This window comes from Schistocerca cancellata, unplaced genomic scaffold (genome assembly GCF_023864275.1).
Source record: "Schistocerca cancellata isolate TAMUIC-IGC-003103 unplaced genomic scaffold, iqSchCanc2.1 HiC_scaffold_1114, whole genome shotgun sequence".
Classification (NCBI taxonomy): Eukaryota; Metazoa; Arthropoda; class Insecta; order Orthoptera; family Acrididae; genus Schistocerca; species Schistocerca cancellata.
Genome location: NW_026047113.1, coordinates 4,420,480 through 4,492,568, shown reverse-complemented (window position 1 = coordinate 4,492,568; position 72,089 = coordinate 4,420,480).

Genomic DNA, 72,089 nt, shown 5'->3' with positions numbered 1-72,089 from the left:
CGGGCACCTAATGGCCGTTCTGCTGTGAGTCAAAGATGTTCGAATCGGACGAAAAACTGATAGTGAATTGTAACATTCAGGGCCACCTAATGACGATGGGCCACGCAAATTGCGTCCCGATTCAATACATCGTCCTCCAGCCGAGTTGACTCCATGGGTCTATTGCTGCCTCGGGCACCTTATGGCCGTTCTGCTGTGAGTCTAGATTATCGAATGGGACAAAAAACTGATAGTGAATTGTAACTTTCAGGGCCTCCTAATGACGATGGATCACTCAAATTGCGTCCCGATTCAATACATCGTCCTCCAGCAGACTTGTCTCCATGGGTCTATTGCTGCCTCGGGTACCTTATGGCCGTTCTGTTGTGAGTCTAGATTATCGAATGGGACGAAAAACTGATAGTGAATTGTAACGTTCAGGGCCACCTAATGACGATGGATCACTCAAATTGCGTCCCGATTCAATACATCGTCCTCCAGCCGATCACTCAAATTGCTTCCCGATTCAATACATCGTCCTCCAGCCGACTTGACTCCATGGGTCTATTGCTGCCACGGGCACCTTATGGCCGTTCTGCTGTGAGTCTAGATTATCGAATGGGACGAAAAACTGATAGTGAATTGTAACGTTCAGGGCCTCCTAATGACGATGGATCACTCAAATTGCGTCCCGATTCAATACATCGTCCTCCAGCCGACTTGACTCCATGGGTCTATTGCTGCCTCGGGCACCTTATGGCCGTTCTGCTGTGAGTCTAGATTATCGAATGGGGCGAAAAACTGATAAAGAATTGTAACGTTCAGGGCCTCCTAATGACGATGGATCACTCAAATTGCGTCCCGATTCAATACATCGTCCTATAGCAGACTTGTCTCCATGGGTCGATTGCTGCCTCGGGCACCTAAGGCCGTTCTGCTGTGAGTCAAAGATTTTCGAGTCGGACGAAAAACTGATAGTCAGTTGTAACATTCAGGGCCACCTAATGACGATGGACCACGCAAATTGCGTCCCGATTCCATACATCGTCCTCCAGCAGACTTGTCTCCATGGGTCGATTGCTGCCTCGGGCACCTTATGGCCGTTCTGCTGTGAGTCAAAGATTTTCGAATCGGACGAAAAACTGATAGTGAATTGTAACTTTCAGGGCACCTATTGACGATGGATCACTCAAATTGCGACCCGATTCAATACATCGTCCTCCAGCAGACTTGTCTCCATGGGTCGATTGCTGCCTCGGGCACCTTATGGCCGTTCTGCAGTGAGTCAAAGATTTTCGAATCGGACGAAAAACTGATATTCATTTGTAACATTCAGGGCCACCTAATGACGATGGACCACACAAATTGCATCCCGATTCAGTACATCGTCCACTAGCCGACTTGACTCCTTGGGACTATTGCTGCCTCGGGCACCTTATTGCCGTTTTGCTGTGAGTCTAGATTATAGAATGGGATGAAAAACTGATAGTGAATTGAAACGTTCAGGACCACCTAATGACGATGGATCACTCAAATTGCGTCCCGATTCAATACATCGTCCTCCAGCAGACTTGTCTACATGGGTCTATTGCTGCCTCGGGCACCTTATGGCAGGCCTGCTGTGACTCAAAGATTTTCGAATCGGACGAAAAATTGATAGTGAATTGTAACGTTCAAGGCCTCCTAATGACGATGGAACACTCAAATTGCGTCCCGATTTAATACATCGTCCTCCAGCAGACTTGTCTCCATGCGTCTATTGCTGCCTCGGGCACCTTATGGCCGTTCTGCTGTGAGTCAAAGATTTACGAATCGGACGAAAAACTGATAGTGAATTGTAACGTTCAAGGCCACCTAATGACGATGGATCACTCAAATTGCGTCCCGATTCAATACATCGTCCTCCAGCCGACTTGACTCCATGGGTCTATTGCTGCCTCGGGCACCTTATGGCCGTTCTGCTGTGAGTCTAGATTATCGAATGGGACAAAAAACTGATAGTGAATTGTAACTTTCAGGGCCTCCTAATGACGATGGATCACTCAAATTGCGTCCCGATTCAATACATCGTACTCCAGCCGACTTGACTCCATGGGTCTATTGCTGCCTCGGGCACCTTATGGCCGTTCTGCTGTGAGTCTAGATTATCGAATGGGACGAAAATCTGATAGTTAATTGTAACGTTCAGGGCCTCCTAATGACGATGGATCACTCAAATTGCGTCCCGATTCAATACATCGTCCCCAGCCGACTTGTCTCCATGGGTCAATTGCTGCCTCGGGCACCTTATGGCCGTTCTGCTGTGAGTCTAGATTATCGAATGGAACGAAAAACTGATAGTGAATTGTAACGTTCAGGGCCACCTAATGACGATTGATCACTCAAATTGCGTCCTGATTCAATACATCGTCCTCCAGCAGACTTGACTTCATGGGTCTATTGCTGCCTCGGGCACCTTATGGCCGTTCTGCTGTGAGTGAAAGATTTTCGAATCGGACGAAAAACTGATAGTGATTTGTAACATTCAGGGCCACCTAATGACGATGGACCACACAAATTGCGTCCCGATTCAGTACATCGTCCACTAGCCGACTTGACTCCATGGGCCTATTGCTGCCTCGGGCACCTTATGGCCGTTCTGCTGTGAGTCTAGATTATAGAATGGGATGAAAAACTGATAGTGAATTGTAACGTTCAGGGCCACCTAATGACGATGGATCACTCAAATTGCGTCCCGATTCAATACATCGTCCTCCAGCAGACTTGTCTCCATGGGTCTATTGCTGCCTCGGGCACCTTATGGCCGTTCTGCTGTGAGTCTAGATTATCGAATGGGACGAAAAACTGATAGTGAATTGTAACGTTCAGGGCCACCTAATGACGATGGATCTCTCAAATTGCGTCCCGATTCAATACATCGTCCTCCAGCCGACTTGGCTCCATGGGTCTATTGCTGCCTCGGGCACCTTATGGCAGTTCTGCTGTGAGTCTAGATTATCGAATGGGACGAAAAACTGATAGTGAATTGTAACGTTCAGGGCCTCCTAATGACGATGGATCACTCAAATTGCGTCCCGATTCAATACATCGTCCTCCAGCCGACTTGACTCCATGGGTCTATTGCTGCCTCGGGCACCTTATGGCCGTTCTGCTGTGAGTCTAGATTATCGAATGGGACGAAAAACTGATAGTGAATTGTAACGTTCAGGGCCACCTAATGACGATGGATCACTCAAATTGCGTCCCGATTCAATACATCGTCCTCCAGCAGACTTGTCTCCATGAGTCGATTGCTGCCTCGGGCACCTAATGGCCGTTCTGCTGTGAGTCAAAGATGTTCGAATCGGACGAAAAACTGATAGTGAATTGTAACATTCAGGGCCACCTAATGTCGATGGGCCACGCAAATTGCGTCCCGATTCAATACATCGTCCTCCAGCCGAGTTGACTCCATGGGTCTATTGCTGCCTCGGGCACCTTATGGCCGTTCTGCTGTGAGTCTAGATTATCGAATGGGACAAAAAACTGATAGTGAATTGTAACTTTCAGGGCCTCCTAATGACGATGGATCACTCAAATTGCGTCCCGATTCAATACATCGTCCTCCAGCGGACTTGTCTCCATGGGTCTATTTCTGCCTCGGGCACCTTATAGCCGTTCTGCTGTGAGTCTAGATTATCGAATGGGACGAAAAACTGATAGTGAATTGTAACGTTCAGGGCCTCCTAATGACGATGGATCACTCAAATTGCGTCCCGATTCAATACATCGTACTCCAGCCGACTTGACTCCATGGGTCTATTGCTGCCTCGGGCACCTTATGGCCGTTCTGCTGTGAGTCTAGATTATCGAATGGGACGAAAATCTGATAGTGAATTGTAACGTTCAGGGCCTCCTAATGACGATGGATCACTCAAATTGCGTCCCGATTCAATACATCGTCCCCAGCCGACTTGTCTCGATGGGTCTATTGCTGCCTCGGGCACCTTATGGCCGTTCTGCTGTGAGTCTAGATTATCGAATGGAACGAAAAACTGATAGTGAATTGTAACGTTCAGGGCCACCTAATGACGATTGATCACTCAAATTGCGTCCTGATTCAATACATCGTCCTCCAGCAGACTTGACTTCATGGGTCTATTGCTGCCTCGGGCACCTTATGGCCGTTCTGCTGTGAGTCAAAGATTTTCGAATCGGACGAAAAACTGATAGTGAATTGTAACTTTCAGGGCCACCTAATGACGATGGATCACTCAAATTGCGTCCCGATTCAATACATCGTCCTCCAGCAGACTTGTCTCCATGGGTCGATTGCTGCCTTGGGCACCTTATGGCCGTTCTGCTGTGAGTGAAAGATTTTCGAATCGGACGAAAAACTGATAGTGATTTGTAACATTCAGGGCCACCTAATGACGATGGACCACACAAATTGCGTCCCGATTCAGTACATCGTCCACTAGCCGACTTGACTCCATGGGACTATTGCTGCCTCGGGCACCTTATGGCCGTTCTGCTGTGAGTCAAAGATTTTCGAATCGGACGAAAAACTGATAGTGATTTGTAACATTCAGGGCCTCCTAATGACGATGGATCACTCAAATTGCGTCCCGATTCAATACATCGTCCTCCAGCGGACTTGTCTCCATGGGTCAATTGCTGCCTCGGGCACCTTATGGCCGTTCTGCTGTGAGTCTAGATTATCGAATGGGACGAAAAACTGATAGTGAATTGTAACGTTCAGGGTCACCTAATGACGATGGATCACTCAAATTGCGTCCCGATTCAATACATCGTCCTCCAGCCGACTTGACTCCATGGGTCTATTGCTGCCTCGGGCACCTTATGGCCGTTCTGCTGTGAGTCTAGATTATCGAATGGGACGAAAAACTGATAGTGAATTGTAACGTTCAGGCCTCGTAATGACGATGGATCACTCAAATTGTGTCCCGATTCAATACATCGTCCTCCAGCCGACTTGACTCCATGGGTCTATTGCTGCCTCGGGCACCTTATGGCCGTTCTGCTGTGAGTCTAGATTATCGAATGGGACGAAAATCTGATAGTGAATTGTAACGTTCAGGACCTCCTAATGACGATGGATCTCTCAAATTGCGTCCCGATTCAATACATCGTCCTCCAGCAGACTTGTCTCCATGGGTCGATTGCTGCCTCGGGCACCTAATTACCGTTCTGCTGTGAGTCAAAGATTTTCAAATCGGACGAAAAACTGATATTGAATTGTAACATTCAGGGCCACCTAATGACGATGGATCACTCAAATTGCGTCCCGATTCAATACATCGTCCTCCAGCGGACTTGTCTGCATGGGTCTATTGCTGCCTCGGGCACCTTATGGCCGTTCTGCTGTGAGTCTAGATTATCGAATGGGACGAAAAACTGATAGTGAATTGTAACGTTCAGGGCCACCTAATGACGATGGATCACTCAAATTGCGTCCCGATTCAATACATCGTCCTCCAGCCGACTTGACTCCATGGGTCTATTGCTGCCTCGGGCACCTTATGGCCGTTCTGCTGTGAGTCTAGATTATCGAATGGGACGAAAAACTGATAGTGAATTGTAACGTTCAGGGCCTCCTAATGACGCTGGATCACTCAAATTGCGTCCCGATTCAATACATCGTCCTCCAGCAGACTTGACTCCATGGGTCTATTGCTGCCTCGGGCACCTTATGGCCGTTCTGCTGTGAGTCTAGATTATCGAATGGGACGAAAAACTGATAGTGAATTGTAACGTTCAGGGCCACCTAATGACGATGGATCACTCAAATTGCGTCCTGATTCAATACATCGTCCTCCAGCAGACTTGACTTCATGGGTCTATTGCTGCCTCGGGCACCTTATGGCCGTTCTGCTGTGAGTCAAAGATTTTCGAATCGGACGAAAAACTGATAGTGAATTGTAACTTTCAGGGCCACCTAATGACGATGGATCACTCAAATTGCGTCCCGATTCAATACATCGTCCTCCAGCCGACTTGACTCCATGGGTCTATTGCTGCCTCGGGCACCTTATGGCCGTTCTGCTGTGAGTCTAGATTATCGAATGGGACGAAAAACTGATAGTGAATTGTAACGGTCAGGGCCTCCTAATGACGATGGATCACTCAAATTGCGTCCCGATTCAATACATCGTCCTCCAGCAGACTTGTCTCCATGGGTCGATTGCTGCCTCGGGCACCTTATGGCCGTTCTGCTGTGAGTCAAAGATTTTCGAATCGGACGAAAAACTGATAGTGAATTGTAACATTCAGGGCCACCTAATGACGATGGGCCACGCAAATTGCGTCCCGATTCAATACATCGTCCTCCAGCCGAGTTGACTCCATGGGTCTATTGCTGCCTCGGGCACCTTATGGCCGTTCTGCTGTGAATCTAGATTATCGAATGGGACGAAAAACTGATAGTGAATTGTAACGTTCAGGGCCACCTAATGACGATGGATCACTCAAATTGCGTCCCGATTCAATACATCGTCCCCAGCCGACTTGACTCCATGGGACTATTGCTGCCTCGGGCACCTTATGGCCGTTCTGCTGTGAGTCAAGATTATAGAATGGGATGAAAAACTGATAGTGAATTGTAACGTTCAGGGCCACCTAATGACGATGGAGCACTCAAATTGCGTCCCGATTCAATACATCGTCCTCCAGCAGACTTGTCTCCATGGGTCTATTGCTGCCTCGGGCACCTTATGGCAGGCCTGCTGTGACTCAAAGATTTTCGAATCGGACGAAAAACTGATAGTGAATTGTAACGTTCAGGTCCTCCTAATGACGATGGAACACTCAAATTGCGTCCCGATTCAATACATCGTCCTCCAGCGGACTTGTCTCCATGGGTCTATTGCTGCCTCGGGCACCTTATGGCCGTTCTGCTGTGAGTCTAGATTATCGAATGGGACGAAAAACTGATAGTGAATTGTAACGTTCAGGGCCACCTAATGACGATGGATCACTCAAATTGCGTCCCGATTCAATACATCGTCCTCCAGCCGACTTGACTCCATGGGTCTATTGCTGCCTCGGGCACCTTATGGCCGTTCTGCTGTGACTCAAAGATTTTCGAATCGGACGAAAAACTGATAGTGAATTGTAACGTTCAAGGCCTCCTAATGACGATGGAACACTCAAATTGCCGTCCCGATTTAATACATCGTCCTCCAGCAGACTTGTCTCCATGCGTCTATTGCTGCCTCGGGCACCTTATGGCCGTTCTGCTGTGAGTCAAAGATTTACGAATCGGACGAAAAACTGATAGTGAATTGTAACTTTCAGGGCATCTAATGACGATGGATCACTCAAATTGCGACCCGATTCAATACATCGTCCTCCAGCAGACTTGTCTCCATGGGTCGATTGCTACCTCAGGCACCTTATGGCCGTTCTGCAGTGAGTCAAAGATTTTCGAATCGGACGAAAAACTGATATTCATTTGTAACATTCAGGGCCACCTAATGACGATGGACCACACAAATTGCGTCCCGATTCAGTACATCGTCCACTAGCCGACTTGACTCCATGGGACTATTGCTGCCTCGGGCACCTTATGGCCGTTCTGCTGTGAGTCTAGATTATAGAATGGGATGAAAAACTGATAGTGAATTGTAACGTTCAGGGCCACCTAATGACGATGGATCACTCAAATTGCGTCCCGATTCAATACATCGTCCTCCAGCAGACTTGTCTCCATGGGTCTATTGCTGCCTCGGGCACCTTATGGCAGGCCTGCTGTGACTCAAAGATTTTCGAATCGGACGAAAAACTGATAGTGAATTGTAACGTTCAAGGCCTCCTAATGACGATGGAACACTCAAATTGCGTCCCGATTTAATACATCGTCCTCCAGCAGACTTGTCTCCATGCGTCTATTGCTGCCTCGGGCACCTTATGGCCGTTCTGCTGTGAGTCAAATATTTACGAATCGGACGAAAAACTGATAGTGAATTGTAACGTTCAAGGCCACCTAATGACGATGGATCACTCAAATTGCGTCCCGATTCAATACATCGTCCTCCAGCCGACTTGATTCCATGCGTCTATTGCTGCCTCGGGCACCTTATGGCCGTTCTGCTGTGAGTCTAGATTATCGAATGGGACAAAAAACTGATAGTGAATTGTAACTTTCAGGGCCTCCTAATGACGATGGATCACTCAAATTGCGTCCCGATTCAATACATCGTCCTCCAGCGGACTTGTCTCCATGGGTCTATTGCTGCCTCGGGCACCTTATGGCCGTTCTGCTGTGAGTCTAGATTATCGAATGGGACGAAAAACTGATAGTGAATTGTAACGTTCAGGGCCACCTAATGACGATGGATCACTCAAATTGCGTCCCGATTCAATACATCGTCCTCCAGCCGACTTGACTCCATGGGTCTATTGCTGCCTCGGGCACCTTATGGCCGTTCCGCTGTGAGTCTAGATTATCGAATGGGACGAAAAACTGATAGTGAATTGTAACGTTCAGGGCCTCCTAATGACGATGGATCACTCAAATTGCGTCCCGATTCAATACATCGTACTCCAGCCGACTTGACTCCATGGGTCTATTGCTGCCTCGGGCACCTTATGGCCGTTCTGCTGTGAGTCTAGATTCTCGAATGGGACAAAAAACTGATAGTGAATTGTAACGTTCAGGGCCTCCTAATGACGATGGATCATTCAAATTGCGTCCCGATTCAATACATCGTCCTCCAGCAGACTTGTCTCCATGGGTCTATTGCTGCCTCGGGCACCTTATGGCCGTTCTGCTGTGAGTCTAGATTATCGAATGGGACGAAAAACTGATAGTGAATTATAACGTTCAGGGCCACCTAATGACGATGGATCTCTCAAATTGCGTCCCGATTCAATACATCGTCCTCCAGCCGACGTGACTCCATGGGTCTATTGCTGCCTCGGGCACCTTATGGCCGTTCTGCTGTGAGTCTAGATTATCGAATGGGACGAAAAACTGATAGTGAATTGTAACGTTCAGGGCCTCCTAATGACGATGGATCACTCAAATTGCGTCCCGATTCAATACATCGTCCTCCAGCAGACTTGTCTCCATGGGTCGATTGCTGCCTCGGGCACCTATGGCGGTTCTGCTGTGAGTCAAAGATTTTCGAATCGGACGAAAAACTGATAGTGATTTGTAACATTCAGGGCCACCTACTGACGATGGACCAGACAAATTGCGTCCCGATTCAATACATCGTCCACTAGCCGACTTGACTCCATGGGACTATTGCTGCCTCGGGCACCTTATGGCCGTTCTGCTGTGAGTCTAGATTATCGAATGGGACAAAAAACTGATAGTGAATTGTAACTTTCAGGGCCTCCTAATGACGATGGATCACTCAAATTGCGTCCCGATTCAATACATCGTCCTCCAGCGGACTTGTCTCCATGGGTCAATTGCTGCCTCGGGCACCTTATGGCCGTTCTGCTGTGAGTCTAGATTATCGAATGGGACGAAAAACTGATAGTGAATTGTAACGTTCAGGGCCTCCTAATGACGATGGATCACTCAAATTGTGTCCCGATTCAATACATCGTCCTCCAGCTGACTTGACTCCATGGGTCTATTGCTGCCTCGGGCACCTTATGGCCGTTCTGCTGTGAGTCTAGATTATCGAATGGGACGAAAAACTGATAGTGAATTGTAACGTTCAGGGCCACCTAATGACGATGGATCACTCAAATTGCGTCCCGATTCAATACATCGTCCTCCAACAGACTTGTCTCCATGGGTCGATTGCTGCCTGGGGCACCTAATGGCCGTTCTGCTGTGAGTCAAAGATTTTCGAATCGGACGAAAAACTGATAGTGAATTGTAACATTCAGGGCCACCTAATGACGATGGGCCACGCAAATTGCGTCCCGATTCAATACATCGTCCTCCAGCCGAGTTGACTCCATGGGTCTATTGCTGCCTCGGGCACCTTATGGCCGTTCTGCTGTGAATCTAGATTATCGAATGGGACGAAAAACTGATAGTGAATTGTAACGTTCAGGGCCACCTAATGACGATGGATCACTCAAATTGCGTCCCGATTCAATACATCGTCCTCCAGCATACTTGTCTCCATGGGTCTATTGCTGCCTCGGGCACCTTATGGCAAGCCTGCTGTGACTCAAAGATTTTCGAATCGGACGAAAAACTGATAGTGAATTGTAACGTTCAGGGCCTCCTAATGACGATGGAACACTCAAATTGCGTCCCGATTCAATACATCGTCCTCCAGCCGACTTGACTCCATGGTTCTATTGCTGCCTCGGGCACCTTATGGCCGTTCTGCTGTGAGTCTAGATTCTCGAATGGGACGAAAAACTGATAGTGAATTGTAACGTTCAGGGCCTCCTAATGATGATGGATCATTCAAATTGCGTCCCGATTCAATACATCGTCCTCCAGCAGACTTGTCTCCATGGGTCTATTGCTGCCTCGGGCACCTTATGGCTGTTCTGCTGTGAGTCTAGATTATCGAATGGGACGAAAAACTGATAGTGAATTGTAACGTTCAGGGCCACCTAATGACGATGGATCTCTCAAATTGCGTCCCGATTCAATACATCGTCCTCCAGCCGACTTGACTCCATGGGTCTATTGCTGCCTCGGGCACCTTATGGCCGTTCTGCTGTGAGTCTAGATTATCGAATGGGACGAAAAACTGATAGTGAATTGTAACGTTCAGGGCCTCCTAATGACGATGGATCACTCAAATTGCGTCCCGATTCAATACATCGTCCTCCAGCAGACTTTTCTCCATGGGTCGATTGCTGCCTCGGGCACCTAATGGCCGTTCTGCTGTGAGTCAAAGATTTTCGAATCGGACGAAAAACTGATAGTGATTTGTAACATTCAGAGCAACCTACTGACGATGGACCAGACAAATTGCGTCCCGATTCAATACATCGTCCACTAGCCGACTTGACTCCATGGGACTATTGCTGCCTCGGGCACCTTATGGCCGTTCTGCTGTGAGTCTAGATTATCGAATGGGACAAAAAACTGATAGTGAATTGTAACATTCAGGGCCTCCTAATGACGATGGATCACTCAAATTGCGTCCCGATTCAATACATCGTCCTCCAGCGGACTTGTCTCCATGGGTCAATTGCTGCCTCGGGCACCTTATGGCCGTTCTGCTGTGAGTCTAGATTATCGAATGGGACGAAAAACTGATAGTGAATTGTAACGTTCAGGGTCACCTAATGACGATGGATCACTCAAATTGCGTCCCGATTCAATACATCGTCCTCCAGCCGACTTGACTCCATGGGTCTATTGCTGCCTCGGGCACCTTATGGCCGTTCTGCTGTGAGTCTAGATTATCGAATGGGACGAAAAACTGATAGTGAATTGTAACGTTCAGGGCCTCCTAATGACGATGGATCACTCAAATTGTGTCCCGATTCAATACATCGTCCTCCAGCCGACTTGACTCCATGGGTCTATTGCTGCCTCGGGCACCTTATGGCCGTTCTGCTGTGAGTCTAGATTATCGAATGGGACGAAAATCTGATGGTGAATTGTAACGTTCAGGACCTCCTAATGACGATGGATCTCTCAAATTGTGTCCCGATTCAATACATCGTCCTCCAGCAGACTTGTCTCCATGGGTCGTTTGCTGCCTCGGGCACCTAATTGCCGTTCTGCTGTGAGTCAAAGATTTTCAAATCGGACGAAAAACTGATATTGAATTGTAACATTCAGGGCCACCTAATGACGATGGATCACTCAAATTGCGTCCCGATTCAATACATCGTCCTCCAGCGGACTTGTCTGCATGGGTCTATTGCTGCCTCGGGCACCTTATGGCCGTTCTGCTGTGAGTCTAGATTATCGAATGGGACGAAAAACTGATAGTGAATTGTAACGTTCAGGGCCACCTAATGACGATGGATCACTCAAATTGCGTCCCGATTCAATACATCGTCCTCCAGCCGACTTGACTCCATGGGTCTATTGCTGCCTCGGGCACCTTATGGCCGTTCTGCTGTGAGTCTAGATTATCGAATGGGACGAAAAACTGATAGTGAATTGTAACGTTCAGGGCCTCCTAATGACGCTGGATCACTCAAATTGCGTCCCGATTCAATACATCGTCCTCCAGCAGACTTGACTCCATGTGTCTATTGCTGCCTCGGGCACCTTATGGCCGTTCTGCTGTGAGTCTAGATTATCGAATGGGACGAAAAACTGATAGTGAATTGTAACGTTCAGGGCCACCTAATGACGATGGATCACTCAAATTGCGTCCTGATTCAATACATCGTCCTCCAGCAGACTTGACTTCATGGGGCTATTGCTGCCTCGGGCACCTTATGGCCGTTCTGCTGTGAGTCAAAGATTTTCGAATCGGACGAAAAACTGATAGTGAATTGTAACTTTCAGGGCCACCTAATGACGATGGATCACTCAAATTGCGTCCCGATTCAATACATCGTCCTCCAGCAGACTTGTCTCCATGGGTCGATTGCTGCCTTGGGCACCTTATGGCCGTTCTGCTGTGAGTCAAAGATTTTCGAATCGGACGAAAAACTGATAGTGATTTGTAACATTCAGGGCCACCTAATGACGATGGACCACACAAATTGCGTCCCGATTCAGTACATCGTCCACTAGCCGACTTGACTCCATGGGACTATTGCTGCCTCGGGCACCTTATGGCCGTTCTGCTGTGAGTCTAGATTATCGAATGGGACGAAAAACTGATAGTGAATTGTAACGTTCAGGGCCACCTAATGACGATGGATCTCTCAAATTGCGTCCCGATTCAATACATCGTCCTCCAGCCGACTTGACTCCATGGGTCTATTGCTGCCTCGGGCACCTTATGGCCGTCCTGCAGTGAGTCTAGATTATCGAATGGGACGAAAAACTGATAGTGAATTGTAACGTTCAGGGCCTCCTAATGACGATGGATCACTCAAATTGCGTCCCGATTCAATTCATCGTCCTCCAGCCGACTTGACTCCATGGGTCTATTGCTGCCTCGGGCACCTTATGGCCGTTCTGCTGTGAGTCTAGATTATCGAATGGGACGAAAAACTGATAGTGAATTGTAACGGTCAGGGCCTCCTCATGACGATGGATCACTCAAATTGCGTCCCGATTCAATACATCGTCCTCCAGCAGACTTGTCTCCATGGGTCGATTGCTGCCTCGGGCACCTTATGGCCGTTCTGCTGTGAGTCAAAGATTTTCGAATCGGACGAAAAACTGATAGTGAATTGTAACATTCAGGGCCACCTAATGACGATGGGCCACGCAAATTGCGTCCCGATTCAATACATCGTCCTCCAGCCGAGTTGACTCCATGGGTCTATTGCTGCCTCGGGCACCTTATGGCCGTTCTGCTGTGAATCTAGATTATCGAATTGGACGAAAATCTGATAGTGAATTGTAACGTTCAGGGCCTCCTAATGACGATGGATCACTCAAATTGCGTCCCGATTCAATACATCGTCCTCCAGCTGACTTGACTCCATGGGTCTATTGCTGCCTCGGGCACCTTATGGCCGTTCTGCTGTGAGTCTAGATTATCGAATGGGACGAAAAACTGATAGTGAATTGTAACGTTCAGGGCCACCTAATGACGATGGATCACTCAAATTGCGTCCCGATTCAATATATCGTCCTCCAACAGACTTGTCTCCATGGGTCGATTGCTGCCTGGGGCACCTAATGGCCGTTCTGCTGTGAGTCAAAGATTTTCGAATCGGACGAAAAACTGATAGTGAATTGTAACATTCAGGGCCACCTAATGACGATGGGCCACGCAAATTGCGTCCCGATTCAATACATCGTCCTCCAGCCGAGTTGACTCCATGGGTCTATTGCTGCCTCGGGCACCTTATGGCCGTTCTGCTGTGAATCTAGATTATCGAATGGGACGAAAAACTGATAGTGAATTGTAACGTTCAGGGCCACCTAATGACGATGGATCACTCAAATTGCGTCCCGATTCAATACATCGTCCTCCAGCAGACTTGTCTCCATGGGTCTATTGCTGCCTCGGGCACCTTATGGCAAGCCTGCTGTGACTCAAAGATTTTCGAATCGGACGAAAAACTGATAGTGAATTGTAACGTTCAGGGCCTCCTAATGACGATGGAACACTCAAATTGCGTCCCGATTCAATACATCGTCCTCCAGCCGACTTGACTCCATGGGTCTATTGCTGCCTCGGGCACCTTATGGCCGTTCTGCTGTGAGTCTAGATTCTCGAATGGGACGAAAAACTGATAGTGAATTGTAACGTTCAGGGCCTCCTAATGATGATGGATCATTCAAATTGCGTCCCGATTCAATACATCGTCCTCCAGCAGACTTGTCTCCATGGGTCTATTGCTGCCTCGGGCACCTTATGGCTGTTCTGCTGTGAGTCTAGATTATCGAATGGGACGAAAAACTGATAGTGAATTGTAACGTTCAGGGCCACCTAATGACGATGGATCTCTCAAATTGCGTCCCGATTCAATACATCGTCCTCCAGCCGACTTGACTCCATGGGTCTATTGCTGCCTCGGGCACCTTATGGCCGTTCTGCTGTGAGTCTAGATTATCGAATGGGGCGAAAAACTGATAGTGAATTGTAACGTTCAGGGCCTCCTAATGACGATGGATCACTCAAATTGCATCCCGATTCAATACATCGTCCTCCAGCAGACTTGTCTCCATGGGTCGATTGCTGCCTCGGGCACCTAATGGCCGTTCTGCTGTGAGTCAAAGATTTTCGAATCGGACGAAAAACTGATAGTGATTTGTAACATTCAGGGCAACCTACTGACGATGGACCAGACAAATTGCGTCCCGATTCAATACATCGTCCACTAGCCGACTTGACTCCATGGGACTATTGCTGCCTCGGGCACCTTATGGCCGTTCTGCTGTGAGTCTAGATTATCGAATGGGACGAAAAACTGATAGTGAATTGTAACGTTCAGGGCCACCTAATGACGATGGATCACTCAAATTGCGTCCTGATTCAATACATCGTCCTCCAGCAGACTTGACTTCATGGGGCTATTGCTGCCTCGGGCACCTTATGGCCGTTCTGCTGTGAGTCAAAGATTTTCGAATCGGACGAAAAACTGATAGTGAATTGTAACTTTCAGGGCCACCTAATGACGATGGATCACTCAAATTGCGTCCCGATTCAATACATCGTCCTCCAGCAGACTTGTCTCCATGGGTCGATTGCTGCCTTGGGCACCTTATGGCCGTTCTGCTGTGAGTCAAAGATTTTCGAATCGGACGAAAAACTGATAGTGATTTGTAACATTCAGGGCCACCTAATGACGATGGACCACACAAATTGCGTCCCGATTCAGTACATCGTCCACTAGCCGACTTGACTCCATGGGACTATTGCTGCCTCGGGCACCTTATGGCCGTTCTGCTGTGAGTCTAGATTAGAATGGGATGAAAAACTGATAGTGAATTGTAACGTTCAGGGCCACCTAATGACGATGGATCACTCAAATTGCGTCCCGATTCAATACATCGTCCTCCAGCAGACTTGTCTCCATGGGTCTATTGCTGCCTCGGGCACCTTATGGCCGTTCTGCTGTGAGTCTAGATTATCGAATGGGACGAAAAACTGATAGTGAATTGTAACGTTCAGGGCCACCTAATGACGATGGATCTCTCAAATTGCGTCCCGATTCAATACATCGTCCTCCAGCCGACTTGACTCCATGGGTCTATTGCTGCCTCGGGCACCTTATGGCCGTTCTGCAGTGAGTCTAGATTATCGAATGGGACGAAAAACTGATAGTGAATTGTAACGTTCAGGGCCTCCTAATGACGATGGATCACTCAAATTGCGTCCCGATTCAATTCATCGTCCTCCAGCCGACTTGACTCCATGGGTCTATTGCTGCCTCGGGCACCTTATGGCCGTTCTGCTGTGAGTCTAGATTATCGAATGGGACGAAAAACTGATAGTGAATTGTAACGGTCAGGGCCTCCTCATGACGATGGATCACTCAAATTGCGTCCCGATTCAATACATCGTCCTCCAGCAGACTTGTCTCCATGGGTCGATTGCTGCCTCGGGCACCTTATGGCCGTTCTGCTGTGAGTCAAAGATTTTCGAATCGGACGAAAAACTGATAGTGAATTGTAACATTCAGGGCCACCTAATGACGATGGGCCACGCAAATTGCGTCCCGATTCAATACATCGTCCTCCAGCCGAGTTGACTCCATGGGTCTATTGCTGCCTCGGGCACCTTATGGCCGTTCTGCTGTGAATCTAGATTATCGAATGGGACGAAAAACTGATAGTGAATTGTAACGTTCAGGGCCACCTAATGACGATGGATCACTCAAATTGCGTCCCGATTCAATACATCGTCCCCAGCCGACTTGACTCCATGGGACTATTGCTGCCTCGGGCACCTTATGGCCGTTCTGCTGTGAGTCAAGATTATAGAATGGGATGAAAAACTGATAGTGAATTGTAACGTTCAGGGCCACCTAATGACGATGGACCACTCAAATTGCGTCCCGATTCAATACATCGTCCTCCAGCAGACTTGTCTCCATGGGTCTATTGCTGCCTCGGGCACCTTATGGCAGGCCTGCTGTGACTCAAAGATTTTCGAATCGGACGAAAAACTGATAGTGAATTGTAACGTTCAGGTCCTCCTAATGACGATGGAACACTCAAATTGCGTCCCGATTCAATACATCGTCCTCCAGCGGACTTGTCTCCATGGGTCTATTGCTGCCTTGGGCACCTTATGGCCGTTCTGCTGTGAGTCTAGATTATCGAATGGGACGAAAAACTGATAGTGAATTGTAACGTTCAGGGCCACCTAATGACGATGGATCACTCAAATTGCGTCCCGATTCAATACATCGTCCTCCAGCCGACTTGACTCCATGGGTCTATTGCTGCCTCGGGCACCTTATGGCCGTTCTGCTGTGAGTCTAGATTATCGAATGGGACGAAAAACTGATAGTGAATTGTAACGTTCAGGGCCTCCTAATGACGCTGGATCACTCAAATTGCGTCCCGATTCAATACATCGTCCTCCAGCCGACTTGACTCCATGGGTCTATTGCTGCCTCGGGCACCTTATGGCCGTTCTGCTGTGAGTCTAGATTATCGAATGGGACGAAAAACTGATAGTGAATTGTAACGTTCAGGGCCACCTAATTACGAAGGATCTCTCTAATTGCGTCCCGATTCAATACATCGTCCTCCAGCGGACTTGTCTCCATGGGTCCATTGCTGCCTCGGGCACCTTATGGCCGTTCTGCTGTGAGTCTAGATTATCGAATGGGACGAAAAACTGATAGTGAATTGTAACGTTCAGGGCCTCCTAATGACGATGGATCACTCAAATTGCGTCCCGATTCAATACATCGTCCTCCAGCCGACTTGACTCCATGGGTCTATTGCTGCCTCGGGCACCTTATGGCCGTTCTGCTGTGAGTCTAGATTATCGAATGGGACGAAAAACTGATAGTGAATTGTAACGTTCAGGGCCACCTAATGACGATGGATCACTCAAATTGCGTCCTGATTCAATACATCGTCCTCCAGCAGACTTGACTTCATGGGTCTATTGCTGCCTCGGGCACCTTATGGCCGTTCTGCTGTGAGTCAAAGATTTTCGAATCGGACGAAAAACTGATAGTGAATTGTAACTTTCAGGGCCACCTAATGACGATGGATCACTCAAATTGCGTCCCGATTCAATACATCGTCCACTAGCCGACTTGACTCCATGGGACTATTGCTGCCTCGGGCACCTTATGGCCGTTCTGCTGTGAGTCTAGATTATCGAATGGGACGAAAAACTGATAGTGAATTGTAACGTTCAGGGCCTCCTAATGACGCTGGATCACTCAAATTGCGTCCCGATTCAATACATCGTCCTCCAGCAGACTTGACTCCATGTGTCTATTGCTGCCTCGGGCACCTTATGGCCGTTCAGCTGTGAGTCTAGATTATCGAATGGGACGAAAAACTGATAGTGAATTGTAACGTTCAGGGCCACCTAATGACGATGGATCACTCAAATTGCGTCCTGATTCAATACATCGTCCTCCAGCAGACTTGACTTCATGGGGCTATTGCTGCCTCGGGCACCTTATGGCCGTTCTGCTGTGAGTCAAAGATTTTCGAATCGGACGAAAAACTGATAGTGAATTGTAACTTTCAGGGCCACCTAATGACGATGGATCACTCAAATTGCGTCCCGATTCAATACATCGTCCTCCAGCAGACTTGTCTCCATGGGTCGATTGCTGCCTTGGGCACCTTATGGCCGTTCTGCTGTGAGTCAAAGATTTTCGAATCGGACGAAAAACTGATAGTGATTTGTAACATTCAGGGCCACCTAATGACGATGGACCACACAAATTGCGTCCCGATTCAGTACATCGTCCACTAGCCGACTTGACTCCATGGGACTATTGCTGCCTCGGGCACCTTATGGCCGTTCTGCTGTGAGTCTAGATTAGAATGGGATGAAAAACTGATAGTGAATTGTAACGTTCAGGGCCACCTAATGACGATGGATCACTCAAATTGCGTCCCGATTCAATACATCGTCCTCCAGCAGACTTGTCTCCATGGGTCTATTGCTGCCTCGGGCACCTTATGGCCGTTCTGCTGTGAGTCTAGATTATCGAATGGGACGAAAAACTGATAGTGAATTGTAACGTTCAGGGCCACCTAATGACGATGGATCTCTCAAATTGCGTCCCGATTCAATACATCGTCCTCCAGCCGACTTGACTCCATGGGTCTATTGCTGCCTCGGGCACCTTATGGCCGTCCTGCAGTGAGTCTAGATTATCGAATGGGACGAAAAACTGATAGTGAATTGTAACGTTCAGGGCCTCCTAATGACGATGGATCACTCAAATTGCGTCCCGATTCAATTCATCGTCCTCCAGCCGACTTGACTCCATGGGTCTATTGCTGCCTCGGGCACCTTATGGCCGTTCTGCTGTGAGTCTAGATTATCGAATGGGACGAAAAACTGATAGTGAATTGTAACGGTCAGGGCCTCCTCATGACGATGGATCACTCAAATTGCGTCCCGATTCAATACATCGTCCTCCAGCAGACTTGTCTCCATGGGTCGATTGCTGCCTCGGGCACCTTATGGCCGTTCTGCTGTGAGTCAAAGATTTTCGAATCGGACGAAAAACTGATAGTGAATTGTAACATTCAGGGCCACCTAATGACGATGGGCCACGCAAATTGCGTCCCGATTCAATACATCGTCCTCCAGCCGAGTTGACTCCATGGGTCTATTGCTGCCTCGGGCACCTTATGGCCGTTCTGCTGTGAATCTAGATTATCGAATTGGACGAAAATCTGATAGTGAATTGTAACGTTCAGGGCCTCCTAATGACGATGGATCACTCAAATTGCGTCCCGATTCAATACATCGTCCTCCAGCTGACTTGACTCCATGGGTCTATTGCTGCCTCGGGCACCTTATGGCCGTTCTGCTGTGAGTCTAGATTATCGAATGGGACGAAAAACTGATAGTGAATTGTAACGTTCAGGGCCACCTAATGACGATGGATCACTCAAATTGCGTCCCGATTCAATATATCGTCCTCCAACAGACTTGTCTCCATGGGTCGATTGCTGCCTGGGGCACCTAATGGCCGTTCTGCTGTGAGTCAAAGATTTTCGAATCGGACGAAAAACTGATAGTGAATTGTAACATTCAGGGCCACCTAATGACGATGGGCCACGCAAATTGCGTCCCGATTCAATACATCGTCCTCCAGCCGAGTTGACTCCATGGGTCTATTGCTGCCTCGGGCACCTTATGGCCGTTCTGCTGTGAATCTAGATTATCGAATGGGACGAAAAACTGATAGTGAATTGTAACGTTCAGGGCCACCTAATGACGATGGATCACTCAAATTGCGTCCCGATTCAATACATCGTCCTCCAGCAGACTTGTCTCCATGGGTCTATTGCTGCCTCGGGCACCTTATGGCAAGCCTGCTGTGACTCAAAGATTTTCGAATCGGACGAAAAACTGATAGTGAATTGTAACGTTCAGGGCCTCCTAATGACGATGGAACACTCAAATTGCGTCCCGATTCAATACATCGTCCTCCAGCCGACTTGACTCCATGGGTCTATTGCTGCCTCGGGCACCTTATGGCCGTTCTGCTGTGAGTCTAGATTCTCGAATGGGACGAAAAACTGATAGTGAATTGTAACGTTCAGGGCCTCCTAATGACGATGGATCACTCAAATTATGTCCCGATTCAATACATCGTCCTCCAGCCGACTTGACTCCATGGGTCTATTGCTGCCTCGGGCACCTTATGGCCGTTCTGCTGTGAGTCTAGATTATCGAATGGGACGAAAAACTGATAGTGAATTGTAACGTTCAGGGCCACCTAATGACGATGGATCACTCAAATTGCGTCCTGATTCAATACATCGTCCTCCAGCAGACTTGACTTCATGGGGCTATTGCTGCCTCGGGCACCTTATGGCCGTTCTGCTGTGAGTCAAAGATTTTCGAATCGGACGAAAAACTGATAGTGAATTGTAACTTTCAGGGCCACCTAATGACGATGGATCACTCAAATTGCGTCCCGATTCAATACATCGTCCTCCAGCAGACTTGTCTCCATGGGTCGATTGCTGCCTTGGGCACCTTATGGCCGTTCTGCTGTGAGTCAAAGATTTTCGAATCGGACGAAAAACTGATAGTGATTTGTAACATTCAGGGCCACCTAATGACGATGGACCACACAAATTGCGTCCCGATTCAGTACATCGTCCACTAGCCGACTTGACTCCATGGGACTATTGCTGCCTCGGGCACCTTATGGCCGTTCTGCTGTGAGTCTAGATTAGAATGGGATGAAAAACTGATAGTGAATTGTAACGTTCAGGGCCACCTAATGACGATGGATCACTCAAATTGCGTCCCGATTCAATACATCGTCCTCCAGCAGACTTGTCTCCATGGGTCTATTGCTGCCTCGGGCACCTTATGGCCGTTCTGCTGTGAGTCTAGATTATCGAATGGGACGAAAAACTGATAGTGAATTGTAACGTTCAGGGCCACCTAATGACGATGGATCTCTCAAATTGCGTCCCGATTCAATACATCGTCCTCCAGCCGACTTGACTCCATGGGTCTATTGCTGCCTCGGGCACCTTATGGCCGTTCTGCAGTGAGTCTAGATTATCGAATGGGACGAAAAACTGATAGTGAATTGTAACGTTCAGGGCCTCCTAATGACGATGGATCACTCAAATTGCGTCCCGATTCAATTCATCGTCCTCCAGCCGACTTGACTCCATGGGTCTATTGCTGCCTCGGGCACCTTATGGCCGTTCTGCTGTGAGTCTAGATTATCGAATGGGACGAAAAACTGATAGTGAATTGTAACGGTCAGGGCCTCCTCATGACGATGGATCACTCAAATTGCGTCCCGATTCAATACATCGTCCTCCAGCAGACTTGTCTCCATGGGTCGATTGCTGCCTCGGGCACCTTATGGCCGTTCTGCTGTGAGTCAAAGATTTTCGAATCGGACGAAAAACTGATAGTGAATTGTAACATTCAGGGCCACCTAATGACGATGGGCCACGCAAATTGCGTCCCGATTCAATACATCGTCCTCCAGCCGAGTTGACTCCATGGGTCTATTGCTGCCTCGGGCACCTTATGGCCGTTCTGCTGTGAATCTAGATTATCGAATGGGACGAAAAACTGATAGTGAATTGTAACGTTCAGGGCCACCTAATGACGATGGATCACTCAAATTGCGTCCCGATTCAATACATCGTCCCCAGCCGACTTGACTCCATGGGACTATTGCTGCCTCGGGCACCTTATGGCCGTTCTGCTGTGAGTCAAGATTATAGAATGGGATGAAAAACTGATAGTGAATTGTAACGTTCAGGGCCACCTAATGACGATGGACCACTCAAATTGCGTCCCGATTCAATACATCGTCCTCCAGCAGACTTGTCTCCATGGGTCTATTGCTGCCTCGGGCACCTTATGGCAGGCCTGCTGTGACTCAAAGATTTTCGAATCGGACGAAAAACTGATAGTGAATTGTAACGTTCAGGTCCTCCTAATGACGATGGAACACTCAAATTGCGTCCCGATTCAATACATCGTCCTCCAGCGGACTTGTCTCCATGGGTCTATTGCTGCCTTGGGCACCTTATGGCCGTTCTGCTGTGAGTCTAGATTATCGAATGGGACGAAAAACTGATAGTGAATTGTAACGTTCAGGGCCACCTAATGACGATGGATCACTCAAATTGCGTCCCGATTCAATACATCGTCCTCCAGCCGACTTGACTCCATGGGTCTATTGCTGCCTCGGGCACCTTATGGCCGTTCTGCTGTGAGTCTAGATTATCGAATGGGACGAAAAACTGATAGTGAATTGTAACGTTCAGGGCCTCCTAATGACGCTGGATCTCTCAAATTGCGTCCCGATTCAATACATCGTCCTCCAGCCGACTTGACTCCATGGGTCTATTGCTGCCTCGGGCACCTTATGGCCGTGATGCTGTGAGTCTAGATTATCGAATGGGACGAAAATCTGATAGTGAATTGTAACGTTCAGGGCCACCTAATTACGAAGGATCTCTCTAATTGCGTCCCGATTCAATACATCGTCCTCCAGCGGACTTGTCTCCATGGGTCCATTGCTGCCTCGGGCACCTTATGGCCGTTCTGCTGTGAGTCTAGATTATCGAATGGGACGAAAAACTGATAGTGAATTGTAACGTTCAGGGCCTCCTAATGACGATGGATCACTCAAATTGCGTCCCGATTCAATACATCGTCCTCCAGCCGACTTGACTCCATGGGTCTATTGCTGCCTCGGGCACCTTATGGCCGTTCTGCTGTGAGTCTAGATTATCGAATGGGACGAAAAACTGATAGTGAATTGTAACGTTCAGGGCCACCTAATGACGATGGATCACTCAAATTGCGTCCTGATTCAATACATCGTCCTCCAGCAGACTTGACTTCATGGGTCTATTGCTGCCTCGGGCACCTTATGGCCGTTCTGCTGTGAGTCAAAGATTTTCGAATCGGACGAAAAACTGATAGTGAATTGTAACTTTCAGGGCCACCTAATGACGATGGATCACTCAAATTGCGTCCCGATTCAATACATCGTCCACTAGCCGACTTGACTCCATGGGACTATTGCTGCCTCGGGCACCTTATGGCCGTTCTGCTGTGAGTCTAGATTATCGAATGGGATGAAAAACTGATAGTGAATTGAAACGTTCAGGGCCACCTAATGACGATGGATCACTCAAATTGCGTCCCGATTCAATACATCGTCCTCCAGCAGACTTGTCTCCATGGGTCTATTGCTGCCTCGGGCACCTTAAGGCAGGCCTGCTGTGACTCAAAGATTTTAGAATCGGACGAAAAACTGATAGTGAATTGTAACGTTCAGGTCCTCCTAATGACGATGGAACACTCAAATTGCGTCCCGATTCAATACATCGTCCTCCAGCAGACTTGTCTCCATGCGTCTATTGCTGCCTCGGGCACCTTATGGCCGTTCTGCTGTGAGTCAAAGATTTTCGAATCTGACGAAAAACTGATAGTGAATTGTAACGTTCAGGGCCACCTAATGACGATGGATCACTCAAATTGCGTCCCGATTCAATACATCGTCCTCCAGCCGACTTGACTCCATGGGTCTACTGCTGCCTCGGGCACCTTATGGCCGTTCTGCTGTGAGTCTAGATTATCGAATGGGACGAAAAACTGATAGTGAATTGTAACGTTCAGGGCCACCTAATGACGATGGATCACTCAAATTGTGTCCCGATTCAATACATCGTCCTCCAGCCGACTTGACTCCATGGGTCTATTGCTGCCTCGGGCACCTTATGGCCGTTCTGCTGTGAGTCTAGATTATCGAATGGGACGAAAAACTGATAGTGAATTGTAACGTTCAGGGCCTCCTAATGACGATGGATCACTCAAATTACGTCCCGATTCAATACATCGTCCTCCAGCGGACTTGTCTCCATGGGTCTATTGCTGCCTCGGGCACCTTATGGCCGTTCTGCTGTGAGTCTAGATTATCGAATGGGACGAAAAACTGATAGTGAATTGTAACGTTCAGGGCCTCCCAATGACGATGGATCACTCAAATTGCGTCCCGATTCAATACATCGTCCTCCAGCCGAATTGACTCCATGGGTCTATTGCTGCCTCGGGCACCTTATGGCCGTTCTGCTGTGAGTCTAGATTATCGAATGGGACGAAATACTGATAGTGAATTGTAACGTTCAGGGCCTCCTAATGACGATGGATCACTCAAATTGCGTCCCGATTCAATACATCGTCCTCCAGCAGCCTTGTCTCCATGGGTCGATTGCTGCCTCGGGCACCTAATGGCCGTTCTGCTGTGAGTCAAAGATTTTCGACTCGGACGAAAAAGTGATAGTGAATTGTAACATTCAGGGCCACCTAATGACGATGGACCACGCAAATTGCGTCCCGATTCAATACATCGTCCTCCAGCCGAGTTGACTCCATGGGTCTATTGCTGCCTCGGGCACCTTATGGCCGTTCTGCTGTGAATCTAGATTATCGAATGGGACGAAAAACTGATAGTGAATTGTAACGTTCAGGGCCACCTAATGACGATGGATCACTCAAATTGCGTCCCGATTCAATACATCGTCCCCAGCCGACTTGACTCCATGGGACTATTGCTGCCTCGGGCACCTTATGGCCGTTCTGCTGTGAGTCTAGATTATCGAATGGGACGAAAAACTGATAGTGAATTGTAACGTTCAGGGCCACCTAATGACGATGGATCACTCAAATTGCGTCCCGATTCAATACATCGTCCTCCAGCCGACTTGACTCCATGGGTCTATTGCTGCCTCGGGCACCTTATGGCCGTTCTGCTGTGAGTCTAGATTATCGAATGGGACGAAAAACTGATAGTGAATTGTAACGTTCAGGGCCTCCTAATGACGCTGGATCACTCAAATTGCGTCCCGATTCAATACATCGTCCTCCAGCCGACTTGACTCCATGGGTCTATTGCTGCCTCGGGCACCTTATGGCCGTTCTGCTGTGAGTCTAGATTATCGAATGGGACGAAAAACTGATAGTGAATTGTAACGTTCAGGGCCACCTAATTACGAAGGATCTCTCTAATTGCGTCCCGATTCAATACATCGTCCTCCAGCGGACTTGTCTCCATGGGTCCATTGCTGCCTCGGGCACCTTATGGCCGTTCTGCTGTGAGTCTAGATTATCGAATGGGACGAAAAACTGATAGTGAATTGTAACGTTCAGGGCCTCCTAATGACGATGGATCACTCAAATTGCGTCCCGATTCAATACATCGTCCTCCAGCCGACTTGACTCCATGGGTCTATTGCTGCCTCGGGCACCTTATGGCCGTTCTGCTGTGAGTCTAGATTATCGAATGGGACGAAAAACTGATAGTGAATTGTAACGTTCAGGGCCACCTAATGACGATGGATCACTCAAATTGCGTCCTGATTCAATACATCGTCCTCCAGCAGACTTGACTTCATGGGTCTATTGCTGCCTCGGGCACCTTATGGCCGTTCTGCTGTGAGTCAAAGATTTTCGAATCGGACGAAAAACTGATAGTGAATTGTAACTTTCAGGGCCACCTAATGACGATGGATCACTCAAATTGCGTCCCGATTCAATACATCGTCCACTAGCCGACTTGACTCCATGGGACTATTGCTGCCTCGGGCACCTTATGGCCGTTCTGCTGTGAGTCTAGATTATCGAATGGGATGAAAAACTGATAGTGAATTGTAACGTTCAGGGCCACCTAATGACGATGGATCACTCAAATTGCGTCCCGATTCAATACATCGTCCTCCAGCAGACTTGTCTCCATGGGTCTATTGCTGCCTCGGGCACCTTATGGCAGGCCTGCTGTGACTCAAAGATTTTAGAATCGGACGAAAAACTGATAGTGAATTGTAACGTTCAGGTCCTCCTAATGACGATGGAACACTCAAATTGCGTCCCGATTCAATACATCGTCCTCCAGCAGACTTGTCTCCATGCGTCTATTGCTGCCTCGGGCACCTTATGGCCGTTCTGCTGTGAGTCAAAGATTTTCGAATCTGACGAAAAACTGATAGTGAATTGTAACGTTCAGGGCCACCTAATGACGATGGATCACTCAAATTGCGTCCCGATTCAATACATCGTCCTCCAGCCGACTTGACTCCATGGGTCTACTGCTGCCTCGGGCACCTTATGGCCGTTCTGCTGTGAGTCTAGATTATCGAATGGGGCGAAAAACTGATAGTGAATTGTAACGTTCAGGGCCACCTAATGACGATGGATCACTCAAATTGTGTCCCGATTCAATACATCGTCCTCCAGCCGACTTGACTCCATGGGTCTATTGCTGCCTCGGGCACCTTATGGCCGTTCTGCTGTGAGTCTAGATTATCGAATGGGACGAAAAACTGATAGTGAATTGTAACGTTCAGGGCCTCCTAATGACGATGGATCACTCAAATTACGTCCCGATTCAATACATCGTCCTCCAGCGGACTTGTCTCCATGGGTCTATTGCTGCCTCGGGCACCTTATGGCCGTTCTGCTGTGAGTTTAGATTATCGAATGGGACGAAAAACTGATAGTGAATTGTAACGTTCAGGGCCGCCCAATGACGATGGATCACTCAAATTGCGTCCCGATTCAATACATCGTCCTCCAGCCGAATTGACTCCATGGGTCTATTGCTGCCTCGGGCACCTTATGGCCGTTCTGCTGTGAGTCTAGATTATCGAATGGGACGAAATACTGATAGTGAATTGTAACGTTCAGGGCCTCCTAATGACGATGGATCACTCAAATTGCGTCCCGATTCAATACATCGTCCTCCAGCAGCCTTGTCTCCATGGGTCGATTGCTGCCTCGGGCACCTAATGGCCGTTCTGCTGTGAGTCAAAGATTTTCGACTCGGACGAAAAAGTGATAGTGAATTGTAACATTCAGGGCCACCTAATGACGATGGACCACGCAAATTGCGTCCCGATTCAATACATCGTCCTCCAGCCGAGTTGACTCCATGGGTCTATTGCTGCCTCGGGCACCTTATGGCCGTTCTGCTGTGAATCTAGATTATCGAATGGGACGAAAAACTGATAGTGAATTGTAACGTTCAGGGCCACCTAATGACGATGGATCACTCAAATTGCGTCCCGATTCAATACATCGTCCCCAGCCGACTTGACTCCATGGGACTATTGCTGCCTCGGGCACCTTATGGCCGTTCTGCTGTGAGTCAAGATTATAGAATGGGATGAAAAACTGATGGTGAATTGTAACGTTCAGGGCCACCTAATGACGATGGAGCACTCAAATTGCGTCCCGATTCAATACATCGTCCTCCAGCAGACTTGTCTCCATGGGTCTATTGCTGCCTCGGGCACCTTATGGCAGGCCTGCTGTGACTCAAAGATTTTCGAATCGGACGAAAAACTGATAGTGAATTGTAACGTTCAGGTCCTCCTAATGACGATGGAACACTCAAATTGCGTCCCGATTCAATACATCGTCCTCCAGCGGACTTGTCTCCATGGGTCTATTGCTGCCTCGGGCACCTTATGGCCGTTCTGCTGTGAGTCTAGATTATCGAATGGGACGAAAAACTGATAGTGAATTGTAACGTTCAGGGCCACCTAATGACGATGGATCACTCAAATTGCGTCCCGATTCAATACATCGTCCTCCAGCCGACTTGACTCCATGGGTCTATTGCTGCCTCGGGCACCTTATGGCCGTTCTGCTGTGAGTCTAGATTATCGAATGGGACGAAAAACTGATAGTGAATTGTAACGTTCAGGGCCTCCTAATGACGCTGGATCACTCAAATTGCGTCCCGATTCAATACATCGTCCTCCAGCCGACTTGACTCCATGGGTCTATTGCTGCCTCGGGCACCTTATGGCCGTTCTGCTGTGAGTCTAGATTATCGAATGGGACGAAAAACTGATAGTGAATTGTAACGTTCAGGGCCACCTAATTACGAAGGATCTCTCTAATTGCGTCCCGATTCAATACATCGTCCTCCAGCGGACTTGTCTCCATGGGTCCATTGCTGCCTCGGGCACCTTATGGCCGTTCTGCTGTGAGTCTAGATTATCGAATGGGACGAAAAACTGATAGTGAATTGTAACGTTCAGGGCCTCCTAATGACGATGGATCACTCAAATTGCGTCCCGATTCAATACATCGTCCTCCAGCCGACTTGACTCCATGGGTCTATTGCTGCCTCGGGCACCTTATGGCCGTTCTGCTGTGAGTCTAGATTATCGAATGGGACGAAAAACTGATAGTGAATTGTAACGTTCAGGGCCACCTAATGACGATGGATCACTCAAATTGCGTCCTGATTCAATACATCGTCCTCCAGCAGACTTGACTTCATGGGTCTATTGCTGCCTCGGGCACCTCATGGCCGTTCTGCTGTGAGTCAAAGATTTTCGAATCGGACGAAAAACTGATAGTGAATTGTAACTTTCAGGGCCACCTAATGACGATGGATCACTCAAATTGCGTCCCGATTCAATACATCGTCCACTAGCCGACTTGACTCCATGGGACTATTGCTGCCTCGGGCACCTTATGGCCGTTCTGCTGTGAGTCTAGATTATCGAATGGGATGAAAAACTGATAGTGAATTGTAACGTTCAGGGCCACCTAATGACGATGGATCACTCAAATTGCGTCCCGATTCAATACATCGTCCTCCAGCAGACTTGTCTCCATGGGTCTATTGCTGCCTCGGGCACCTTATGGCAGGCCTGCTGTGACTCAAAGATTTTAGAATCGGACGAAAAACTGATAGTGAATTGTAACGTTCAGGTCCTCCTAATGACGATGGAACACTCAAATTGCGTCCCGATTCAATACATCGTCCTCCAGCAGACTTGTCTCCATGCGTCTATTGCTGCGTCGGGCACCTTATGGCCGTTCTGCTGTGAGTCAAAGATTTTCGAATCTGACGAAAAACTGATAGTGAATTGTAACGTTCAGGGCCACCTAATGACGATGGATCACTCAAATTGCGTCCCGATTCAATACATCGTCCTCCAGCCGACTTGACTCCATGGGTCTACTGCTGCCTCGGGCACCTTATGGCCGTTCTGCTGTGAGTCTAGATTATCGAATGGGACGAAAAACTGATAGTGAATTGTAACGTTCAGGGCCACCTAATGACGATGGATCACTCAAATTGTGTCCCGATTCAATACATCGTCCTCCAGCCGACTTGACTCCATGGGTCTATTGCTGCCTCGGGCACCTTATGGCCGTTCTGCTGTGAGTCTAGATTATCGAATGGGACGAAAAACTGATAGTGAATTGTAACGTTCAGGGCCTCCTAATGACGATGGATCACTCAAATTACGTCCCGATTCAATACATCGTCCTCCAGCGGACTTGTCTCCATGGGTCTATTGCTGCCTCGGGCACCTTATGGCCGTTCTGCTGTGAGTCTAGATTATCGAATGGGACGAAAAACTGATAGTGAATTGTAACGTTCAGGGCCTCCCAATGACGATGGATCACTCAAATTGCGTCCCGATTCAATACATCGTCCTCCAGCCGAATTGACTCCATGGGTCTATTGCTGCCTCGGGCACCTTATGGCCGTTCTGCTGTGAGTCTAGATTATCGAATGGGACGAAAAACTGATAGTGAATTGTAACGTTCAGGGCCTCCTAATGACGATGGATCACTCAAATTGCGTCCCGATTCAATACATCGTCCTCCAGCAGCCTTGTCTCCATGGGTCGATTGCTGCCTCGGGCACCTAATGGCCGTTCTGCTGTGAGTCAAAGATTTTCGACTCGGACGAAAAAGTGATAGTGAATTGTAACATTCAGGGCCACCTAATGACGATGGACCACGCAAATTGCGTCCCGATTCAATACATCGTCCTCCAGGCGAGTTGACTCCATGGGTCTATTGCTGCCTCGGGCACCTTATGGCCGTTCTGCTGTGAATCTAGATTATCGAATGGGACGAAAAACTGATAGTGAATTGTAACGTTCAGGGCCACCTAATGACGATGGACCACGCAAATTGCGTCCAGATTCAATACATCGTCCTCCAGCCGAGTTGACTCCATGGGTCTATTGCTGCCACGGGCACCTTATGGCCGTTCTGCTGTGAATCTAGTTTATCGAAGGGACGAAAAACTGATAGTGAATTGTAACGTTCAGGGCCACCTAATGACGATGGATCACTCAAATTGCGTCCCGTTTCAATACATCGTCCCCAGCCGACTAGTCTCCATGGGTCTACTGCTGCCTCGGGCACCTTATGGCCGTTCTGCTGTGAGTCTAGATTATCGAATGGGACGAAAAACTGATAGTGAATTGTAACGTTCAGGGCCACCTAATGACGATGGATCTCTCAAATTGCGTCCCGATTCAATACATCGTCCTCCAGCCGACTTGACTCCATGGGTCTATTGCTGCCTCGGGCACCTTATGGCCGTTCTGCTGTGAGTCTAGATTATCGAATGGGACGAAAAACCGATAGTGAATTGTAACGTTCAGGGCCTCCTAATGACGATGGATCACTCAAATTGCGTCCCGATTCAATACATCGTCCTCCAGCCGACTTGACTCCATGGGTCTATTGCTGCCTCGGGCACCTTATGGCCGTTCTGCTGTGAGTCTAGATTATCGAATGGGACGAAAAACTGATAGTGAATGGTAACGTTCAGGGCCTCCTAATGACGATGGATCACTCAAATTGCGTCCCGATTCAATACATCGTCCTCCAGCAGACTTGTCTCCATGGGTCTATTGCTGCCTCGGGCACCTTATGGCAGGCCTGCTGTGACTCAAAGATTTTCGAATCGGACGAAAAACTGATAGTGAATTGTAACGTTCAGGGCCTCCTAATGACGATGGATCACTCAAATTGCGTCCCGATTCAATACATCGTCCTCCAGCCGACTTGACTCCATGGGTCTATTGCTGCCTCGGGCACCTTATGGCCGTTCTGCTGTGAGTCTAGATTATCGAATGGGACGAAAAACTGATAGTGAATTGTAACGTTCAGGTCCACCTAATGACGATGGATCACTCAAATTGCGTCCCGATTCAATACATCGTCCTCCAGCCGACTTGACTCCATGGGTCTATTGCTGCCTCGGGCACCTTATGGCCGTTCTGCTGTGAGTCTAGATTATCGAATGGGACGAAAAACTGATAGTGAATTGTAACGTTCAGGGCCTCCTAATGACGATGGATCACTCAAATTGCGTCCCGATTCAATACATCGTCCTCCAGCAGACTTGTCTCCATGGGTCGATTGCTGCCTCGGGCACCTAATGGCCGTTCTGCTGTGAGTCAAAGATTTTCGAATCGGACGAAAAACTGGTAGTGATTTGTAACATTCAGGGCCACCTAATGACGATGGACCACACAAATTGCGTCCCGATTCAATACATCGTCTACTAGCCGACTTGACTCCATGGGACTATTGCTGCCTCGGGCACCTTATGGCCGTTCTGCTGTGAGTCTAGATTATCGAATGGGATGAAAAACTGATAGTGAATTGTAACGTTCAGGGCCACCTAATGACGATGGATCACTCAAATTGCGTCCCGATTCAATACATCGTCCTCCAGCAGACTTGTCTCCATGGGTCTATTGCTGCCTCGGGCACCTTATGGCAGGCCTGCTGTGACTCAAAGATTTTCGAATCGGACGAAAAACTGATAGTGAATTGTAACGTTCAGGGCCTCCTAATGACGATGGAACACTCAAATTGCGTCCCGATTCAATACATCGTCCTCCAGCAGACTTGTCTCCATGGGTCTATTGCTGCCTCGGGCACCTTATGGCCGTTCTGCAGTGAATCTAGATTATCGAATGGGACGAAAAACTGATAGTGAATTGTAACGTTCAGGGCCACCTATTGACGATGGATCACTCAAATTGCGTCCCGATTCAATACATCGTCCTCCAGCAGACTTGTCTCCATGGGTCGATTGCTGCCTCGGGCTCCTTATGGCCGTTCTGCTGTGAGTCAAAGATTTTCGAATCGGGCGAAAAACTGATAGTGATTTGTAACATTCAGGGCCACCTAATGACGATGGACCTCACAAATTGCGTCCCGATTCAGTACATCGTCCACTAGCCGACTTGACTCCATGGGACTATTGCTGCCTCGGGCACCTTATGGCCGTTCTGCTGTGAGTCTAGATTATAGAATGGGATGAACAACTGATAGTGAATTGTAACTTTGGGGGCCACCTAATGACGATCGATCACTCAAATTGCGTCCCGATTCAATACATCGTCCTCCAGCAGACTTGTCTCCATGGGTCTATTGCTGCCTCGGGCACCTTATGGCAGGCCTGCTGTGACTCAAAGATTTTCGAATCGGACGAAAAACTGATAGTGAATTGTAACGTTCAGGGCCTCCTAATGACGATGGAACACTCAAATTGCGTCCCGATTCAATACATCGTCCTCCAGCAGACTTGTCTCCATGCGTCTATTGCTGCCTCGGGCACCTTATGGCCGTTCTGCTGTGAGTCAAAGATTTACGAATCGGACGAAAAACTGATAGTGAATTGTAACGTTCAGGGCCACCTAATGACGATGGATCACTCAAATTGCGTCCCGATTCAATACATCGTCCTCCAGCCGACATGACTCCATGGGTCTATTGCTGCCTCGGGCACCTTATGGCCGTTCTGCTGTGAGTCTAGATTATCGAATGGGACGAAAAACTGATAGTGAATTGTAACGTTCAGGGCCACCTAATGACGATGGATCACTCAAATTGCGTCCCGATTCAATACATCGTCCACAGCCGACTTGACTCCATGGGACTATTGCTGCCTCGGGCACCTTATGGCCGTTCTGCTGTGAGTCAAGATTATAGAATGGGATGAAAAACTGATTGTGAATTGTAACGCTCAGGGCCACCTAATGACGATGGATCACTCAAATTGCGTCCCGATTCAATACATCGTCCTCCAGCAGACTTGTCTCCATGGGTCTATTGCTGCCTCGGGCACCTTATGGCAGGCCTGCTGTGACTCAAAGATTTTCGAATCGGACGAAAAACTGATAGTGAATTGTAACGTTCAGGGCCTCCTAATGACGATGGGTCACTCAAATTGCGTCCCGATTCAATACATCGTCCTCCAGCGGACTTGTCTCCATGGGTCTATTGCTGCCTCGGGCACCTTATGGCCGTTCTGCTGTGAGTCAAAGATTTTCGAATCGGATGAAAAACTGATGGTGAATTGTAACATTCAGGGCCACCTAATGACGATGGGCCACGCAAATTGCGTCCCGATTCAATACATCGTCCTCCAGCCGAGTTGACTCCATGGGTCTATTGCTGCCTCGGGCACCTTATGGCCGTTCTGCTGTGAATCTAGATTATCGAATGGGACGAAAAACTGATAGTGAATTGTAACGTTCAGGGCCACCTAATGACGATGGATCACTCAAATTGCGTCCCGATTCAATACATCGTCCACAGCCGACTTGACTCCATGGGACTATTGCTGCCTCGGGCACCTTATGGCCGTTCTGCTGTGAGTCAAGATTATAGAATGGGATGAAAAACTGATTGTGAATTGTAACGCTCAGGGCCACCTAATGACGATGGATCACTCAAATTGCGTCCCGATTCAATACATCGTCCTCCAGCAGACTTGTCTCCATGGGTCTATTGCTGCCTCGGGCACCTTATGGCAGGCCTGCTGTGACTCAAAGATTTTCGAATCGGACGAAAAACTGATAGTGAATTGTAACGTTCAGGGCCTCCTAATGACGATGGAACACTCAAATTGCGTCCCGATTCAATACATCGTCCTCCAGCCGACTTGACTCCATGGGTCTATTGCTGCCTCGGGCACCTTATGGCCGTTCTGCTGTGAGTCTAGATTATCGAATGGGACAAAAAACTGATAGTGAATTGTAACGTTCAGGGCCTCCTAATGACGATGGATCATTCAAATTGCGTCCCGATTCAATACATCGTCCTCCAGCAGACTTGTCTCCATGGGTCTATTGCTGCCTCGGGCACCTTATGGCCGTTCTGCTGTGAGTCTAGATTATCGAATGGGACGAAAAACTGATAGTGAATAGTAACGTTCAGGGCCACCTATTGACGATGGATCTCTCAAATTGCGTCCCGATTCAATACATCGTCCTCCAGCCGACTTTACTCCATGAGTCTATTGCTGCCTCGGGCACCTTATGGCCGTTCTGCTGTGAGTCTAGATTATCGAATGGGACGAAAAACTGATAGTGAATTGTAACGTTCAGGGCCTCCTAATGACGATGGATCACTCAAATTGCGTCCCGATTCAATACATCGTCCTCCAGCAGACTTGTCTCCATGGGTCGATTGCTGCCTCGGGCACCTAATGGACGTTCTGCTGTGAGTCAAAGATTTTCGAATCGGACGAAAAACTGATAGTGATTTGTAACATTCAGGGCCACCTAATGACGATGGACCACACAAATTGCGTCCCGATTCAATACATCGTCCACTAGCCGACTTGACTCCATGGGACTATTGCTGCCTCGGGCACCTTATGGCCGTTCTGCTGTGAGTCTAGATTATCGAATGGGATGAAAAACTGATAGTGAATTGTAACGTTCAGGGCCACCTAATGACGATGGATCACTCAAATTGCGTCCCGATTCAATACATCGTCCTCCAGCAGACTTGTCTCCATGGGTCTATTGCTGCCTCGGGCACCTTATGGCAGGCCTGCTGTGACTCAAAGATTTTAGAATCGGACGAAAAACTGATAGTGAATTGTAACGTTCAGGTCCTCCTAATGACGATGGAACACTCAAATTGCGTCCCGATTCAATACATCGTCCTCCAGCAGACTTGTCTCCATGCGTCTATTGCTGCCTCGGGCACCTTATGGCCGTTCTGCTGTGAGTCAAAGATTTTCGAAACTGACGAAAAACTGATAGTGAATTGTAACGTTCAGGGCCACCTAATGACGATGGATCACTCAAATTGCGTCCCGATTCAATACATCGTCCTCCAGCCGACTTGACTCCATGGGTCTACTGCTGCCTCGGGCACCTTATGGCCGTTCTGCTGTGAGTCTAGATTATCGAATGGGACGAAAAACTGATAGTGAATTGTAACGTTCAGGGCCACCTAATGACGATGGATCACTCAAATTGTGTCCCGATTCAATACATCGTCCTCCAGCCGACTTGACTCCATGGGTCTATTGCTGCCTCGGGCACCTTATGGCCGTTCTGCTGTGAGTCTAGATTATCGAATGGGACGAAAAACTGATAGTGAATTGTAACGTTCAGGGCCTCCTAATGACGATGGATCACTCAAATTACGTTCCGATTCAATACATCGTCCTCCAGCGGACTTGTCTCCATGGGTCTATTGCTGCCTCGGGCACCTTGTGGCCGTTCTGCTGTGAGTCTAGATTATCGAATGGGACGAAAAACTGATAGTGAATTGTAACGTTCAGGGCCACCTAATTACGATGGATCTCTCTAATTGCGTCCCGATTCAATACATCGTCCTCCAGCGGACTTGTCTCCATGGGTCCATTGCTGCCTCGGGCACCTTATGGCCGTTCTGCTGTGAGTCTAGATTATCGAATGGGACGAAAAACTGATAGTGAATTGTAACGTTCAGGGCCTCCTAATGACGATGGATCACTCAAATTGCGTCCCGATTCAATGCATCGTCCTCCAGCCGACTTGACTCCATGGGTCTATTGCTGCCTCGGGCACCTTATGGCCGTTCTGCTGTGAGTCTAGATTATCGAATGGGACGAAAAACTGATAGTGAATTGTAACGTTCAGGGCCACCTAATGACGATGGATCACTCAAATTGCGTCCTGATTCAATACATCGTCCTCCAGCAGACTTGACTTCATGGGTCTATTGCTGCCACGGGCACCTTAAGGCCGTTCTGCTGTGAGTCAAAGATTTTCGAATCGGACGAAAAACTGATAGTGAATTGTAACTTTCAGGGCCACCTAATGACGATGGATCACTCAAATTGCGTCCCGATTCAATACATCGTCCTCCAGCAGACTTGTCTCCATGGGTCGATTGCTGCCTTGGGCACCTTATGGCCGTTCTGCTGTGAGTCAAAGATTTTCGAATCGGACGAAAAACTGATAGTGAATTGTAACGTTCAGGGCCTCCTAATGACGATGGAACACTCAAATTGCGTCCCGATTCAATACATCGTCCTCCAGCCGACTTGACTCCATGGGTCTATTGCTGCCTTGGGCACCTTATGGCCGTTCTGCTGTGAGTCTAGATTATCGAATGGGACAAAAAACTGATAGTGAATTGTAACGTTCAGGGCCTCCTAATGACGATGGATCATTCAAATTGCGTCCCGATTCAATACATCATCCTCCAGCAGACTTGTCTCCATGGGTCTATTGCTGCCTCGGGCACCTTATGGCCGTTCTGCTGTGAGTCTAGATTATCGAATGGGACGAAAAACTGATAGTGAATAGTAACGTTCAGGGCCACCTAATGACGATGGATCTCTCAAATTGCGTCCCGATTCAATACATCGTCCTCCAGCCGACTTGACTCCATGAGTCTATTGCTGCCTCGGGCACTTTATGGCCGTTCTGCTGTGAGTCTAGATTGTCGAATGGGACGAAAAACTGATAGTGAATTGTAACGTTCAGGGCCTCCTAATGACGATGGATCACTCAAATTGCGTCCCGATTCAATACATCGTCCTCCAGCAGACTTGTCTCCATGGGTCGATTGCTGCCTCGGGCACCTAATGGACGTTCTGATGTGAGTCAAAGATTTTCGAATCGGACGAAAAACTGATAGTGATTTGTAACATTCAGGGCCACCTAATGACGATGGACCACACAAATTGCGTCCCGATTCAATACATCGTCCACTAGCCGACTTGACTCCATGGGACTAATGCTGCCTCGGGCACCTTATGGCCGTTCTGCTGTGAGTCTAGATTATCGAATGGGATGAAAAACTGATAGTGAATTGTAACGTTCAGGGCCACCTAATGACGATGGATCACTCAAATTGCGTCCCGATTCAATACATCGTCCTCCAGCAGACTTGTCTCCATGGGTCTATTGCTGCCTCGGGCACCTTATGGCAGGCCTGCTGTGACTCAAAGATTTTAGAATCGGACGAAAAACTGATAGTGAATTGTAACGTTCAGGTCCTCCTAATGACGATGGAACACTCAAATTGCGTCCCGATTCAATACATCGTCCTCCAGCAGACTTGTCTCCATGCGTCTATTGCTGCCTCGGGCACCTTATGGCCGTTCTGCTGTGAGTCAAAGATTTTCGAATCTGACGAAAAACTGATAGTGAATTGTAACGTTCAGGGCCACCTAATAACGATGGATCACTCAAATTGCGTCCCGATTCAATACATCGTCCTCCAGCCGACTTGACTCCATGGGTCTACTGCTGCCTCGGGCACCTTATGGCCGTTCTGCTGTGAGTCTAGATTATCGAATGGGACGAAAAACTGATAGTGAATTGTAACGTTCAGGGCCACCTAATGACGATGGATCACTCAAATTGTGTCCCGATTCAATACATCGTCCTCCAGCCGACTTGACTCCATGGGTCTATTGCTGCCTCGGGCACCTTATGGCCGTTCTGCTGTGAGTCTAGATTATCGAATGGGACGAAAAACTGATAGTGAATTGTAACGTTCAGGGCCTCCTAATGACGATGGATCACTCAAATTACGTCCCGATTCAATACATCGTCCTCCAGCGGACTTGTCTCCATGGGTCTATTGCTGCCTCGGGCACCTTATGGCCGTTCTGCTGTGAGTCTAGATTATCGAATGGGACGAAAAACTGATAGTGAATTGTAACGTTCAGGGCCTCCCAATGACGATGGATCACTCAAATTGCGTCCCGATTCAATACATCGTCCTCCAGCCGAATTGACTCTATGGGTCTATTGCTGCCTCGGGCACCTTATGGCCGTTCTGCTGTGAGTCTAGATTATCGAATGGGACGAAAAACTGATAGTGAATTGTAACGTTCAGGGCCTCCTAATGACGATGGATCACTCAAATTGCGTCCCGATTCAATACATCGTCCTCCAGCAGCCTTGTCTCCATGGGTCGATTGCTGCCTCGGGCACCTAATGGCCGTTCTGCTGTGAGTCAAAGATATTCGACTCGGACGAAAAAGTGATAGTGAATTGTAACATTCAGGGCCACCTAATGACGATGGACCACGCAAATTGCGACCCGATTCAATACATCGTCCTCCAGCCGAGTTGACTCCATGGGTCTATTGCTGCCTCGGGCACCTTATGGCCGTACTGCTGTGAATCTAGATTATCGAATGGGACGAAAAACTGATAATGAATTGTAACGTTCAGGGCCACCTAATGACGATGGACCACGCAAATTGCGTCCAGATTCAATACATCGTCCTCCTGCCGAGTTGACTCCATGGGTCTATTGCTGCCACGGGCACCTTATGGCCGTTCTGCTGTGAATCTAGTTTATCGAAGGGACGAAAAACTGATAGTGAATTGTAACGTTCAGGGCCACCTAATGACGATGGATCACTCAAATTGCGTCCCGATTCAATACATCGTCCCCAGCCGACTAGTCTCCATGGGTCTACTGCTGCCTCGGGCACCTTATGGCCGTTCTGCTGTGAGTCAAGATTATAGAATGGGATGAAAAACTGATAGTGAATTGTAACGTTCAGGGCCACCTAATGACGATGGATCACTCAAATTGCGTCCCGATTCAATACATCGTCCTCCAGCAGACTTGTCTCCATGGGGCTATTGCTGCCTCGGGCACCTTATGGCCGTTCTGCTGTGAGTCTAGATTATCGAATGGGACGAAAAACTGATAGTGAATTGTAACGTTCAGGGCCACCTAATGACGATGGATCTCTCAAATTGCGTCCCGATTCAATACATCGTCCTCCAGCCGACTTGACTCCATGGGTCTATTGCTGCCTCGGGCACCTTATGGCCGTTCTGCTGTGAGTCTAGATTATCGAATGGGACGAAAAACCGATAGTGAATTGTAACGTTCAGGGCCTCCTAATGACGATGGATCACTCAAATTGCGTCCCGATTCAATACATCGTCCTCCAGCCGACTTGACTCCATGGGTCGATTGCTACCTCGGGCACCTTATGGCCGTTCTGCTGTGAGTCTAGATCATCGAATGGGACGAAAAACTGATAGTGAATTGTAACGTTCAGGGCCTCCTAATGACGATGGATCACTCAAATTGCGTCCCGATTCAATACATCGTCCTCCAGTAGACTGGTCTCCATGGGTCGATTGCTGCCTAAGGGCACCTAATGGCCGTTCTGCTGTGAGTCAAAGATTTTCGAATCGGACGAAAAACTGATAGTGAATTGTAACATTCAGGGCCACCTAATGACGATGGGCCACGCAAATTGCGTCCCGATTCAATACATCGTCCTCCAGCCGAGTTGACTCCATGTGTCTATTGCTGCCTCGGGCACCTTATGGCCGTTCTGCTGTGAATCTAGATTATCGAATGGGACGAAAAGCTGATAGTGAATTGTAACGTTCAGAGCCACCTAATGACGATGGATCACTCAAATTGCGTCCCGATTCAATGCATCGTCCTCCAGTAGACTGGTCTCCATGGGTCGATTGCTGCCTAAGGGCACCTAATGGCCGTTCTGCTGTGAGTCAAAGATTTTCGAATCGGACGAAAAACTGATAGTGAATTGTAACATTCAGGGCCACCTAATGACGATGGGCCACGCAAATTGCGTCTCGATTCAATACATCGTCCTCCAGCCGAGTTGACTCCATGTGTCTATTGCTGCCTCGGGCACCTTATGGCCGTTCTGCTGTGAATCTAGATTATCGAATGGGACGAAAAGCTGATAGTGAATTGTAACGTTCAGGGCCACCTAATGACGATGGATCACTCAAATTGCGTCCCGATTCAATGCATCGTCCCCAGCCGACTTGACTCCATGTGTCTATTGCTGCCTCGGGCACCTTATGGCCGTTCTGCTGTGAATCTAGATTATCGAATGGGACGAAAAGCTGATAGTGAATTGTAACGTTCAGGGCCACCTAATGACGATGGATCACTCAAATTGCGTCCCGATTCAATGCATCGTCCCCAGCCGACTTGACTCCATGGGACTATTGCTGCCTCGGGCACCTTATGGCCGTTCTGCTGTGAGTCAAGATTATAGAATGGGATGAAAAACTGATAGTGAATTGTAACGTTCAGGGCCACCTAATGACGATGAATCACTCAAATTGCGTCCCGATTCAATACATCGTCCTCCAGCAGACTTGTCTCCATGGGTCGATTGCTGCCTCGGGCACCTTATGGCAGGCCTGCTGTGACTCAAAGATTTTCGAATCGGACGAAAAACTGATAGTGAATTGTAACGTTCAGGGCCACCTAATGACGATGGATCACTCAAATTGCGTCCCGATTCAATGCATCGTCCCCAGCCGACTTGACTCCATGGGACTATTGCTGCCTCGGGCACCTTATGGCCGTTCTGCTGTGAGTCAAGATTATAGAATGGGATGAAAAACTGATAGTGAATTGTAACGTTCAGGGCCACCTAATGACGATGAATCACTCAAATTGCGTCCCGATTCAATACATCGTCCTCCAGCAGACTTGTCTCCATGGGTCGATTGCTGCCTCGGGCACCTTATGGCAGGCCTGCTGTGAGTCAAAGATTTTCGAATCGGACGAAAAACTGGTAGTGATTTGTAACATTCAGGGCCACCTAATGACGATGGACCACACAAATTGCGTCCCGATTCAATACATCGTCTACTAGCCGACTTGACTCCATGGGACTATTGCTGCCTCGGGCACCTTATGGCCGTTCTGCTGTGAGTCTAGATTATCGAATGGGATGAAAAACTGATAGTGAATTGTAACGTTCAGGGCCACCTAATGACGATGGATCACTCAAATTGCGTCCCGATTCAATACATCGTCCTCCAGCAGACTTGTCTCCATGGGTCTATTGCTGCCTCGGGCACCTTATGGCAGGCCTGCTGTGACTCAAAGATTTTCGAATCGGACGAAAAACTGATAGTGAATTGTAACGTTCAGGGCCTCCTAATGACGATGGAACACTCAAATTGCGTCCCGATTCAATACATCGTCCTCCAGCAGACTTGTCTCCATGCGTCTATTGCTGCCTCGGGCACCTTATGGCCGTTCTGCTGTGAGTCAAAGATTTACGAATCGGACGAAAAACTGATAGTGAATTGTAACGTTCAGGGCCACCTAATGACGATGGATCACTCAAATTGCGTCCCGATTAAATACATCGTCCTCCAGCCGCCTTGACTCCATGGGTCTATTGCTGCCTCGGGCACCTTATGGCCGTTCTGCTGTGAGTCTAGATTATCGAATGGGACGAAAAACTGATAGTGAATTGTAACGTTCAGGGCCACCTAATGACGATGGAACACTCAAATTGTGTCCCGATTCAATACATCGTCCTCCAGACGACTTGACTCCATGGGTCTATTGCTGCCTCGGGCACCTTATGGCCGTTCTGCTGTGAGTCTAGATTATCGAATGGGACGAAAAACTGATAGTGAATTGTAACGTTCAGGGCCTCCTAATGACGATGGATCACTCAAATTACGTCCCGATTCAATTCTTCGTCCTCCAGCCGACTTGACTCCATGGGTCTATTGCTGCCTCGGGCACCATATGGCCGGTCTGCTGTGAGTCTAGATTATCGAATGGGACGAAAAACTGATAGTGAATTGTAACGTTCAGGGCCACCTATTGACGATGGATCACTCAAATTGCGTCCCGATTCAATACATCATCCCCAGCCGACTTGTCTCCATGGGTCTATTGCTGACTCGGGCACCTTATGGCCGTTCTGCTGTGAGTCTAGATTATCGAACGGGACGAAAAACTGATAGTGAATTGTAACTTTCAGGGCCACCTAAAGACGATGGATTACGCAAATTGCGTCCCGATTCAATACATCGTCCTCCAGCAGACTTGTCTCCATGGGTCGATTGCTGCCTCGGGCTCCTTATGGCCGTCCTGCTGTGAGTCAAAGATTTTCGAATCGGGCGAAAAACTGATAGTGATTTGTAACATTCAGGGCCACCTAATGACGATGGACCTCACAAATTGCGTCCCGATTCAGTACATCGTCCACTAGCCGACTTGACTCCATGGGACTATTGCTGCCTCGGGCACCTTATGGCCGTTCTGCTGTGAGTCTAGATTATAGAATGGGATGAACAACTGATAGTGAATTGTAACTTTGGGGGCCACCTAATGACGATCGATCACTCAAATTGCGTCCCGATTCAATACATCGTCCTCCAGCAGACTTGTCTCCATGGGTCTGTTGCTGCCTCGGGCACCTTATGGCAGGCCTGCTGTGACTCAAAGATTTTCGAATCGGACGAAAAACTGATAGTGAATTGTAACGTTCAGGGCCTCCTAATGACGATGGAACACCCAAATTGCGTCCCGATTCAATACATCGTCCTCCAGCCGACTTGACTCCATGGGTCTATTGCTGCCTCGGGCACCTTATGGCCGTTCTGCTGTGAGTCTAGATTATCGAATGGGACAAAAAACTGATAGTGAATTGTAACGTTCAGGGCCTCCTAATGACGATGGATCATTCAAATTGCGTCCCGATTCAATACATCGTCCTCCAGCAGACTTGTCTCCATGGGTCTATTGCTGCCTCGGGCACCTTATGGCCGTTCTGCTGTGAGTCTAGATTATCGAATGGGACGAAAAACTGATAGTGAATAGTAACGTTCAGGGCCACCTAATGACGATGGATCTCTCAAATTGCGTCCCGATTCAATACATCGTCCTCCAGCCGACTTTACTCCATGAGTCTATTGCTGCCTCGGGCACCTTATGGCCGTTCTGCTGTGAGTCTAGATTATCGAATGGGACGAATAACTGATAGTGAATTGTAACGTTCAGGGCCTCCTAATGACGATGGATCACTCAAATTGCGTCCCGATTCAATACATCGTCCTCCAGCAGACTTGTCTCCATGGGTCGATTGCTGCCTCGGGCACCTAATGGACGTTCTGCTGTGAGTCAAAGATTTTCGAATCGGACGAAAAACTGATAGTGATTTGTAACATTCAGGGCCACCTAATGACGATGGACCACACAAATTGCGTCCCGATTCAATACATCGTCCACTAGCCGACTTGACTCCATGGGACTATTGCTGCCTCGGGCACCTTATGGCCGTTCTGCTGTGAGTCTAGATTATCGAATGGGATGAAAAACTGATAGTGAATTGTAACGTTCAGGGCCACCTAATGACGATGGATCACTCAAATTGCGTCCCGATTCAATACATCGTCCTCCAGCAGACTTGTCTCCATGGGTCTATTGCTGCCTCGGGCACCTTATGGCAGGCCTGCTGTGACTCAAAGATTTTAGAATCGGACGAAAAACTGATAGTGAATTGTAACGTTCAGGTCCTCCTAATGACGATGGAACACTCAAATTGCGTCCCGATTCAATACATCGTCCTCCAGCAGACTTGTCTCCATGGGTCTATTGCTGCCTCGGGCACCTTATGGCCGTTCTGCTGTGAGTCAAAGATTTTCGAAACTGACGAAAAACTGATAGTGAATTGTAACGTTCAGGGCCACCTAATGACGATGGATCACTCAAATTGCGTCCCGATTCAATACATCGTCCTCCAGCCGACTTGACTCCATGGGTCTACTGCTGCCTCGGGCACCTTATGGCCGTTCTGCTGTGAGTCTAGATTATCGAATGGGACGAAAAACTGATAGTGAATTGTAACGTTCAGGGCCACCTAATGACGATGGATCACTCAAATTGTGTCCCGATTCAATACATCGTCCTCCAGCCGACTTGACTCCATGGGTCTATTGCTGCCTCGGGCACCTTATGGCCGTTCTGCTGTGAGTCTAGATTATCGAATGGGACGAAAAACTGATAGTGAATTGTAACGTTCAGGGCCTCCTAATGACGATGGATCACTCAAATTACGTCCCGATTCAATACATCGTCCTCCAGCGGACTTGTCTCCATGGGTCTATTGCTGCCTCGGGCACCTTATGGCCGTTCTGCTGTGAGTCTAGATTATCGAATGGGACGAAAAACTGATAGTGAATTGTAACGTTCAGGGCCTCCCAATGACGATGGATCACTCAAATTGCGTCCCGATTCAATACATCGTCCTCCAGCCGAATTGACTCCATGGGTCTATTGCTGCCTCGGGCACCTTATGGCCGTTCTGCTGTGAGTCTAGATTATCGAATGGGACGAAAAACTGATAGTGAATTGTAACGTTCAGGGCCTCCTAATGACGATGGATCACTCAAATTGCGTCCTGATTCAATACATCGTCCTCCAGCAGCCTTGTCTCCATGGGTCGATTGCTGCCTCGGGCACCTAATGGCCGTTCTGCTGTGAGTCAAAGATTTTCGACTCGGACGAAAAAGTGATAGTGAATTGTAACATTCAGGGCCACCTAATGACGATGGACCACGCAAATTGCGTCCCGATTCAATACATCGTCCTCCAGCCGAGTTGATTCCATGGGTCTATTGCTGCCTCGGTCACCTTATGGCCGTTCTGCTGTGAATCTAGATTATCGAATGGGACGAAAAACTGATAGTGAATTGTAACGTTCAGGGCCACCTAATGACGATGGACCACGCAAATTGCGTCCCGATTCAATACATCGTCCTCCAGCCGAGTTGACTCCATGGGTCTATTGCTGCCACGGGCACCTTATGGCCGTTCTGCTGTGAATCTAGTTTATCGAAGGGACGAAAAACTGATAGTGAATTGTAACGTTCAGGGCTACCTAATGACGATGGATCACTCAAATTGCGTCCCGTTTCAATTCATCGTCCCCAGCCGACTAGTCTCCATGGGTCTATTGCTGTCTCGGGCACCTTATGCCCGTTCTGCTGTGAGTCTAGATTATCGAATGGGACGAAAAACTGATAGTGAATTGTAACGTTCAGGGCCACCTAATGACGATGGACCACGCAAATTGCGTCCCGATTCAATACATCGTCCTCCAGCCGAGTTGACTCCATGGGTCTATTGCTGCCTCGGGCACCTTATGGCCGTTCTGCAGTGAATCTAGATTATCGAATGGGACGAAAAACTGATAGTGAATTGTAACGTTCAGGGCCACCTATTGACGATGGATCACTCAAATTGCGTCCCGATTCAATACATCATCCCCAGCCGACTTGTCTCCATGGGTCTATTGCTGACTCGGGCACCTTATGGCCGTTCTGCTGTGAGTCTAGATTATCGAACGGGACGAAAAACTGATAGTGAATTGTAACTTTCAGGGCCACCTAAAGACGATGGATTACGCAAATTGCGTCCCGATTCAATACATCGTCCTCCAGCAGACTTGTCTCCATGGGTCGATTGCTGCCTCGGGCTCCTTATGGCCGTTCTGCTGTGAGTCAAAGATTTTCGAATCGGGCGAAAAACTGATAGTGATTTGTAACATTCAGGGCCACCTAATGACGATGGACCTCACAAATTGCGTCCCGATTCAGTACATCGTCCACTAGCCGACTTGACTCCATGGGACTATTGCTGCCTCAGGCACCTTATGGCCGTTCTGCTGTGAGTCTAGATTATAGAATGGGATGAACAACTGATAGTGAATTGTAACTTTGGGGGCCACCTAATGACGATCGATCACTCAAATTGCGTCCCGATTCAATACATCGTCCTCCAGCAGACTTGTCTCCATGGGTCTATTGCTGCCTCGGGCACCTTATGGCAGGCCAGCTGTGACTCAAAGATTTTCGAATCGGACGAAAAACTGATAGTGAATTGTAACGTTCAGGGCCTCCTAATGACGATGGAACACTCAAATTGCGTCCCGATTCAATACATCGTCCTCCAGCAGACTTGTCTCCATGCGTCTATTGCTGCCTCGGGCACCTTATGGCCGTTCTGCTGTGAGTCAAAGATTTACGAATCGGACGAAAAACTGATAGTGAATTGTAACGTTCAGGGCCACCTAATGACGATGGATCACTCAAATTGCGTCCCGATTCAATACATCGTCCTCCAGCCGACTTGACTCCATGGGTCTATTGCTGCCTCGGGCACCTTATGGCCGTTCTGCTGTGAGTCTAGATTATCGAATGGGACAAAAAACTGATAGTGAATTGTAACGTTCAGGGCCTCCTAATGACGATGGGTCACTCAAATTGCGTCCCGATTCAATACATCGTCCTCCAGCGGACTTGTCTCCATGGGTCTATTGCTGCCTCGGGCACCTTATGGCCGTTCTGCTGTGAGTCAAAGATTTTCGAATCGGACGAAAAACTGATGGTGAATTGTAACATTCAGGGCCACCTAATGACGATGGGCCACGCAAATTGCGTCCCGACTCAATACATCGTCCTCCAGCCGAGTTGACTCCATGGGTCTATTGCTGCCTCGGGCACCTTATGGCCGTTCTGCTGTGAATCTAGATTATCGAATGGGACGAAAAACTGATAGTGAATTGTAACGTTCAGGGCCACCTAATGACGATGGATCACTAAAATTGCGTCCCGATTCAATACATCGTCCACAGCCGACTTGACTCCATGGGACTATTGCTGCCTCGGGCACCTTATGGCCGTTCTGCTGTGAGTCAAGATTATAGAATGGGATGAAAAACTGATTGTGAATTGTAACGCTCAGGGCCACCTAATGACGATGGATCACTTAAATTGCGTCCCGATTCAATACATCGTCCTCCAGCAGACTTGTCTCCATGGGTCTATTGCTGCCTCGGGCACCTTATGGCAGGCGTGCTGTGACTCAAAGATTTTCGAATCGGACGAAAAACTGATAGTGATTTGTAACGTTCAGGGCCTCCTAATGACGATGGAACACTCAAATTGCGTCCCGATTCAATACATCGTCCTCCAGCCGACTTGACTCCATGGGTCTATTGCTGCCTCGGGCACCTTATGGCCGTTCTGCTGTGAGTCTAGATTATCGAATGGGACAAAAAACTGATAGTGAATTGTAACGTTCAGGGCCTCCTAATGACGATGGATCATTCAAATTGCGTCCCGATTCAATACATCGTCCTCCAGCAGACTTGTCTCCATGGGTCTATTGCTGCCTCGGGCACCTTATGGCCGTTCTGCTGTGAGTCTAGATTATCGAATGGGACGAAAAACTGATAGTGAATAGTAACGTTCAGGGCCACCTAATGACGATGGATCTCTCAAATTGCGTCCCGATTCAATACATCGTCCTCCAGCCGACTTTACTCCATGAGTCTATTGCTGCCTCGGGCACCTTATGGCCGTTCTGCTGTGAGTCTAGATTATCGAATGGGACGAAAAACTGATAGTGAATTGTAACGTTCAGGGCCTCCTAATGACGATGGATCACTCAAATTGCGTCCCGATTCAATACATCGTCCTCCAGCAGACTTGTCTCCATGGGTCGATTGCTGCCTCGGGCACCTAATGGACGTTCTGCTGTGAGTCAAAGATTTTCGAATCGGACGAAAAACTGATAGTGATTTGTAACATTCAGGGCCACCTAATGACGATGGACCACACAAATTGCGTCCCGATTCAATACATCGTCCACTAGCCGACTTGACTCCATGGGACTATTGCTGCCTCGGGCACCTTATGGCCGTTCTGCTGTGAGTCTAGATTATCGAATGGGATGAAAAACTGATAGTGAATTGTAACGTTCAGGGCCACCTAATGACGATGGATCACTCAAATTGCGTCCCGATTCAATACATCGTCCTCCAGCAGACTTGTCTCCATGGGTCTATTGCTGCCTCGGGCACCTTATGGCAGGCCTGCTGTGACTCAAAGATTTTAGAATCGGACGAAAAACTGATAGTGAATTGTAACGTTCAGGTCCTCCTAATGACGATGGAACACTCAAATTGCGTCCTCCAGCAGACTTGTCTCCATGCGTCTATTGCTGCCTCGGGCACCTTATGGCCGTTCTGCTGTGAGTCAAAGATTTTCGAAACTGACGAAAAACTGATAGTGAATTGTAACGTTCAGGGCCACCTAATGACGATGGATCACTCAAATTGCGTCCCGATTCAATACATCGTCCTCCAGCCGACTTGACTCCATGGGTCTACTGCTGCCTCGGGCACCTTATGGCCGTTCTGCTGTGAGTCTAGATTATCGAATGGGACGAAAAACTGATAGTGAATTGTAACGTTCAGGGCCACCTAATGACGATGGATCACTCAAATTGTGTCCCGATTCAATACATCGTCCTCCAGCCAACTTGACTCCATGGGTCTATTGCTGCCTCGGGCACCTTATGGCCGTTCTGCTGTGAGTCTAGATTATCGAATGGGACGAAAAACTGATAGTGAATTGTAACGTTCAGGGCCTCCTAATGACGATGGATCACTCAAATTACGTCCCGATTCAATACATCGTCCTCCAGCGGACTTGTCTCCATGGGTCTATTGCTGCCTCGGGCACCTTATGGCCGTTCTGCTGTGAGTCTAGATTATCGAATGGGACGAAAAACTGATAGTGAATTGTAACGTTCAGGGCCTCCCAATGACGATGGATCACTCAAATTGCGTCCCGATTCAATACATCGTCCTCCAGCCGAATTGACTCCATGGGTCTATTGCTGCCTCGGGCACCTTATGGCCGTTCTGCTGTGAGTCTAGATTATCGAATGGGACGAAAAACTGATAGTGAATTGTAACGTTCAGGGCCTCCTAATGACGATGGATCACTCAAATTGCGTCCTGATTCAATACATCGTCCTCCAGCAGCCTTGTCTCCATGGGTCGATTGCTGCCTCGGGCACCTAATGGCCGTTCTGCTGTGAGTCAAAGATTTTCGACTCGGACGAAAAAGTGATAGTGAATTGTAACATTCAGGGCCACCTAATGACGATGGACCACGCAAATTGCGTCCCGATTCAATACATCGTCCTCCAGCCGAGTTGACTCCATGGGTCTATTGCTGCCTCGGGCACCTTATGGCCGTTCTGCTGTGAATCTAGATTATCGAATGGGACGAAAAACTGATAGTGAATTGTAACGTTCAGGGCCACCTAATGACGATGGACCACGCAAATTGCGTCCCGATTCAATACATCGTCCTCCAGCCGAGTTGACTCCATGGGTCTATTGCTGCCACGGGCACTTTATGGCCGTTCTGCTGTGAATCTAGTTTATCGAAGGGACGAAAAACTGATAGTGAATTGTAACGTTCAGGGCCACCTAATGACGATGGATCACTCAAATTGCGTCCCGTTTCAATACATCGTCCCCAGCCGACTAGTCTCCATGGGTCTATTGCTGCCTCGGGCACCTTATGCCCGTTCTGCTGTGAGTCTAGATTATCGAATGGGACGAAAAACTGATAGTGAATTGTAACGTTCAGGGCCACCTAATGACGATGGATAACTCAAATTGCGTCCTGATTCAATACATCGTCCTCCAGCAGACTTGACTTCATGGGTCTATTGCTGCCTCGGGCACCTAATGGCCGTTTTGCTGTGTGTCAAAGATTTTCGAATCGGACGAAAAACTGATAGTGAATTGTAACTTTCAGGGCCACCTAATGACGATGGATCACTCAAATTGCGTCCCATTTCAATACATCGTCCTCCAGCAGACTTGTCTCCATGGGTCGATTGCTGCCTTGGGCACCTTATGGCCGTTCTGCTGTGAGTCAAAGATTTTCGAATCGGACGAAAAACTGATTGTGATTTGTAACATTCAGGGCCACCTAATGACGATGGACCACACAAATTGCGTCCTGAATCAGTACATCGTCCACTAGCCGACTTGACTCCATGGGACTATTGCTGCCTCGGGCAGCCGTTCTGCTGTGAGTCTAGATTATAGAATGGGATGAAAAACTGATAGTGAATTGTAACGTTCAGGGCCACCTAATGACGATGGATCACTCAAATTGCGTCCCGATTCAATACATCGTCCTCCAGCAGACTTGTCTCCATGGGGCAATTGCTGCCTCGGGCACCTTATGGCCGTTCTGCTGTGAGTCTAGATTATCGAATGGGACGAAAAACTGATAGTGAATTGTAACGTTCAGGGCCACCTAATGACGATGGATCTCTCAAATTGCGTCCCGATTCAATACATCGTCCTCCAGCCGACTTGACTCCATGGGTCTATTGCTGCCTCGGGCACCTTATGGCCGTTCTGCTGTGAGTCTAGATTATCGAATGGGACAAAAACCGATAGTGAATTGTAACGTTCAGGGCCTCCTAATGACGATGGATCACTCAAATTGCGTCCCGATTCAATACATCGTCCTCCAGCCGACTTGACTCCATGGGTCTATTGCTGCCTCGGGCACCTTATGGCCGTTCTGCTGTTAGTCTAGATTATCGAATGGGACGAAAAACTGATAGTGAATTGTAACGTTCAGGGCCTCCTAATGACGATGGATCACTCAAATTGCGTCCCGATTCAATACATCGTCCTGCAGTAGACTTGTCTCCATGGGTCGATTGCTGCCTAAGGGCACCTAATGGCCGTTCTGCTGTGAGTCAAAGATTTTCGAATCGGACGAAAAACTGATAGTGAATTGTAACATTCAGGGCCACCTAATGACGATGGGCCACGCAAATTGCGTCCCGATTCAATACATCGTCCTCCAGCCGAGTTGACTCCATGGGTCTATTGCTGCCTCGGGCACCTTATGGCCGTTCTGCTGTGAATCTAGATTATCGAATGGGACGAAAAGCTGATAGTGAATTGTAACGTTCAGGGCCACCTAATGACGATGGATCACTCAAATTGCGTCCCGATTCAATGCATCGTCCCCAGCCGACTTGACTCCATGAGACTATTGCTGCCTCGGGCACCTTATGGCCGTTCTGCTGTGAGTCAAGATTATAGAATGGGATGAAAAACTGATAGTGAATTGTAACGTTCAGGGCCACCTAATGACGATGAATCACTCAAATTGCGTCCCGATTCAATACATCGTCCTCCAGCAGACTTGTCTCCATGGGTCTATTGCTGCCTCGGGCACCTTATGGCAGGCCTGCTGTGACTAAAAGATTTTCGAATCGGACGAAAAACTGATAGTGAGTTGTAACGTTCAGGGCCTCCTAATGACGATGGAACACTCAAATTGCGTCCCGAATCAATACATCGTCCTCCAGCCGACTTGACTCCATGGGTCTATTGCTGCCTCGGGCACCTTATGGCCGTTCTGCTGTGAGTCTAGATTATCGAATGGGACAAAAAACTGATAGTGAATTGTAACGTTCAGTTCCTCCTAATGACGATGGATCATTCAAATTGCGACCCGATTCAATACATCGTCCTCCAGCAGACTTGTCTCCATGGGTCTATTGCTGCCTCGGGCACCTTATGGCCGTTCTGCTGTGAGTCTAGATTATCGAATGGGACGAAAAACTGATAGTGAATTGTAACGTTCAGGGCCACCTAATGACGATGGATCACTCAAATTGCGTCCCGATTCAATACATCGTCCTCCAGCCGACTTGACTCCATGGGTCTCTTGCTGCCTCGGGCACCTTATGGCCGTTCTGCTGTGAGTCTAGATTATCGAATGGGACGAAAAACTGATAGTGAATTGTAACGTTCAGGGCCTCCTAATGACGATGGATCACTCAAATTGCGTCCCGATTCAATACATCGTCCTCCAGCAGACTTGTCTCCATGGGTCGATTGCTGCCTCGGGCACCTAATGGCCGTTCTGCTGTGAGTCAAAGATTTTCGAATCGGACGAAAATCTGGTAGTGATTTGTAACATTCAGGGCCACCTAATGACGATGGACCACACAAATTGCGTCCCGATTCAATACATCGTCCACTAGCCGACTTGACTCCATGGGACTATTGCTGCCTCGGGCACCTTATGGCCGTTCTGCTGTGAGTCTAGATTATCGAATGGGATGAAAAACTGATAGTGAATTGTAACGTTCAGGGCCACCTAATGACGATGGATCACTCAAATTGCGTCCCGATTCAATACATCGTCCTCCAGCAGACTTGTCTCCATGGGTCTATTGCTGCCTCGGGCACCTTATGGCAGGCCTGCTGTGACTCAAAGATTTTCGAATCGGACGAAAAACTGATAGTGAATTGTAACGTTCAGGGCCTCCTAATGACGATGGAACACTCAAATTGCGTCCCGATTCAATACATCGTCCTCCAGCAGACTTGTCTCCATGCGTCTATTGCTGCCTCGGGCACCTTATGGCCGTTCTGCTGTGAGACAAAGATTTACGAATCGGACGAAAAACTGATAGTGAATTGTAACGTTCAGGGCCACCTAATGACGATGGATCACTCAAATTGCGTCCCGATTCAATACATCGTCCTCCAGCCGCCTTGACTCCATGGGTCTATTGCTGCCGCGGGCACTTTATGGCCGTTCTGCTGTGAGTCTAGATTATCGAATGGGACGAAAAACTGATAGTGAATTGTAACGTTCAGGGCCACCTAATGACGATGGATCACTCAAATTGTGTCCCGATTCAATACATCGTCCTCCAGACGACTTGACTCCATGGGTCTATTGCTGCCTCGGGCACCTTATGGCCGTTCTGCTGTGAGTCTAGATTATCGAATGGGACGAAAAACTGATAGTGAATTGTAACGTTCAGGGCCTCCTAATGCCGATGGATCACTCAAATTACGTCCCGATTCAATACATCGTCCTCCAGCCGACTTGACTCCATGGGTCTATTGCTGCCTCGGGCACCATATGGCCGGTCTGCTGAGAGTCTAGATTATCGAATGGGACGAAAAACTGATAGTGAATTGTAACGTTCAGGGCCTCCTAATGACGATGGGTCACTCAAATTGCGTCCCGATTCAATACATCGTCCTCCAGCCGACTTGACTCCATGAGTCTATTGCTGCCTCGGGCACCTTATGGCCGTTCTGCTGTGACTCTAGATTATCGAATGGGACGAAAAACTGATAGTGAATTGTAACGTTCAGGGCCTCCTAATGACGATGGATCACTCAAATTGCGTCCCGATTCAATACATCGTCCTCCAGCAGACTTGTCTCCATGGATCGATTGCTGCCTCGGGCACCTAATGGCCGTTCTGCTGTGAGTCAAAGATTTTCGACTCGGACGAAAAAGTGATAGTGAATTGTAACATTCAGGGCCACCTAATGACGATGGACCACGCAAATTGCGTCCCGATTCAATACATCGTCCTCCAGCCGAGTTGACTCCATGGGTCTATTGCTGCCTCGGGCACCTTATGGCCGTTCTGCAGTGAATCTAGATTATCGAATGGGACGAAAAACTGATAGTGAATTGTAACGTTCAGGGCCACCTAATGACGATGGATCACTCAAATTGCGTCCCGATTCAATACATCATCCCCAGCCGACTTGTCTCCATGAGTCTATTGCTGACTCGGGCACCTTATGGCCGTTCTGCTGTGAGTCTAGATTATCGAACGGGACGAAAAACTGATAGTGAATTGTAACGTTCAGGGCCTCCTAATGACGATGGATCACTCAAATTGCGTCCTGATTCAATACATCGTCCTCCAGCAGACTTGTCTCCATGGGTCGATTGCTGCCTCGGGCACCTAATGGCCGTTCTGCTGTGAGTCAAAGATTTTCGACTCGGACGAAAAACTGATTGTGAATTGTAACATTCAGGGCCACCTAATGACGATGGACCACGCAAATTGCGTCCCGATTCAATACATCGTCTTCCAGCCGAGTTGACTCCATGGGTCTATTGCTGCCACGGGCACCTTATGGCCGTTCTGCTGTGAATCTAGATTATCGAATGGGACGAAAAACTGATAGTGAATTGTAACGTTCAGGGCCACCTAATGACGATGGATCACTCAAATTGCGTCCCGTTTCAATACATCGTCCCCAGCCGACTTTTCTCCATGGGTCTATTGCTGCCTCGGGCACCTTATGGCCGTTCTGCTGTGAGTCTAGATTATCGAATGGGACGAAAAACCGAAAGTGAATTGTAACGTTCAGGGCCACCTAATGACGATGGATCACTCAAATTGCGTCCTGATTCAATAAATCGTCCTCCAGCCGACTTGACTCCATGGGTCTATTGCTGCCTCGGGCACCATATGGCCGGTCTGCTGTGAGTCTAGATTATCGAATGGGACGAAAAACTGATAGTGAATTGTAACGTTCAGGGCCTCCTAATGACGATGGGTCACTCAAATTGCGTCCCGATTCAATACATCGTCCTCCAGCCGACTTGACTCCATGGGTCCATTGCTGCCTCGGGCACCATATGGCCGGTCTGCTGTGAGTCTAGATTATCGAATGGGACGAAAAACTGATAGTGAATTGTAACGTTCAGGGCCTCCTAATGACGATGGGTCACTCAAATTGCGTCCCGATTCAATACATCGTCCTCCAGCCGACTTGACTCCATGAGTCTAGTGCTGTCTCGGGCACCTTATGGCCGTTCTGCTGTGAGTCTAGATTATCGAATGGGACGAAAAACTGATAGTGAATTGTAACGTTCAGGGCCTCCTAATGACGATGGATCACTCAAATTGCGTCCCGATTCAATACATCGTCCTCCAGCAGACTTGTCTCCATGGATCGATTGCTGCCTCGGGCACCTTATGGCCGTTCTGCTGTGAGTCTAGATTATCGAATGGGACGAAAAACCGAAAGTGAATTGTAACGTTCAGGGCCACCTAATGCCGATGGATCACTCAAATTGCGTCCCGATTCAATACATCATCCCCGGCCGACTTGTCTCCATGGGTCTATTGCTGACTCGGGCACCTTATGGCCGTTCTGCTGTGAGTCTAGATTATCGAACGGGACGAAAAACTGATAGTGAATTGTAACGTTCAGGGCCTCCTAATGACGATGGATCACTCAAATTGCGTCCTGATTCAATACATCGTCCTCCAGCAGACTTGTCTCCATGGGTCGATTGCTGCCTCGGGCACCTAATAGCCGTTCTGCTGTGAGTCAAAGATTTTCGACTCGGACGAAAAACTGATTGTGAATTGTAACATTCAGGGCCACCTAATGACGATGGACCACGCAAATTGCGTCCCGATTCAATATATCGTACTCCAGCCGAGTTGACTCCATGGGTCTATTGCTGCCTCGGGCACCTTATGGCCGTTCTGCTGTGAGTCTAGATTATCGAATGGGACGAAAAACCGAAAGTTAATTGTAACGTTCAGGGCCACCTAATGACGATGGATCACTCAAATTGCGTCCTGATTCAATGAATCGTCCTCCAGCAGACTTGACTTCATGGGTCTATTGCTGCCTCGGGCACCTTATGGCCGTTCTGCTGTGAGTCAAAGATTTTCGAATCGGACGAACAACTGATAGTGAATTGTAACTTTCAGGGCCACCTAAAGACGATGGATTACGCAAATTGCGTCCCGATTCAATACATCGTCCTCCAGCAGACTTGTCTCCATGGGTCGATTGCTGCCTCGGGCACCTTATGGCCGTTCTGCTGTGAGTCAAAGATTTTCGAATCGGGCGAAAAACTGATAGTGATTTGTAACATTCAGGGCCACCTAATGACGATGGACCTCACAAATTGCGTCCCGATTCAGTACATCGTCCACTAGCCGACTTGACTCCATGGGACTATTGCTGCCTCGGGCACCTTATGGCCGTTCTGCTGTGAGTCTAGATTATAGAATGGGATGAACAACTGATAGTGAATTGTAACTTTGGGGGCCACCTAATGACGATGGATCACTCAAATTGCGTCCCGATTCAATACATCGTCCTCCAGCAGACTTGTCTCCATGGGTCTATTGCTGCCTCGGGCACCTTATGGCAGGCCTGCTGTGACTCAAAGATTTTGGAATCGGACGAAAAACTGATAGTGAATTGTAACGTTCAGGGCCTCCTAATGACGATGGAACACTCAAATTGCGTCCCGATTCAATACATCGTCCTCCAGCAGACTTGTCTCCATGCGTCTATTGCTGCCTCGGGCACCTTATGGCCGTTCTGCTGTGAGTCTAGATTATCGAATGGGACAAAAAACTGATAGTGAATTGTAACGTTCAGGGCCTCCTAATGACGATGGGTCACTCAAATTGCGTCCCGATTCAATACATCGTCCTCCAGCGGACTTGTCTCCATGGGTCTATTGCTGCCTCGGGCACCTTATGGCCGTTCTGCTGTGAGTGTAGATTATCGAATGGGACGAATAACTGATAGTGAATTGTAACGTTCAGGGCCACCTAATGACTATGGATCATTCAAATTGCGTCCCGTTTCAATACATCGTCCTCAGCCGACTTGTCTCCATGGGTCTATTGCTGCCTCGGGCACCTTATGGCCGTTCTGCTGTGAGTCTAGATTATCGAATGGGACGAAAAACTGATAGTGAATTGTAACGTTCAGGACCACCTAATGACGATGGATCACTCAAATTGCGTCCTGATTCAATACATCGTCCTCCAGTAGACTTGACTTCATGGGTCTATTGCTGCCTCGGGCACCTTATGGCCGTTCTGCTGTGAGTCAAAGATTTTCGAATCGGACGAAAAACTGATAGTGAATTGTAACTTTCAGGGCCACCTAATGACGATGGATCACGCAAATTGCATCCCGATTCAATACATCGTCCTCCAGCAGACTTGTCTCCATGGGTCGATTGCTGCCTCGGGCACCTTATGGCCGTTCTGCTGTGAGTCAAAGATTTACGAATCGGACGAAAAACTGATAGTGAATTGTAACGTTCAGGTCCACCTAATGACGATGGATCACTCAAATTGCGTCCCGTTTCAATACATCGTCCCCAGCCGACTTGTCTCCATGGGTCTATTGCTGCCTCGGGCACCTTATGGCCGTTCTGCTGTGAGTCAAAGATTTTCGAATCGGACGAAAAACTGATAGTGAATTGTAACTTTCAGGGCCACCTAAAGACGATGGATTACGCAAATTGCGTCCCGATTCAATACATCGTCCTCCAGCAGACTTGTCTCCATGGGTCGATTGCTGCCTCGGGCACCTTATGGCCGTTCTGCTGTGAGTCTAGATTATAGAATGGGATGAACAACTGATAGTGAATTGTAACTTTGGGGGCCACCTAATGACGATGGACCACGCAAATTGCGTCCCGATTCAATACATCGTCCTCCAGCAGACTTGTCTCCATGCGTCTATTGCTGCCTCGGGCACCTTATGGCCGTTCTGCTGTGAGTCAAAGATTTACGAATCGGACGAAAAACTGATAGTGAATTGTAACGTTCAGGGCCACCTAATGACGATGGATCACTCAAATTGCGTCCCGATTCAATACATCGTCCTCCAGCCGACTTGACTCCATGGGTCTATTGCTGCCTCGGGCACCTTATGGCCGTTCTGCTGTGAGTCTAGATTATCGAATGGGACAAAAAACTGATAGTGAATTGTAACGTTCAGGGCCTCCTAATGACGATGGGTCACTCAAATTGCGTCCCGATTCAATACATCGTCCTCCAGCGGACTTGTCTCCATGGGTCTATTGCTGCCTCGGGCACCTTATGGCCGTTCTGCTGTGAGTCTAGATTATCGAATGGGACGAATAACTGATAGTGAATTGTAACGTTCAGGGCCACCTAATGACGATGGATCATTCAAATTGCGTCCCGTTTCATTACATCGTCCTCAGCCGACTTGTCTCCATGGGTCTATTGGTGCCTCGGGCACCTTATGGCCGTTCTGCTGTGAGTCTAGATTATCGAATGGGACGAAAAACTGATAGTGAATTGTAACGTTCAGGGCCACCTAATGACGATGGATCACTCAAATTGCGTCCCGTTTCAATACATCGTCCCCAGCCGACTTGTCTCCATGGGTCTATTGCTGCCTCGGGCACCTTATGGCCGTTCTGCTGTGAGTCTAGATTATCGAATGGGACGAAAAACCGAAAGTGAATTGTAACGTTCAGGGCCACCTAATGACGATGGATCACTCAAATTGCGTCCTGATTCAATAAATCGTCCTCCAGCAGACTTGACTTCATGGGTCTATTGCTGCCTCGGGCACCTTATGGCCGTTCTGCTGTGAGTCAAAGATTTTCGAATCGGACGAAAAACTGATAGTGAATTGTAACTTTCAGGGCCACCTAAAGACGATGGATTACGCAAATTGCGTCCCGATTCAATACATCGTCCTCCAGCAGACTTGTCTCCATGGGTCGATTGCTGCCTCGGGCACCTTATGGCCGTTCTGCTGTGAGTCAAAGATTTTCGAATCGGGCGAAAAACTGATAGTGATTTGTAACATTCTGGGCCACCTAATGACGATGGACCTCACAAATTGCGTCTTGATTCAGTACATCGTCCACTAGCCGACTTGACTCCATGGGACTATTGCTGCCTCGGGCACCTTATGGCCGTTCTGCTGTGAGTCTAGATTATCGAACGGGACGAAAAACTGATAGTGAATTGTAACGTTCAGGGCCTCCTAATGACGATGGATCACTCAAATTGCGTCCTGATTCAATACATCGTCCTCCAGCAGACTTGTCTCCATGGGTCGATTGCTGCCTCGGGCACCTAATGGCCGTTCTGCTGTGAGTCAAAGATTTTCGACTCGGACGAAAAACTGATTGTGAATTGTAACATTCAGGGCCACCTAATGACGATGGACCACGCAAATTGCGTCCCGATTCAATACATCGTCGTCCAGCCGAGTTGACTCCATGGGTCTATTGCTGCCACGGGCACCTTATGGCCGTTCTGCTGTGAATCTAGATTATCGAATGGGACGAAAAACTGATAGTGAATTGTAACGTTCAGGGCCACCTAATGACGATGGATCACTCAAATTGCGTCCCGTTTCAATACATCGTCCCCAGCCGACTTGTCTCCATGGGTCTATTGCTGCCTCGGGCACCTTATGGCCGTTCTGCTATGAGTCTAGATTATCGAATGGGACGAAAAACCGAAAGTGAATTGTAACGTTCAGGGCCACCTAATGACGATGGATCACTCAAATTGCGTCCTGATTCAATAAATCGTCCTCCAGCAGACTTGACTTCATGGGTCTATTGCTGCCTCGGGCACCTTATGGCCGTTCTGCTGTGAGTCTAGATTATAGAATGGGATGAACAACTGATAGTGAATTGTAACTTTGGGGGACACCTAATGACGATGGATCACTCAAATTGCGTCCCGATTCAATACATCGTCCTCCAGCAGACTTGTCTCCATGGGTCTATTGCTGCCTCGGGCACCTTATGGCAGGCCTGCTGTGACTCAAAGATTTTCGAATCGGACGAAAAACTGATAGTGAATTGTAACGTTCAGGGCCTCCTAATGACGATGGAACACTCAAATTGCGTCCCGATTCAATACATCGTCCTCCAGCAGACTTGTCTCCATGCGTCTATTGCTGCCTCGGGCACCTTATGGCCGTTCTGCTGTGAGTCAAAGATTTACGAATCGGACGAAAAACTGATAGTGAATTGTAACGTTCAGGGCCACCTAATGACGATGGATCACTCAAATTGCGTCCCGATTCAATACATCGTCCTCCAGCCGACTTGACTCCATGGGTCTATTGCTGCCTCGGGCACCTTATGGCCGTTCTGCTGTGAGTCTAGATAATCGAATGGGACAAAAAACTGATAGTGAATTGTAACGTTCAGGGCCTCCTAATGACGATGGGTCACTCAAATTGCGTCCCGATTCAATACATCGTCCTCCAGCGGACTTGTCTCCATGGGTCTATTGCTGCCTCGGGCACCTTATGGCCGTTCTGCTGTGAGTCTAGATTATCGAATGGGACGAATAACTGATAGTGAATTGTAACGTTCAGGGCCACCTAATGACGATGGATCATTCAAATTGCGTCCCGTTTCATTACATCGTCCTCAGCCGACTTGTCTCCATGGGTCTATTGGTGCCTCGGGCACCTTATGGCCGTTCTGCTGTGAGTCTAGATTATCGAATGGGACGAAAAACTGATAGTGAATTGTAACGTTCAGGGCCACCTAATGACGATGGATCACTCAAATTGCGTCCTGATTCAATACATCGTCCTCCAGTAGACTTGACTTCATGGGTCTATTGCTGCCTCGGGCACCTTATGGCCGTTCTGCTGTGAGTCAAAGATTTTCGAATCGGACGAAAAACTGATAGTGAATTGTAACTTTCAGGGCCACCTAATGACGATGGATCACGCAAATTGCATCCCGATTCAATACATCGTCCTCCAGCAGACTTGTCTCCATGGGTCGATTGCTGCCTCGGGCACCTTATGGCCGTTCTGCTGTGAGTCAAAAATTTTCGAATCGGGCGAAAAACTGATAGTGATTTGTAACATTCAGGGCCACCTAATGACGATGGACCTCACAAGTTGCGTCTTGATTCAGTACATCGTCCACTAGCCGACTTGACTCCATGGGACTATTGCTGCCTCGGGCACCTTATGGCCGTTCTGCTGTGAGTCTAGATTATCGAACGGGACGAAAAACTGATAGTGAATTGTAACGTTCAGGGCCTCCTAATGACGATGGATCACTCAAATTGCGTCCCGATTCAATACATCGTCCTCCAGCAGACTTGTCTCCATGGGTCTATTGCTGCCTCGGGCACCTTATGGCAGGCCTGCTGTGACTCAAAGATTTTCGAATCGGACGAAAAACTGATAGTGAATTGTAACGTTCAGGGCCTCCTAATGACGATGGAACACTCAAATTGCGTCCCGATTCAATACATCGTCCTCCAGCAGACTTGTCTCCATGCGTCTATTGCTGCCTCGGGCACCTTATGGCCGTTCTGCTGTGAGTCAAAGATTTACGAATCGGACGAAAAACTGATAGTGAATTGTAACGTTCAGGGCCACCTAATGACGATGGATCACTCAAATTGCGTCCCGATTCAATACATCGTCCTCCAGCCGACTTGACTCCATGGGTCTATTGCTGCCTCGGGCACCTTATGGCCGTTCTGCTGTGAGTCTAGATAATCGAATGGGACAAAAAACTGATAGTGAATTGTAACGTTCAGGGCCTCCTAATGACGATGGGTCACTCAAATTGCGTCCCGATTCAATACATCGTCCTCCATCGGACTTGTCTCCATGGGTCTATTGCTGCCTCGGGCACCTTATGGCCGTTCTGCTGTGAGTCTAGATTATCGAATGGGACGAATAACTGATAGTGAATTGTAACGTTCAGGGCCACCTAATGACGATGGATCATTCAAATTGCGTCCCGTTTCATTACATCGTCCTCAGCCGACTTGTCTCCATGGGTCTATTGGTGCCTCGGGCACCTTATGGCCGTTCTGCTGTGAGTCTAGATTATCGAATGGGACGAAAAACTGATAGTGAATTGTAACGTTCAGGGCCACCTAATGACGATGGATCACTCAAATTGCGTCCTGATTCAATACATCGTCCTCCAGTAGACTTGACTTCATGGGTCTATTGCTGCCTCGGGCACCTTATGGCCGTTCTGCTGTGAGTCAAAGATTCTCGAATCGGACGAAAAACTGATAGTGAATTGTAACTTTCAGGGCCACCTAATGACGATGGATCACGCAAATTGCATCCCGATTCAATACATCGTCCTCCAGCAGACTTGTCTCCATGGGTCGATTGCTGCCTCGGGCACCTTATGGCCGTTCTGCTGTGAGTCAAAAATTTTCGAATCGGGCGAAAAACTGATAGTGATTTGTAACATTCAGGGCCACCTAATGACGATGGACCTCACAAATTGCGTCTTGATTCAGTACATCGTCCACTAGCCGACTTGACTCCATGGGACTATTGCTGCCTCGGGCACCTTATGGCCGTTCTGCTGTGAGTCTAGATTATCGAACGGGACGAAAAACTGATAGTGAATTGTAACGTTCAGGGCCTCCTAATGACGATGGATCACTCAAATTGCGTCCTGATTCAATACATCGTCCTCCAGCAGACTTGTCTCCATGGGTCGATTGCTGCCTCGGGCACCTAATGGCCGTTCTGCTGTGAGTCAAAGATTTTCGACTCGGACGAAAAACTGATTGTGAATTGTAACATTCAGGGCCACCTAATGACGATGGACCACGCAAATTGCGTCCCGATTCAATACATCGTCCTCCAGCCGAGTTGACTCCATGGGTCTATTGCTGCCACGGGCACCTTATGGCCGTTCTGCTGTGAATCTAGATTATCGAATGGGACGAAAAACTGATAGTGAATTGTAACGTTCAGGGCCACCTAATGACGATGGATCACTCAAATTGCGTCCCGTTTCAATACATCGTCCCCAGCCGACTTGTCTCCATGGGTCTATTGCTGCCTCGGGCACCTTATGGCCGTTCTGCTGTGAGTCTAGATTATCGAATGGGACGAAAAACCGAAAGTGAATTGTAACGTTCAGGGCCACCTAATGACGATGGATCACTCAAATTGCGTCCTGATTCAATAAATCGTCCTCCAGCAGACTTGACTTCATGGGTCTATTGCTGCCTCGGGCACCTTATGGCCGTTCTGCTGTGAGTCAAAGATTTTCGAATCGGACGAAAAACTGATAATGAATTGTAACTTTCAGGGCCACCTAAAGACGATGGATTACGCAAATTGCGTCCCGATTCAATACATCGTCCTCCAGCAGACTTGTCTCCATGGGTCGATTGCTGCCTCGGGCACCTTATGGCCGTTCTGCTGTGAGTCAAAGATTTTCGAATCGGGCGAAAAACTGATAGTGATTTGTAACATTCAGGGCCACCTAATGACGATGGACCTCACAAATTGCGTCCCGATTCAGTACATCGTCCACTAGCCGACTTGACTCCATGGGACTATTGCTGCCTCGGGCACCTTATGGCCGTTCTGCTGTGAGTCTAGATTATAGAATGGGATGAACAACTGATAGTGAATTGTAACTTTGGGGGCCACCTAATGACGATGGATCACTCAAATTGCGTCCCGATTCAATACATCGTCCTCCAGCAGACTTGTCTCCATGGGTCTATTGCTGCCTCGGGCACCTTATGGCAGGCCTGCTGTGACTCAAAGATTTTCGAATCGGACGAAAAACTGATAGTGAATTGTAACGTTCAGGGCCTCCTAATGACGATGGAACACTCAAATTGCGTCCCGATTCAATACATCGTCCTCCAGCAGACTTGTCTCCATGCGTCTATTGCTGCCTCGGGCACCTTATGGCCGTTCTGCTGTGAGTCAAAGATTTACGAATCGGACGAAAAACTGATAGTGAATTGTAACGTTCAGGGCCACCTAATGACGATGGATCACTCAAATTGCGTCCCGATTCAATACATCGTCCTCCAGCCGACTTGACTCCATGGGTCTATTGCTGCCTCGGGCACCTTATGGCCGTTCTGCTGTGAGTCTAGATAATCGAATGGGACAAAAAACTGATAGTGAATTGTAACGTTCAGGGCCTCCTAATGACGATGGGTCACTCAAATTGCGTCCCGATTCAATACATCGTCCTCCAGCGGACTTGTCTCCATGGGTCTATTGCTGCCTCGGGCACCTTATGGCCGTTCTGCTGTGAGTCTAGATTATCGAATGGGACGAATAACTGATAGTGAATTGTAACGTTCAGGGCCACCTAATGACGATGGATCATTCAAATTGCGACCCGTTTCATTACATCGTCCTCAGCCGACTTGTCTCCATGGGTCTATTGGTGCCTCGGGCACCTTATGGCCGTTCTGCTGTGAGTCTAGATTATCGAATGGGACGAAAAACTGATAGTGAATTGTAACGTTCAGGGCCACCTAATGACGATGGATCACTCAAATTGCGTCCTGATTCAATACATCGTCCTCCAGTAGACTTGACTTCATGGGTCTATTGCTGCCTCGGGCACCTTATGGCCGTTCTGCTGTGAGTCAAAGATTTTCGAATCGGACGAAAAACTGATAGTGAATTGTAACTTTCAGGGCCACCTAATGACGATGGATCACGCAAATTGCATCCCGATTCAATACATCGTCCTCCAGCAGACTTGTCTCCATGGGTCGATTGCTGCCTCGGGCACCTTATGGCCGTTCTGCTGTGAGTCAAAAATTTTCGAATCGGGCGAAAAACTGATAGTGATTTGTAACATTCAGGGCCACCTAATGACGATGGACCTCACAAATTGCGTCTTGATTCAGTACATCGTCCACTAGCCGACTTGACTCCATGGGACTATTGCTGCCTCGGGCACCTTATGGCCGTTCTGCTGTGAGTCTAGATTATCGAACGGGACGAAAAACTGATAGTGAATTGTAACGTTCAGGGCCTCCTAATGACGATGGATCACTCAAATTGCGTCCTGATTCAATACATCGTCCTCCAGCAGACTTGTCTCCATGGGTCGATTGCTGCCTCGGGCACCTAATGGCCGTTCTGCTGTGAGTCAAAGATTTTCGACTCGGACGAAAGACTGATTGTGAATTGTAACATTCAGGGCCACCTAATGACGATGGACCACGCAAATTGCGTCCCGATTCAATACATCGTCCTCCAGCCGAGTTGACTCCATGGGTCTATTGCTGCCACGGGCACCTTATGGCCGTTCTGCTGTGAATCTAGATTATCGAATGGGACGAAAAACTGATAGTGAATTGTAACGTTCAGGGCCACCTAATGACGATGGATCACTCAAATTGCGTCCCGTTTCAATACATCGTCCCCAGCCGACTTGTCTCCATGGGTCTATTGCTGCCTCGGGCACCTTATGGCCGTTCTGCTATGAGTCTAGATTATCGAATGGGACGAAAAACCGAAAGTGAATTGTAACGTTCAGGGCCACCTAATGACGATGGATCACTCAAATTGCGTCCTGATTCAATAAATCGTCCTCCAGCAGACTTGACTTCATGGGTCTATTGCTGCCTCGGGCACCTTATGGCCGTTCTGCTGTGAGTCAAAGATTTTCGAATCGGACGAAAAACTGATAATGAATTGTAACTTTCAGGGCCACCTAAAGACGATGGATTACGCAAATTGCGTCCCGATTCAATACATCGTCCTCCAGCAGACTTGTCTCCATGGGTCGATTGCTGCCTCGGGCACCTTATGGCCGTTCTGCTGTGAGTCAAAGATTTTCGAATCGGGCGAAAAACTGATAGTGATTTGTAACATTCAGGGCCACCTAATGACGATGGACCTCACAAATTGCGTCCCGATTCAGTACATCGTCCACTAGCCGACTTGACTCCATGGGACTATTGCTGCCTCGGGCACCTTATGGCCGTTCTGCTGTGAGTCTAGATTATAGAATGGGATGAACAACTGATAGTGAATTGTAACTTTGGGGGACACCTAATGACGATGGATCACTCAAATTGCGTCCCGATTCAATACATCGTCCTCCAGCAGACTTGTCTCCATGGGTCTATTGCTGCCTCGGGCACCTTATGGCAGGCCTGCTGTGACTCAAAGATTTTCGAATCGGACGAAAAACTGATAGTGAATTGTAACGTTCAGGGCCTCCTAATGACGATGGAACACTCAAATTGCGTCCCGATTCAATACATCGTCCTCCAGCAGACTTGTCTCCATGCGTCTATTGCTGCCTCGGGCACCTTATGGCCGTTCTGCTGTGAGTCAAAGATTTACGAATCGGACGAAAAACTGATAGTGAATTGTAACGTTCAGGGCCACCTAATGACGATGGATCACTCAAATTGCGTCCCGATTCAATACATCGTCCTCCAGCCGACTTGACTCCATGGGTCTATTGCTGCCTCGGGCACCTTATGGCCGTTCTGCTGTGAGTCTAGATAATCGAATGGGACAAAAAACTGATAGTGAATTGTAACGTTCAGGGCCTCCTAATGACGATGGGTCACTCAAATTGCGTCCCGATTCAATACATCGTCCTCCAGCGGACTTGTCTCCATGGGTCTATTGCTGCCTCGGGCACCTTATGGCCGTTCTGCTGTGAGTCTAGATTATCGAATGGGACGAATAACTGATAGTGAATTGTAACGTTCAGGGCCACCTAATGACGATGGATCATTCAAATTGCGTCCCGTTTCATTACATCGTCCTCAGCCGACTTGTCTCCATGGGTCTATTGGTGCCTCGGGCACCTTATGGCCGTTCTGCTGTGAGTCTAGATTATCGAATGGGACGAAAAACTGATAGTGAATTGTAACGTTCAGGGCCACCTAATGACGATGGATCACTCAAATTGCGTCCTGATTCAATACATCGTCCTCCAGTAGACTTGACTTCATGGGTCTATTGCTGCCTCGGGCACCTTATGGCCGTTCTGCTGTGAGTCAAAGATTTTCGAATCGGACGAAAAACTGATAGTGAATTGTAACTTTCAGGGCCACCTAATGACGATGGATCACGCAAATTGCATCCCGATTCAATACATCGTCCTCCAGCAGACTTGTCTCCATGGGTCGATTGCTGCCTCGGGCACCTTATGGCCGTTCTGCTGTGAGTCAAAAATTTTCGAATCGGGCGAAAAACTGATAGTGATTTGTAACATTCAGGGCCACCTAATGACGATGGACCTCACAAATTGCGTCTTGATTCAGTACATCGTCCACTAGCCGACTTGACTCCATGGGACTATTGCTGCCTCGGGCACCTTATGGCCGTTCTGCTGTGAGTCTAGATTATCGAACGGGACGAAAAACTGATAGTGAATTGTAACGTTCAGGGCCTCCTAATGACGATGGATCACTCAAATTGCGTCCTGATTCAATACATCGTCCTCCAGCAGACTTGTCTCCATGGGTCGATTGCTGCCTCGGGCACCTAATGGCCGTTCTGCTGTGAGTCAAAGATTTTCGACTCGGACGAAAAACTGATTGTGAATTGTAACATTCAGGGCCACCTAATGACGATGGACCACGCAAATTGCGTCCCGATTCAATACATCGTCCTCCAGCCGAGTTGACTCCATGGGTCTATTGCTGCCACGGGCACCTTATGGCCGTTCTGCTGTGAATCTAGATTATCGAATGGGACGAAAAACTGATAGTGAATTGTAACGTTCAGGGCCACCTAATGACGATGGATCACTCAAATTGCGTCCCGTTTCAATACATCGTCCCCAGCCGACTTGTCTCCATGGGTCTATTGCTGCCTCGGGCACCTTATGGCCGTTCTGCTGTGAGTCTAGATTATCGAATGGGACGAAAAACCGAAAGTGAATTGTAACGTTCAGGGCCACCTAATGACGATGGATCACTCAAATTGCGTCCTGATTCAATAAATCGTCCTCCAGCAGACTTGACTTCATGGGTCTATTGCTGCCTCGGGCACCTTATGGCCGTTCTGCTGTGAGTCAAAGATTTTCGAATCGGACGAAAAACTGATAATGAATTGTAACTTTCAGGGCCACCTAAAGACGATGGATTACGCAAATTGCGTCCCGATTCAATACATCGTCCTCCAGCAGACTTGTCTCCATGGGTCGATTGCTGCCTCGGGCACCTTATGGCCGTTCTGCTGTGAGTCAAAGATTTTCGAATCGGGCGAAAAACTGATAGTGATTTGTAACATTCAGGGCCACCTAATGACGATGGACCTCACAAATTGCGTCCCGATTCAGTACATCGTCCACTAGCCGACTTGACTCCATGGGACTATTGCTGCCTCGGGCACCTTATGGCCGTTCTGCTGTGAGTCTAGATTATAGAATGGGATGAACAACTGATAGTGAATTGTAACTTTGGGGGCCACCTAATGACGATGGATCACTCAAATTGCGTCCCGATTCAATACATCGTCCTCCAGCAGACTTGTCTCCATGGGTCTATTGCTGCCTCGGGCACCTTATGGCAGGCCTGCTGTGACTCAAAGATTTTCGAATCGGACGAAAAACTGATAGTGAATTGTAACGTTCAGGGCCTCCTAATGACGATGGAACACTCAAATTGCGTCCCGATTCAATACATCGTCCTCCAGCAGACTTGTCTCCATGCGTCTATTGCTGCCTCGGGCACCTTATGGCCGTTCTGCTGTGAGTCAAAGATTTACGAATCGGACGAAAAACTGATTGTGAATTGTAACATTCAGGGCCACCTAATGACGATGGACCACGCAAATTGCGTCCCGATTCAATACATCGTCCTCCAGCCGAGTTGACTCCATGGGTCTATTGCTGCCACGGGCACCTTATGGCCGTTCTGCTGTGAATCTAGATTATCGAATGGGACAAAAAACTGATAGTGAATTGTAACGTTCAGGGCCTCCTAATGACGATGGGTCACTCAAATTGCGTCCCGATTCAATACATCGTCCTCCAGCGGACTTGTCTCCATGGGTCTATTGCTGCCTCGGGCACCTTATGGCCGTTCTGCTGTGAGTCTAGATTATCGAATGGGACGAATAACTGATAGTGAATTGTAACGTTCAGGGCCACCTAATGACGATGGATCATTCAAATTGCGTCCCGTTTCATTACATCGTCCTCAGCCGACTTGTCTCCATGGGTCTATTGGTGCCTCGGGCACCTTATGGCCGTTCTGCTGTGAGTCTAGATTATCGAATGGGACGAAAAACTGATAGTGAATTGTAACGTTCAGGGCCACCTAATGACGATGGATCACTCAAATTGCGTCCTGATTCAATACATCGTCCTCCAGTAGACTTGACTTCATGGGTCTATTGCTGCCTCGGGCACCTTATGGCCGTTCTGCTGTGAGTCAAAGATTTTCGAATCGGACGAAAAACTGATAGTGAATTGTAACTTTCAGGGCCACCTAATGACGATGGATCACGCAAATTGCATCGCGATTCAATACATCGTCCTCCAGCAGACTTGTCTCCATGGGTCGATTGCTGCCTCGGGCACCTTATGGCCGTTCTGCTGTGAGTCAAAAATTTTCGAATCGGGCGAAAAACTGATAGTGATTTGTAACATTCAGGGCCACCTAATGACGATGGACCTCACAAATTGTGTCTTGATTCAGTACATCGTCCACTAGCCGACTTGACTCCATGGGACTATTGCTGCCTCGGGCACCTTATGGCCGTTCTGCTGTGAGTCTAGATTATCGAACGGGACGAAAAACTGATAGTGAATTGTAACGTTCAGGGCCTCCTAATGACGATGGATCACTCAAATTGCGTCCTGATTCAATACATCGTCCTCCAGCAGACTTGTCTCCATGGGTCGATTGCTGCCTCGGGCACCTAATGGCCGTTCTGCTGTGAGTCAAAGATTTTCGACTCGGACGAAAAACTGATTGTGAATTGTAACATTCAGGGCCACCTAATGACGATGGACCACGCAAATTGCGTCCCGATTCAATACATCGTCCTCCAGCCGAGTTGACTCCATGGGTCTATTGCTGCCACGGGCACCTTATGGCCGTTCTGCTGTGAATCTAGATTATCGAATGGGACGAAAAACTGATAGTGAATTGTAACGTTCAGGGCCACCTAATGACGATGGATCACTCAAATTGCGTCCCGTTTCAATACATCGTCCCCAGCCGACTTGTCTCCATGGGTCTATTGCTGCCTCGGGCACCTTATGGCCGTTCTGCTGTGAGTCTAGATTATCGAATGGGACGAAAAACCGAAAGTGAATTGTAACGTTCAGGGCCACCTAATGACGATGGATCACTCAAATTGCGTCCTGATTCAATAAATCGTCCTCCAGCAGACTTGACTTCATGGGTCTATTGCTGCCTCGGGCACCTTATGGCCGTTCTGCTGTGAGTCAAAGATTTTCGAATCGGACGAAAAACTGATAATGAATTGTAACTTTCAGGGCCACCTAAAGACGATGGATTACGCAAATTGCGTCCCGATTCAATACATCGTCCTCCAGCAGACTTGTCTCCATGGGTCGATTGCTGCCTCGGGCACCTTATTGCCGTTCTGCTGTGAGTCAAAGATTTTCGAATCGGGCGAAAAACTGATAGTGATTTGTAACATTCAGGGCCACCTAATGACGATGGACCTCACAAACTGCGTCTCGATTCAGTACATCGTCCACTAGCCGACTTGACTCCATGGGACTATTGCTGCCTCGGGCACCTTATGGCCGTTCTGCTGTGAGTCTAGATTATAGAATGGGATGAACAACTGATAGTGAATTGTAACTTTGGGGGACACCTAATGACGATGGATCACTCAAATTGCGTCCCGATTCAATACATCGTCCTCCAGCAGACTTGTCTCCATGGGTCTATTGCTGCCTCGGGCACCTTATGGCAGGCCTGCTGTGACTCAAAGATTTTCGAATCGGACGAAAAACTGATAGTGAATTGTAACGTTCAGGGCCTCCTAATGACGATGGAACACTCAAATTGCGTCCCGATTCAATACATCGTCCTCCAGCAGACTTGTCTCCATGCGTCTATTGCTGCCTCGGGCACCTTATGGCCGTTCTGCTGTGAGTCAAAGATTTACGAATCGGACGAAAAACTGATAGTGAATTGTAACGTTCAGGGCCACCTAATGACGATGGATCACTCAAATTGCGTCCCGATTCAATACATCGTCCTCCAGCCGACTTGACTCCATGGGTCTATTGCTGCCTCGGGCACCTTATGGCCGTTCTGCTGTGAGTCTAGATAATCGAATGGGACAAAAAACTGATAGTGAATTGTAACGTTCAGGGCCTCCTAATGACGATGGGTCACTCAAATTGCGTCCCGATTCAATACATCGTCCTCCAGCGGACTTGTCTCCATGGGTCTATTGCTGCCTCGGGCACCTTATGGCCGTTCTGCTGTGAGTCTAGATTATCGAATGGGACGAATAACTGATAGTGAATTGTAACGTTCAGGGCCACCTAATGACGATGGATCATTCAAATTGCGTCCCGTTTCATTACATCGTCCTCAGCCGACTTGTCTCCATGGGTCTATTGGTGCCTCGGGCACCTTATGGCCGTTCTGCTGTGAGTCTAGATTATCGAATGGGACGAAAAACTGATAGTGAATTGTAACGTTCAGGGCCACCTAATGACGATGGATCACTCAAATTGCGTCCTGATTCAATACATCGTCCTCCAGTAGACTTGACTTCATGGGTCTATTGCTGCCTCGGGCACCTTATGGCCGTTCTGCTGTGAGTCAAAGATTTTCGAATCGGACGAAAAACTGATAGTGAATTGTAACTTTCAGGGCCACCTAATGACGATGGATCACGCAAATTGCATCCCGATTCAATACATCGTCCTCCAGCAGACTTGTCTCCATGGGTCGATTGCTGCCTCGGGCACCTTATGGCCGTTCTGCTGTGAGTCAAAAATTTTCGAATCGGGCGAAAAACTGATAGTGATTTGTAACATTCAGGGCCACCTAATGACGATGGACCTCACAAATTGCGTCTTGATTCAGTACATCGTCCACTAGCCGACTTGACTCCATGGGACTATTGCTGCCTCGGGCACCTTATGGCCGTTCTGCTGTGAGTCTAGATTATCGAACGGGACGAAAAACTGATAGTGAATTGTAACGTTCAGGGCCTCCTAATGACGATGGATCACTCAAATTGCGTCCTGATTCAATACATCGTCCTCCAGCAGACTTGTCTCCATGGGTCGATTGCTGCCTCGGGCACCTAATGGCCGTTCTGCTGTGAGTCAAAGATTTTCGACTCGGACGAAAAACTGATTGTGAATTGTAACATTCAGGGCCACCTAATGACGATGGACCACGCAAATTGCGTCCCGATTCAATACATCGTCCTCCAGCCGAGTTGACTCCATGGGTCTATTGCTGCCACGGGCACCTTATGGCCGTTCTGCTGTGAATCTAGATTATCGAATGGGACGAAAAACTGATAGTGAATTGTAACGTTCAGGGCCACCTAATGACGATGGATCACTCAAATTGCGTCCCGTTTCAATACATCGTCCCCAGCCGACTTGTCTCCATGGGTCTATTGCTGCCTCGGGCACCTTATGGCCGTTCTGCTGTGAGTCTAGATTATCGAATGGGACGAAAAACCGAAAGTGAATTGTAACGTTCAGGGCCACCTAATGACGATGGATCACTCAAATTGCGTCCTGATTCAATAAATCGTCCTCCAGCAGACTTGACTTCATGGGTCTATTGCTGCCTCGGGCACCTTATGGCCGTTCTGCTGTGAGTCAAAGATTTTCGAATCGGACGAAAAAC